Consider the following 72089-nt stretch of genomic DNA (forward strand, 5'->3'; position numbering starts at 1 on the left):
TCTGCCTCTAACCCTAGGAAGCTCTTTGCCACCTTCTCCTCCCTCCTGAATCCTCCGCCCCCTCCCCCCTCCCTCTCTGCAGATGACTTCGTCAACCATTTTGAAAAGAAGGTCGACGACATCCGATCCTCGTTTGCTAAGTCAAACGACACCGCTGGTTCTGCTCACACTGCCCTACCCTGTGCTCTGACCTCTTTCTCCCCTCTCTCTCCAGATGAAATCTCGCGTCTTGTGACGGCCGGCCGCCCAACAACCTGCCCGCTTGACCCTATCCCCTCCTCTCTTCTCCAGACCATTTCCGGAGACCTTCTCCCTTACCTCACCTCGCTCATCAACTCATCCCTGACCGTTGGCTACGTCCCTTCCGTCTTCAAGAGAGCGAGAGTTGCACCCCTTCTGAAAAAACCTACACTCGATCCCTCCGATGTCAACAATTACAGACCAGTATCCCTTCTTTCTTTTCTCTCCAAAACTCTTGAACGTGCCGTCCTTGGCCAGCTCTCCCGCTATCTCTCTCTGAATGACCTTCTTGATCCAAATCAGTCAGGTTTCAAGACTAGTCATTCAACTGAGACTGCTCTCCTCTGTATCACGGAGGCGCTCCGCACTGCTAAAGCTAACTCTCTCTCCTCTGCTCTCATCCTTCTAGATCTATCGGCTGCCTTCGATACTGTGAACCATCAGATCCTCCTCTCCACCCTCTCCGAGTTGGGCATCTCCGGCGCGGCCCACGCTTGGATTGCGTCCTACCTGACAGGTCGCTCCTACCAGGTGGCGTGGCGAGAATCTGTCTCCTCACCACGCGCTCTCACCACTGGTGTCCCCAGGGCTCTGTTCTTGGCCCTCTTCTATTCTCGCTATACACCAAGTCACTTGGCTCTGTCATAACCTCACATGGTCTCTCTTATCATTGCTATGCAGACGACACACAACTAATCTTCTCCTTTCCCCCTTCTGATGACCAGGTGGCGAATCGCATCTCTGCATGTCTGGCAGACATATCAGTGTGGATGACGGATCACCACCTCAAGCTGAACCTCGGCAAGACGGAGCTGCTCTTCCTCCCGGGGAAGGACTGCCCGTTCCATGATCTCGCCATCACGGTCGACAACTCCATTGTGTCCTCCTCCCAGAGCGCCAAGAACCTTGGCGTGATCCTGGACAACACCCTGTCGTTCTCAACTAACATCAAGGCGGTGGCCCGTTCCTGTAGGTTCATGCTCTACAACATCCGCAGAGTACGACCCTGCCTCACACAGGAAGCGGCGCAGGTCCTAATCCAGGCACTTGTCATCTCCCGTCTGGATTACTGCAACTCGCTGTTGGCTGGGCTCCCTGCCTGTGCCATTAAACCCCTTCAACTCATCCAGAACGCCGCAGCCCGTCTGGTGTTCAACCTTCCCAAGTTCTCTCACGTCACCCCGCTCCTCCGTTCTCTCCACTGGCTTCCAGTTGAAGCTCGCATCCGCTACAAGACCATGGTGCTTGCCTACGGAGCTGTGAGGGGAACGGCACCTCAGTACCTCCAGGCTCTGATCAGGCCCTACACCCAAACAAGGGCACTGCGTTCATCTACCTCTGGCCTGCTCGCCTCCCTACCACTGAGGAAGTACAGCTCCCGCTCAGCCCAGTCAAAACTGTTCGCTGCCCTGGCCCCCAATGGTGGAACAAACTCCCTCACGACGCCAGGACAGCGGAGTCAATCACCACCTTCCGGAGACACCTGAAACCCCACCTCTTTAAGGAATACCTAGGATAGGTTAAGTAATCCCTCTCACCCCACCCCCCCTAAGTTTTAGATGCACTATTGTTAAGTGACTGTCCCACTGGATGTCATAAGGTGAATGCACCAATTTGTAAGTCGCTCTGGATAAGAGCGTCTGCTAAATGACTTAAATGTAATGTAAATGGATGTGCTAGGTAGAGAGGAACCAGGCTCTGATGGGTGGCCAGTCCTCTAATGGATGTGCTAGGTAGAGAGGAACCAGGCTCTGATGGGTGGCCAGTCCTCTAATGGATGTGCTAGGTAGAGAGGAACCAGGCTCTGATGGGTGGCCAGTCCTCTAATGGATGTGCTAGGTAGAGAGGAACCAGGCTCTGATGGGTGGCCAGTCCTCTAATGGCTGTGCTGGGTGGAGATTAGAAGAGTGCATGTCCATTAAGGCCAGATTGTTCTTCAAGATGCTGATAGTGATGACAGTCTGTAGCTACTAGAAGGGTGCTATTTTCCTGGCTGCTGTCCACTCCCCCAGAATCTCATCTGCTCCTCGACACACACAGACAGACGCACAAACACACATGCACACACACCTCAGCCCGTCTGTACAAGGCACACCACTGTGAGCCAGCCCAGCGGCGACACTCTAGAGTCCTCCTCTCCTTCTCCCACTTTGGCTCTCTTCCTTCCTCTCAATTTCTGACATCCTTCATCTAAGTCGGGACTAGTGGGAACACGCTGCAGGCCGCTTCAGGGAGCATCTGTTATCTGGTGGGAGTCATTCTTCTCCATCTCCCTCTCATCAGAATGGCCTTGTGCTTGTGTGATATCTGGTCACGTCAAATGACTCAGGAGGCCTTCTTTTTTGGAGTGGCTCTGATTGTGTGTGTGAAGGAGAAACAGGTGGATAGAAAGATATGATAGAAGGATAGACAGGGAGACCCTGCCTAGAAGGTCCATACACCTCCCCCCGATCCAATTATTTGGAGAGAAAGGTTTTGACCACAGTGCTCAACTAATGGATTCTCAATAGACTACAACTGACAAAGTGTCTATGGGCACAAAGCTATTGAATTTCAAGCAATTCATGGGAGCTCCATAGGCAATTAACCTACTACTTTAACACTGCAGGAGTCAACCTCAATCAGAACCATGGGGTTTAAGGTGAACAAGATAAATAATTGTGGCACTGACCCTTGATGCCTTTATTCTACAACCTAAGCTCCCAATAACGAAGGGAGAGATTATAGTAGTAGCTGACATTGAGGAATGAAGCGGGATGTTCAAATCCCTGATGAGTCGGGTGGTTTTTGAATGGGTGCGCTGATATTTTGGGTGCTGGTGGGAGAGTGAGTACATGTAAATAGCATAACCAATCACTCCCACGTACGTACGCACGCACGCACGCACGCAGACAGACAGACAGACAGACAGACAGACAGACAGACAGACAGACAGACAGACAGACAGACAGACAGACAGACAGACAGACAGACAGACAGACAGACAGACAGACAGACAGACAGACAGACAGAGGTCCCTCCCTGCATGTCTGATGAGGAACATGCTCACTGAGCTCAAAACAAAGACAGCAGACAGGAGAGCAATCATGCTACGTGAGTAAATGTGTTTTCACATTCATGATGGGAACATGTTTTGATTGCAATGTCAGAGTGACGTAGTAAGTTGTATGCTATAAAAAAAAATAAAGAGAGTCGCAGACTGTACATACAAGCTCCCAGTAATGTTTTGGGGTTTCGGCATCACTGAGCCTTCTTCAGGGTGATGTAGTAAACCATAGTAATCTGGAATACAATAGAAACGTGAGGCATGTGTGAGCTGATTCAGTGTCTGTGTGAGACAGTGTGTGGTGTGCATGTGGGGAATTGGGGAGCAGCTTCATGCACAAGTCTCCCCTTGCCGGTACAAAGAGTCTCCATGACATGTATCCACTTCTGACCCGGAAACCGGACTAAAGTCTGGCGGCGCTGGGGTGTCTGGTGACGGGGGCAGGAGTGAATGCACCGGGAGCCCTTAATCAGACCCCTGCACGCCAGCGGAACAGGGCTATTGCGGTCGCCAGCAGCTGGGACTTGAGTGGCAGCTGCTCTCGGCAGACCCATGTGTGACTGAGCAGCCCTATTTAGTAGCCATACTGCTCACCCCAGCTGGGGAGAGGCCTAGAAAAGGTGGCCTAAAAATTGCTTAAAAATCACTCCATCCTGGATAGGCTACCGCACCTATTGGGAGATCCATTCAGTGGTCGAAAATTGCTGAAGAAAATAATTCCCCTGAAACTGGCGACATGGAACTTCAGAACTCTTGGACACTGACGACAATAGCGAAAGACCCCAACAGAGAACAACTTTAATTGCTGCAGAGCTAAGGCGCTACAACATTGACAATGCTGCCCTGAGTTAGACCAGGCTCCTGGATGAAGGTTCCCTGAAAGAGGAGGGATAAGGTTACACCTTCTTCTGGAAAGGTCACCCTCCGGGTGGACAACATCAGCACGGTGTGGGACTGGCAATTAAGAACAGCCTTCTACCCAGCCTCACCGTAACACCTGTTGGCATAAGTGAAAGACTCATATTTCTCCGTATCCCCCAAGCCAAGACGCGTTGTGCTTCTCATCTCAGTGAATATGCACCAACGTTACCATCTGAAAATGAGGCAAAGGACACCTTCTACCAGTCACTAGATGAAGCCCTTCACCGCATCACCGGGAATGACAAGATGTTTCTGCTGGGTGACTTCAACACTAGGGTGGGACAGAACAACAGGATATGAAGCGGAGTACTGGGTAGGCATGGTGTCGGCCAGGTCAATGAGAACGGCATGAGACTGTTAACTCTATGTGCCGAGCACAATCTCATTGTCACAAACACCTTGTTGCAGCAGAAGAACAAATATAAAATATCAGGGATGCCCCCACGCTCCAAACACTGGCACCGGATCGACTACGTCATAGTGAGACGTTCTGACACTAACATCAGGACTGGTTCGATGAGAACTCTTCCACCATCACAGCCTTACTGGACAATATGCACAAAGCACACAGGGCTACTCTCAACAGCCCCACATCTGCCACCCTTCACAGGGATTGGCGTGCATCACGCAAGGAAGTGCAAACTACCATGTGTGCTCTGCAGAACTAACGTGGACGACTAAGGCAAAAGAAATCCAAATTTATGCCGACAAAAACAACATGCACAATTTCTACAACTCAACTAAAGCTATCTATGGCCCAAGAAGTCGCTCCATCACCCCCATGAAAACGGCTGATGGTCTGACTCTCTTGAAGGACCAAAACCAGATCCTGATGAAATGTGCCACTTTGAAGCACTACTCAATCAGCACTCTCCTACAGACCACTCCATCCTGGAAGAACTGCCTGTCCGTCCACCCATTCAAGACCTCAACCATTCGCCAACCTTCAGCCCTCAAGAAGGGAGGTTACTTCTGCACCAGAACGTTCCACCAGTACATCCCTGAGGTTTGGGACATGGAGATTGTCCCCCAACAGTGGCGGGATGCAAACATTGTCACCATCTATAAGAACAAGGGAGACAAGTTCATCTGCTGCAACAGCCGGGGTATATCCCTTCTGGCTGTTGCCGGCAAGGTCCTGGCCAAGGTGATGCTACATGGGTTGGTGTACAACATCACAGAGGAACTGCTGCCAGAGTCACAATGCGGCTTCAGAAAGAACAGGAGTACGGTTGACATGATATTCACAGCACGGCAACTCCAGGAGAAGTGCCGTGAACAACATCAGGACCTTTTCATGGCCTTTGTCGATCTCTCCAAGGCCTTCAACACTGTGAGCAGGGAACTACTATGGGCATTCTACAAAAAATTGGCAACATCCTTTGCCAGTTCCATGATGGACGATGGCCATAGGAGGGCAGGAGGCAGTGCCTTTTGTAGTAAGTATCGGTGTGAGGCAGGGTTGTGTGCTGTCACCTGTACTCTTTAACATGTTCTTCTATGTGTCACCCAAATTCTCCACAAGGAGCTTGAGGACGGCAGCGGTGTTGCGGTGGATTTCAGGCTGGAAGGAAACCTGTTCAACATCAGGAGGCTCCAAGCAACCACCAAGGTCTATATGGACTGAGTTCTTGAGCTGCAGTATGCTGATGACTGTGCTCTTGTGGCCCACACTCCGCCCTTGTAGCGGCTGTGAGGGTCTATAGCAGGATAGGACTGTCTATCAACACCACCAAGACAGAGGTGGTCAGCCAATGGAGATCCAGTCCTCCACCCACCATGGCAGTCTTCACCATTGAACACACCATTGAAATTCTAAATAGGATCAAGCAAGCATAAGCTGCCTTCAGGAAACTCAGACGCAGGTTCTTCCAAAACAGGGATCTCCACCTCCACACCAAAGTCGCGTCTATCAAGCCGTCTGCATCACTAGACTTCTTTACAGCTGTGAAGCCTGGGTCACTTACAGTCGCCACAACAAGCAGCTTGAGCGATTCCACATTAGATGCCTGCAGTGCATCCTGAGAATCACCTGGTGCCCCATACAGAAATACTGTGTGCCCCATACAGAAATACTGTGTGCCCCATACAGAAATACTGTGTGCCCCATACGGAAATACTGTGTGCCCCATACAGAAATACTGTGTGCCCCATACGGAAATACTGTGTGCCCCATACAGAAATACTGTGTGCCCCATACAGAAATACTGTGTGCCCCATACAGAAATACTGTGTGCCCCATACGGAAATACTGTGTGCCCCATACAGAACTACTGTGTGCCCCATACAGAAATACTGTGTGCCCCATACAGAAATACTGTGTGCCCCATACAGAAATACTTGCTAAGACCAATGCAAGAGTATGGAGGCCATGGTCACCCAACACCAACTGCACTGGCTTGGGCATGTCACTAGAATATCTCAGGAGCGCTTGCCGCAGAAGATCCTGTATGGCCAGCTACATCTTGGCCGACGGTCTGCAGGGGGCAGATGAAACTCTACAAGAACCAGCTGAAAACGTAGATGAAGAAGAGTAACATCAACCCCACAGACCTGGAGGACGCTGCTGCCAACCGTTCCACCTGGTGGCAGCTCTGCCAGAGCGGTGTACAGAGGTGGGAAGAGGAGAGGAGCACAAAGAGAGAGCAAAAACAGACCCTACCAATACAGACTGCAGATGCCTCACCTGCAATAAAGTTAGTGGATCTCGTATTGGACTCAAAGAATCCCCAAAGAATTCAACTCAGAAGTAAAAGTCATAATTGAATACGATGGACTACCTTAAGCAAATGGTTGTGGCAAGTAGTTGATGTCTGTCTGTGTGTGTGTGTGTGTGTGTGTGTGTGTGTGTGTGTGTGTGTGTGTGTGTGTGTGTGTGTGTGTGTGTGTGTGTGTGTGTGTGTGTGTGTGTGTGTGTGTGTGTGTGTGTGTGTGTGTGTGTGTGTGTGTGTGTGTGTGTGTGTGTGTGTGTGTGAAAGGTGCTTAAATTAAACAACAAACTTTAAACCCTGACACTCTTTACAGTGCATTCTATAATCTACTACTTCAAGGACATTTTTTTAAAGTACCTTTCAAAATGGTGTCTCACAGTCAGGTTGCATTCTATCTATTCACAAAACTCATTTGAACAACTGAGGCTGAGCGTAGGTAGGCTACATCAGTGGCTGTTGTGTGCGCTTATCTAATGCTGCATGCAAAAACCTTCATACCTGCCGACATAATAGGACAAGAAAGCAAGAAAGAGAAGCAAGAAAGAGAGTGATAGCAAAAGCAAGCCAGCACGAGTGTATGCGTTGCTATGGTGATTTCAGTAAACAGTGCAAATCAACATCCGGTAGAAAACAACGCTATGGCAGAAGGAAAAAGTTGAAATAGTTGAACTCTGGCGGCAAGACGCGTCTACAGTGGCGGCTGCCTGCATTCACCGCTTGCCTCAAGGCATTTACCGTCGTTCTCTCATTGAAAACGATGACACCCAGTTTGCCGTCTACCTCGTGCCACCTAAACCCAGCATTAGCCTCAATCTCAGCAAATATGTAGAAAAGTGCTGCCAACACATTCAATGCCACATGATAGACAATGATAGAAACATGCACAGCAAGGCAGTCACATGACCAGAACATCAAGGGACAACATGTAATAGCTTGTTTCTATCATTTTTGACCCCAGGGGCCTTGAATTCTGGACAGTAAATTAATTTGCATCATTTGACAAATTGCTTGGCCCTCTGTAATCTCTTCCATGAAAATAAATGTTGTGAGTGGAGTTATGCTGTGAGTGTCTGCAGTGTTCAAATAATTTACACTCAAAACTAAACAAACTTTCCTAATGGGCCCGATGGAAAGATAACCTGGACAGGACATTTATTCTAAAACATTCTGGAACCTGCGTGTCCCTTTGTAAAGCCTTCTTCATTTTGAGCATGTACACGTAGGCGCAGACACACGCACACACACAGTAAGAGAACGTTCCAATCATCTTGTCCCCCTTACGTCACCTGACGTGAGTTATTTTAGTTCCCCATAGTGACGCAACTTACTGATGATGCGGCTGGAAATGCACCCCTCCTGTCTCAGCCTCCAGTAATTATGCTGCAGTAGTTTATGTGTCGGGGGGCAGTCTGTTATATCTGGAGTATTTCTCCTGTCTTATCCGGTGTCCTGTGTGAATTTAAGTATGCTCCCACTAATTCTCTCTCTCTCTTCACTCTGAGGACCTGAGCCCTAGGACCATGCCTCAGGACTACCTGGCCTGATGACTCCTTGCTGTCCCCAGTCCACCTCGTCATGCTGCTGCTCCAGTTTCAACTGTTCTGCCTCCGGCTATAGATGCTGGTCATCTATGAACGTTTGAACATCTTGGCCATGTTCTGTTATAATCTCCACCAGGCACAGCCAGAAAAGGACTGGCCACCCTTCAGAGCCTGGTTCCTCTCTAGGTTTCATCCTAGGTTCCTTTCTAGGGAGTTTTGCCTAGCCACCGTGCTTCTACACCTGCACTGCTTGCTGTTTGGTGTTTTAGGCTGGGTTTCTGTACAACACTTTGTGACATCGGCTGATGTACGAAGGGCTTTGTAAATACATTTGATTGATTGACCTGGCTGCAATCTACTGTGTTCAAGACAGTTGGGTTTATTACATTCAAATTCTGAAAATAAAACTCTATATGTTATACAAAAAACAAAAAAAATCCAATACTGTAATAAAGAGGTAATTAACTATAATTTTCTTCTGATATGAAGTCAACAGTAACTCCATCTCAGCATCGTAAAACAAAAGAAAGGTATCAATGTGATAGTGAGAGCAACAAGCACTTTCAACTTTCTTAAACCAAGTCATACAGGCTACTGGTATGTGGTTGTGTCATGGCTTTCTGGCCAAATATTATACGTGTTAACACAAATCAAACATATTCACCATGTGAAAACAACTGGAACAACCATTCAAACAACGTATTTCAATATCTCCACTATCTAGTCAAAAGAACAGACTGCGTAAAACCGTAAACCACTGTAGACTGAGGATCAAATGTATCCCGCAGGTTATCTTGCAAGGATAGTGGTTGTTTCACCGAGGTCCGAAACAGTTGTCAGCCAGTGAGACATGTGAGTGTAGTATATCACTTGCCTTGGACACCGGTGTGATGGACATGTTGCTTGGCGAGCGTTGGAGCTGCGTCTCGGTCTCCATCTCGCTGTTCTCCGTCATCATCAGTCTCTTCACGGGATGAAATGAGACAGTCGGCTGTATGTGGTCTGGGTTCCAGAATAACCCGACTGTTACTGCTGAATTCATTCAAATGTGATTTAGTCAAAAGTACTGCCCAGTGTAGCCGTTGAGATCGGCTAAGTAAAGCGTACCACCTCACCACGTTTTAACGATTCACGCGCGCGGGGAATAGGCAGTCTGTTGAGGATCATGCGCCACGAGATGAACAGGGTTTACATCCAATTAATATACATCACAGGTCTAAAGGAATTTCAGTACAGAGCTGCAGAAAGGGTGTAGTCTGTGGCGGTATTCGAAAGATTGGACCTTAGTTACGCATCAGCAAAGAACGGTCCTTTTCCGCCCTGCGAGGCAAGTAACCTACGAACTGATATTCTCTCTGATAGTACTATAGTAGTCAACTAAACTCGGATCCAAATACCTCATGTTGGATCAAGCAGGTGATGTTTTCGAATCTGAGGGTTTATAGTCCATTAGATTTCCAAAAACAAGTCGTTGAGACGTTCCAGGAAGGTTTCTCGCACAAGCCAGAACTCCTGTAGTAGTATGGTAATAGCATTTTCCTTTCGTGGAACCTTTTATTGGACGTGTGGTGCCAACATAAATTCGACTAAACCTCAAACCCAGTCCCGCCTCCATCTGCGTCCGTGGCGCATGATTGGCGCACTCTTTACAACTATGTAAATATTAATTTACTCAAATTTCAGGATTGGTGGTTGTCCGAATTTCATAAAGGGGGTGGTATCTTGGTGTAAGTGTAGGTTAGGATAGAAAATACTGGACTTATAAAGCTCCCATAACCGTATTGGGAACAGGGAAATCTCTGTAAATGAATGCCATGGTCATGGAACAGTTGTATTGTCAACATTTCCATTGATGGGCTATCATAAAGTGTTCTCACATGCCTAAGACGATATGGTTAAATGAAAGATACCTTTTGTATAATGATTTACATTAGAGATTGTTATTTTAGAATAAATGGTCAGTGTAGCGGTGAAAAAAATCAATGAAACAAAAACTGTTGAAAACAATCTCTGCTACGTTTGTTTCCACCGTCACCACCTTGTTTTGTTTCTCTGTGTTAGTCGTCAATAGTAGGTCGCCAGACTATACGTGCCCTTCTGTATGTGTCATCGAGCACAAGTCAAACAAGATCTGACTCTCTCTCTCCCCCTCCCTCCACTGGACAGCTCATGAATCAGCATGATGGATCACTTCCAAATAATATACGGTACTTTATTACACCTTAGAGCACGCACCACAGGGTGCATGTAGGTGTCATGCCTGTCTATTATGAAATGATTGGTTAGGGGGCCAGGTTTTCCACACTGATGTGATGACATCTTGCCTGAAGTGTAATAGATGATTCGAAAACAGTTTCAATCATCGCACGTTTACTCGTTGTCTTGGAATTAATACAGAGAATGAAGCAGTCTCGCCAGGTATCCTACTGATAATGCGGTCTGTTTACACTTAGGCTCAATATGAAAAACACTGATCTGAATGACCCAGAGGAGGGAAGGAGATTCTGAGCAGTCAGTGTAATGTTCTAACAGGACACTGGGGAATCTAATCTGAGAAGAGCTTCAATTCTTATTAATAGTTTTCAAGTGATTTTCCCCAGAAAGACGAGCCTTGTGGGACGGGTTGGCCCATTTTCCACTGTCTACGTGAAAGTATCTACATGAGCGTATCTAAAAGAGAGGTAGGAAGTAGGATAGAGTCAGAGAAAGGAAATACACAGAGAAAGAGCAAGAGCGAGGGGACGAGTGAGATAAAGAGAGACACTAGAGCATCTTCTGGTAATGATCTTCTCTGTTCTCTTCCTGGTTTCTGTCCTCTCCGTTCTTTAATGACTATGCTCTGCTCCAAGGTTACCCGTGCTTATCAAATGAACCCCTACATGTTATCTTTGTTACAGCATCTTCCATTTAGCAGATACAGCAAATGTTGCACTCCCCTTCATTTTCTCCCTGGCCTATAAGAACACGGCGGGCACAGTCACAGACCCTATCTGTAAGGCTGCCTTATGAAGGTGAGCTCCTAATCTCCTATACAGATGTGCCTCTGATGCCTAACAAGCAGGCAGTAGCCATTCATCATGGGCCATGTGTTACTGACAGGGGCACGGTTATAAGGGTACGGGTGGTGGCTGTGGTTACAAACAATTTCCTTAGTCTTTCAACCCATCACATTCATCTGTTGTTTTCCATTGATTGGTCATTTGTTCAACTGTGGACTCACTGACAGGGACAATCAGAGACAAACTCTTCTACTCTCACATAGGTGAAAGGGGAAGAGTGATGGAGAGCCTGTGTGTGTGTGTGTGTGTGTGTGTGTGTGTGTGTGTGTGTGTGTGTGTGTGTGTGTGTGTGTGTGTGTGTGTGTGTGTGTGTGTGTGTGTGTGTGTGTGTGTGTGTGTGTGTGTGATTACAGTATTTCTATGTATGTATGCATGCATTCCATTATTACACCTAAGCTCTTCATCAAAGTTCAGGCTAAGCTGTCAGAAGCCATTTAATGGAGGAGAGAGAGAGAAGAAGAGAGAGGAGGAAAGGTAGCCAAGGAGAGTGACATTGTTTTACCCCAGCCTCAGTAATCATATTCAAATTAATTATTCCTAGTTTTCTCCAGCGTGTCAGCAGCAAGTGCCAGCTGCATGGCGGATAGTGTAGACGCAGAGAGCAATGGAACATGCTACCTAATAGAACACTGGAGCTGCAGTTTGATATCCTGCATGTGTGTTTAGGGGAGGTATGTGTGTGCATTGTTTGTCTACTGCAACATGCATAATATTTAACTATATGCCACATTAGTCTCTAAAGTGTGTGTGTGTGTTTATATAATGTCATTATGCTGAACGGCACAATGTGAGTCTTAACTACAAACAGCATTCTTATTAGTCAATTGCTTTGTGTGGAGAAAACAATACATCCTCATTGAACATTCATAAGATTTTCAATCTGCCTGCTCTGCTGTGCACTCGCAGACTAATACCCCAGGTGTCTGTAAGCCAGCTAAAAATAAGGTCCCCCCAATGACAACATAGGAGGCGAAAACAAGCCACTCCATGCCAGAGGGAAGGAGAAGGAGGAACACAATATCTCTAGCAGCAGGGGAACAACTGGAGCCAAAATGGCCCCGTATGGCACTATGAGCCTAACAACATCACAAACTAAGTCGCTGGTTGTCATGGCACTGTAGGACGGGTAGCAGTGTGGTTACTCCCAATGGGGCAGACAGAATGATCCTGTTCATTCATCTCGGATTTCATCACGGACATCAGATATCCACACACCATTAGTATGAAGACTTGGGTAACATACATGTTTGAATTAAGTTTTGCTACAAAGTGGATGAATGAAGTAAAATAGCATTTAACTACTCGTAACATAGTTCCAGCCTGCTTCTTACAACCCCGCACAGTACTCAGGGTTGGGTTTCTCCACAGACTTTTTTTTGAAAGTAGCTTATTGCTGCCCTCTAGTGTTGCGCTAAGGTTAGGACAACATGCATTACATACAGTAAAAGGAAACCATGTAGGACTACAATAACAACTACAATATAGTGGAGACTACCTGACCTGGTCAGGAAAAACCTCTGCTCCCTATTTATAGCCTATAACTGGAGCCAAGTGTTTTTCCTAGTCAGGTCAGGAAAAATTTCAGAGCGAAACAAATGAACACTTCAACATACTGCAATTACAGAAATAACAGGCAAATCTTAATAATATAGTTATATATTTATTCATACATACATACATACATACATATTCATTTATAATCAGTTAATTGTAAAAAAAAAAGAAAAAAGATTTACATTAATTTATATGAACTACAGTCATTGTGTAAAGTAAAAAAAAAAAAAGGAAGTAAAGTAGTCCCCAGGTGTCAAACTACCAAGAACACACTTTAGATCCACCATCTTGTTCACGCAGCCAGCCAGCCATCCTCCCCCACCCCCTCCAACACACAGTGTAGTCATAGGGACTGAGTGGACATGATAATGGACTGAGCCAGAATTCAGTAATCTGTCATCTTCCATGTTAACTGCTGGAAAATCAGAGGAATGAAGCGGTAAAATTGTTTTGCATGTGTTTAGACCTGACATTCTACAGGGTAGTTTATGACATAACCCAGTATGGACATGTTTTCCTGTTTTTGTATATTGAATCAATTCTAACGGAACCGCTTGAGGCTAAATTTGCCTGTTGTCTGTGCTGTCAATAGTGTATAGTGTATAGTACATTTACATTTATGTGTAGGCTTGCATGTCTACTCTGCATACCTTTGCTCTCAACTGAGTTATGATTCAGAGAGGACCATGGCAGTGCAAATGGTCAGTGCGTACCCTGTGTGTGTCTCAGTGCTTCTGTGAATGACTAAGCGAGTACAAGTGGTGCCGGTGACTCAGCAACTGTGTGTGAAGAGGTCAAACAGGTGTTATGGATCCCGGCTTCCCCATGACTTTCCCTCTAGTAACTCCAGACCGTAGGGAGCAGTGGGAGCACAGTTGCATCCAGCCAGAGGGTGAATAGCATGAGTACATTATGCATCTACGCATATCTGGGCTCCTGGATGTTCTCTAATCCCCCATAAACCCACATTCAAACAAAACAGATCAGACTGGATTAATCGCCGTTTGCATTATCCCCCTCTCAACCCCAACTGACAAAATCACAAAAACAGAATATAATCATCATTAAATGTTTTGCCTGTTAGTTGGTTTGAATCTTAGAAGGAAATATGTATTTTTAGAGAACATGAAAACATTCCGATTGGGCGTAACAACTCTGTTTTGTTTCTACAGTGGGGTGGGCTGCATCAATGTGTTAGGGGTCCCTAAAGCAAGGCATAACAAGTAAAGGGAAAGCACATCAGGAGAGGAATCTGTTTCTGCTACATCAGCACACAACCTAGGCCCTAACCCCCCCACCCCCACGTTCCCAGACAACGCCTTCATGGCAACACATTCAATACGTTGTATAACATCCATTATACATAAAAGCAACCTCATCATCAACTTATTTTACAAATTGCACTGTCTCCAACCCTTCCCCCTGTACAAAGGCTACACTCTGGACATTAGGTAACAAGAACTCGAAATAGAACACAAACTCCATAAGACCAAAAACCAAGGACTGCAAGAGGGCTCAAACTTAACTGGGGAAAACACTGAACTCATGACTGAATGAAAAACAAAAACAGCCCCACCCCAAAACACACCAAACAAAAAAGAGGGGGGAGGGGTGAGAACGAGATGTAGAAGTCACCAACTTGAACAGAAAAAGGCTAAAAAAAGACAAAACTATAAAAAGAAAAACAGAACAGAGAATAGAAGAGGAGAGACAGAAAACAGAGAAGGTTAAAGTGTGGGAGAGGAGGAAGGATCCAAGTGAAAGGCTTTGAAACTCATGAACAGGGGTCAAAGTCTTTTGGTAAAGGTTGTAGTCGTGGAGTTGGGACACATACCCCTGCACTCCAACATCTGTCAGCAGGCCAGGGTTGTGCGCTCAGCTCACTCCAGGTCAAGATTCTAAACGACTTCCTTGTTTGGTGACCGCACCTATCCAATTTCAGCGGCCCCTCCTCGTCCCACGTCACTGGTCCCAGGCAGAGAGAGAAGGGTGCGCTGTGCTGGTGCAGGGTCAACTCCACTTTCACCCTCTCCCCTGCATGGCCTCATGGGAGTTGAAGGGGCATTACTGTCACTGACCAGATCCTGGTGCCCGCAAGCAACACTGGGCATCTCCTCCTACACAAGTGTGGTTCGCCAGCTCGCATTCATCAAGAATGTTCATCACCAAGGGGGGAAAAAAAGACTAAAAGGAACAAAATTAAAATACAGATACTTTGTTTTCGGTTGGCTTTTTCTTTCCGTCCTCCTGGTCTGTCTGGCATCGCAAACTCACAGTGACGTCAATCTTTTTTTATTTTATGTGTTTGGGTCTCTATTCAATATTTTGATGTTGTTAAGACTAGCTTGCAGGGGCCTGGTTTATTATGTCTCCAAAAATCCAGAACCGGTGATGGTTCACTGTCCAAACTACTCTCCATAGGCCCGGAACATTCTCTCACACACAATACACAAAAACACACCTGTGTGTGTACAGTATGTGTTTGGCTTAACATAGTGCGAGACCCATTGACGTAGATCTCTCCCTCACACCATGGTCTGTGGTGTGGTTTAGCTGGCTGCGGTGTTGGATTTCCACAGTACTTACATATATTACATTTAGATTTAAAAAACTAGAATTGTTACATGCAACATTTGGCATCTTCTCAAGTCCCCACGTGTAAGTCTCAATTGGTGTCCTTTTTAGAAAAATATTTGCTTTTCTCTTCTTTTTTTTTTTGGAATGAAGCTTCTGATTGTAACAGAGAGAGGGGAAGGGGGAGGTATTGAGCTGTGTGTGTGTGTGCACGTGAATGTGCAAGTGTGTGTTGTCATTTGGCAGTAAACTATTAGGTGAGTCATAGAGACCCTTTAAAAAGTGTCATCATTTTGCTGGATAAACTCAGCATACCCTCTAGCAGGCCTGCACTAAGTTGTAGCTACTTTGAGACTAGAGAAGAAGAACTACTACCCACTGTATTTACAATATATTTGTGTGTGTGTGTGTGTGTGTGTGTGTGTGTGTGTGTGTGTGTGTGTGTGTGGGGCTGTTTAATTGCTGTCGAAGACACCAGGACTCTGTTAAATTGTTAAATTGTTAAATTAAACCCCTTTCCACTGGCACTTAAAATCAGGGTCAAAATAGAGATGTTCGAATGGAATTCGAACCAGCACAGCCCAGTTTCACACCTGGTGCTAGCGCGTTTAGAATTCAGGCTGGTAACGCAGTAAATAAAAAATAAAATCACCGCTGGATGGTGACAACGTTGAGCAGCTAATCTAGGTGTGTGCGCTGCTAGTTAGCACATGGACAAGCAGTACTGCAGTAGTCAGACATGACACGAATTGCCACCACAGCTGGATCCATAAATGTTTGCATTCCACAATAAACTTTTATGACAACAGTCAGCCCTAAAATGCTAGCTACCATTATTAGCTAGCAAATCAAGAGTTAAAACAAGCTACTGTAGCTAGCAGGAATTTTAGCTGGCCAGTTCGTATTTAAAGCTAGCTAGCTACACCATATCATCTGTTGTAAAAAATATATAAATAAATAAAACACTCAAACCTGCCGTCTGGTTTGCATGATTAGTTAGCTAGCCAATAGCGACGCTAACCGTTTAGCGAGTTAGCAAGCTAAATGCATGGTTCTGAGTATGGCTAGCACTGACAGGAGTATGGGTTAAAGTTAATTACAGCATAGTGAGGGTGAATTTAAATTCTTCAACATCTTGCCAGTTAGCAACATTAGCGAAGCCAGCTGCAGTCATATATTGAATACCTAGCAACATGACATCATTTATTCTTTGGAGGCAGTGGAAACAATTTCAGCCAGCCACCAAGGCCAGCCCAACCTGGGTTGACTTAAAAGTGCCAATGGAAACGGATCTTTAGTATAAAAAATAAAAAGTTTGGTTGGGAGTGGGCAGTCTGGAACCAGAGGCTAACAAAGTGCTACTCACGTTGAAGTGCAGTTATGTCTAGAGGTAGCTTGACAGTCGTTGAAAGATTCTGAGGGCATTTCTACCAAACCAATTTTCCCATAGTAGCTCTAGCCATGTTTCTGGTTATCCTCCCAACACCCACATTGGATGTGAGTTTCTTATCCAAACCCATCTTCCTGATCCTTTAGTAAAAGGTCATAGTAGTCCATAGGGAACCTCGTATCAAGTGTGCCCTACCTTCATGTAGTCCATACAGTGTATTAGGAGCCTAATCTGTAAACAGCAGTGGTTCTATTATGTAATCCTCCCTGCAATGCTGGATGGTCTTTAGAACATGGGCCTGGGGACAGCAGGGAATGTACTGATGTTCATCTGTGGTGATGTGTGTGTGTTTATTTGTGTGTTTGACAAAGGCCGTTGTGAGTGGGTTTGGTAATGTCATTGGGAAGGTTCTTCCCAGACCCTGTGGTGTTTGGGCTCTCTCCCTCTCTCTGCAGCTCCAATCAGGGGGGCACACCAGCATGTATACCTTGAGGCCGGATCGGAGCAGGCTGAGCCAGGTTGGGTGGAGGGGCAGAAGTTGGGCTGAGGGGGGGGTGGGGGCGCGGTCTTCACATCATAGCAGGATACAGCAGCGACAGAATCTCTGGCGACTCCCCCCAACCGAGGGGGGTGGGGTGACGGGGGCGAAATACGCGTGCACTTTGATGTTAGGTAGATGGGTCTGGAGAGAAAGAGATTAAAAAAAAGATGAGTGTTGGTGTAAGGGTATATACAAACGCATCTAAGAAATGTTCATTCATTTACTGTAATCTGTGTGTCTGTGCACTACGCATAAGCAGCAATGTACAATGTAGCACCAGTGCCTACCCTTAGTCTCTTAATGCCTGCGCGGGTGATCTGCTGGCAGTCGTAGAGCTCGATGCGGTCCAGGCTGTGGCAGGTCTTCAGGTGCTCCAGCGAGGCGTCCGTGATCAGGGGGCAGTTGTCCAGCTCGATCACCTCCAGCCGGTCGTGGGCACAGGGCCCGCTTCCCAGATGTCTGATGCCATCGTCAGTAATCAGCTCACAGTGAGACAGGCTCTGAGAGAGAGACCATAACAACGACCAGGGAACAGTTAAGAACAGCAATACTACGGTCACCGAACACATTGGGTTTCTTTTGTTATTAACACCAACGAGACTGTGGATTATCTAAGAAACAAGTTCTTCCGACATGTATTTCATAGAATTTAAATTGAACAAAGCATGTTTGAGACCAGCTCCTAGGTTAGAAGCCATTAGCTAGTGCTCACCAGAACTTGCAGACGAGGGCAGTGGATGGACAACTGGATAAGTGTGCCGTCCGTGATCTGGGGAGAGACATAAACAAACGTATCCTTCTGGTGGATGGTGCTACAAGGTATGTCAGTGTGTGTGGGAACGTGCGTGTTGCGCAGGCTAGCTCACCTGCACACACTCTTCCAGGTCCATTTTTTCCAGCTCATGACAATTCTGCCAGAAAAAAAAAAGAAAAAAACGTAATACAACACATGTACACTAGCATTCAAATGTTTGGGGTCACTTAGAAATGTTCTTGTTTTTGAAAGAAAAGCAAACATTTTTTGTCCATTAAAATAACATCAAATTGATCAGAAATGCAGTGTAGACATTGTTAATGTTGTAAATGACTATTGTAGCTGGAAACAGCAGATTTTTTTTAATGGAATATCTACATAGGCGTACAGAGGCCCATTATCAGCAACCATCACTCCTGCGTTCCAATGACACGTTGTGTTAGCTAATCCAAGTTTATCATTTTAAAAGGCTAATTGATCATTATTAAACCCTTTTGCAATTATGTTAGCAGAGCTGAAAACTGTTGTACTGATTAAAGAAGCAATAAAACTGGCCTTCTTTAGAATGGTTAAGTATCTGGAGCATCATCATTTGTGGGTTCGATTACAGGTTCAAAATGGCCAGAAACAAAGAACTTTCTTCTGAAACTCGTCAGTCTATTCTTGTTCTGAGAAATGATGGCTATTCTATGCGAGCAATTGCCAAGAAACTGAATATCTCATACAACGCTGTGTACTATTCCCTTCACAGAACAGCGCAAACTGGCTCTAACCAGAATAGAAAGAGGAGTGGGAGGCCCCAGTGCACAAATGAACAAGAGGACTAGTACATTCGAGTGTCTAGTTGAGAACGCCTCACAAGTCCTCAACTGGCAGCTTCATTAAAAAGTACCCGCAAAACACCAGTCTCAACGTCAACAGTGAAGAGGCGACTCCGGGATGCCAAGTCTCTTGGCAATTTCTCGCATGGAATAGCCTTCATTTCTCAGAACAGGGATAGACGGATGAGTTTCAGAAGTAAGTTCTTAGTTTCTGGCCATTTTGAACCTGTAATCAAACCCACAAATGCTCCAGATACTCAACTAGTCTATAGAAGGCCAGTTTTATTGCTTCTTTAAATCAGTACAACAGTTTTTAATACACTGCATTTCTGATCAATTTGATGTTATTTTAAAATGGACCAAAAAATGCTTTGCTTTTCTCAAAAACAAGGACATTTCTAAGTGACCCCAAACTTTTGAACGGTAGTGTATGTCAGAGATGTGTGTGTGTGATCTGCGTCAGTTTCCACACTCACCCTTGCTAGTGTAGTGAAGCCCACATCTGTGAGCTGAGAGCAGCGAGCCACCTCTAATATTCTGAAAGGAGACAGGACATCCTGCTATGATCAGGGGAACTGCTATGTATTGACGTGTCTGAGGAAATACAAGGTGGGTTAACTTGGGCACTAACCAGAAAGGGGAGCGGGGTGTATTTGAGTCTTAATGTATGAAGGGTTGTATGGAGTTTCTGGTGGTATTTGGAGTGAACAGTGGTTAAAAGCAGGGATGGGTGGCGTGGGCACCTGAGACCAGTGTGGAGGGGTTGGAGCAGGGGTCAGGGGTGAGGTGGACTAGGAGCAGAGGGAGTACCAACCTGAGGCGCGGGCAGTTCAGTCCCAAGGCGTGGAGGATGGCGTCTGTGATGTTGGCACAACCTGAGACACACAGCGACTGCAGATGGTGACTGCCCCGGCATATAGTAATGAGACCTTCGTCTGTGATCTGCTGCTCAGAGGGAAACAGGCACGGGTCACTAGCAGAACTTCCACAGCATCAAACAGCTATAACACCATTATCAAAATGAACATAATATTACCATAACTGATGCCGTAGGCTATGAATATCCATCTCAGAACAGTGAATGAGAATCATATGTTTTTTGTGATATATTTTCATCTCGTTTCCCTCTGTAGTTCTGATCTTACAAGATTGCAGAAAGTTGCGAGGGGGAGCCACACAGAGAAAGCACAGGTGTAAAAAGAGAGAGGACAGAGGATGAAAAAGAGGCAAAAGAAGAGGGAGCTGCTGAAAGATGGGAGACATTGAAAAGGAGATAAGGAAGGAAAGAGGGAGGGAGAGAGAGACATTTGGGGTGTAGACGTAACAGGAAGGGAATTTGGAGACACAGATAAAGAGGATGCCAGAGAAACAAATGTGTTGTCTGGGTGCATTTCACACGCTATTCATTATGTAGGTTACATGGCAGGGCGGGCCTCAGTCCATACTAGTCCCTCTACTGCAGGGCAGAATGCAGACTGACTGCGCAGCCTTGTACACAAGAAACACCCTCAGTCCGCAAATTGTTTTTAAAAAACAGCAGAGGCAGAACATGACTCATTTACCTTCTATATGGATGGCCACAACAGCTAAAAAGAGATTCATAATTTCTCAATGACAAGCCTATTCAGGAGTTACAAGCCCCCAACACACCACAACAAAGCATTCAGCCTCAAACATGATGGGTGCTGAAATATCAAGCGAGACACTCGCTTTATTTTGAAGCTGTGAGATCAGCAGGTTTTGCTGTTATGTGACCTAAACACTGAAAGAGGTGCTTGCTTACCGAACACGTCTGTAAGTTGAGAGTGACCAGCTCTGGACAGTGTGCACCAATGTGCTTCAGTGCTTCATCCTCCAACTAGTTAATAGGTGGAGATGGAAAGAAGCGAGAGAGAGAGAGAGAGAGAGAGAGGTGTGTCCTTTTAAATCCCATTAGTAGTGCACCAAGGTAACCCCACCAATGAGCTAGCTAGCTAACCCCCTCCTGCAACTAAATGTCCTACCTGCTGTTTGGATCTACCATCCCCATCACGCTTGCAATACAAACATTAGCCCTGGTCTCATATCTAGACTAGCTAAGCCCCTCTCCCCTCAGTCAGCCATTCAGTCTACCTATATCTTAATGCCTCATCCTCCTGGCTACAATACTAATCATACGCGATCCATTTGTTCCTTTCACCTGCAAGGGATGAATAACTCTCACCTATCCAGTCCGTTCTTCTGTTCACGCACCTTGCTTAGACTGAGGTAGTGATCTTATGCTTTTTAATGGTCCCAACTCCAGCTGTCCCGTTTGTTGCCCTTTGCCCTGGCCCTACCTGTGTGCAGCCCTTGAGGAAAAGGCCTTTGAGTCCGGGACAGCATCGTACCAAGGCCTGGATGCCATCCTTAGTCACCTGGTCACACCACGAGATGTTAAGCTGCTCTAACAGAGGACAGCCCTCGCTGCAGGGGAAGAAAATGGGTCAGACCACGACACAGATATTAGATAAAAAGCCGGCAAAACAACAACAACTGTGTCCCATATTTATGCACATCCCCTGAATAACCGGATCACCCTACACTTGTACAACAGATGCAACCATCTGCTCCTGCTGAGGAGACTCCCCAGTGTGTGCGTGCGAGTATTCTTGAGTCCTGGAAAAATCTTGCATCTCAAAAAAAGTCGCAGGATATTTTGAATGGCTTATATTAGTCCTAGAGTCAACAAACTGTCACGAAGAGGGATGACTACAATCAAATCACCAAAAGGTGAGTGACAAGGTTTTTCCAGGAATGCTGACAGTATGAGTGGGAGAAAGAGAGACCCCTCACCTGAGTGCTTTGAGTGACAGGTTGGTGATTGAGGTACAGGAGGCGAGGTCCAAGTGCTTGAGCTTGGGACAGAACTTACTTAGGCTATTACATGTGCTGCATGCGAGAGAAAGAGGCAAGAGGCTTACATGTATAATAATGTAACACTTTAGCACTTTTAACACTTTAACACATTAGCAAAATAGAATTATACTAGACAACAAAAAACCCAAGGCATAAATGTCTGCAAATACCTGTCAGTTATCTTGGTGCAGCCATTCAAACTAAGCAGCTCAATATTCCTGCAGTTCTGGGAGAAGGTTCTGTTGAAAAACAAACAGGAACAGACATATTTGCACTGGAGTGTGTGTACTTGCCCTCCAGCTCCCACATAAATCTCCTCCCCCTCACCCTCCTCAGTGCCAAGAGTGCCCAGTCTAGGCCCGATTCCCAGTCAGTCCTCACCTCAGAGCGCTGTCCCCCACCCCCAGACAGCCCCGCAGACTCAACTTCCTCAGGAATCCCCCACATCGTTTCGAGATGTTCTCCACCACTCGCCCCTGCAACACACAGACACAAACACCTATCATAATCTGAGGAGGAGTCTGTTTTATCATCTTCACTTTCACATACATGCAAAAACACATGTGGCAGGAGCATAGGGTAGAGGCTACCTGTTTAGGCTAAACTCAACCATCTTTGTAAACACTGACTGCTTGACTTGAACCCCTTTCGCAGTACCTGTTGAGTGTCTGTCTTACTATTGCTGGCAGACATGATTATACTTGACCTGGCGTTGTTGATTATGGCAATGTACTAAACTTGTCACGTGTGAATACATCAGTCTTACCCTTCAAATGCCTTTAAATGGTCATCTGTGGTCATCCATACAGTGACAAGGTCAATAGATTGACATGCAGTACATGGCATTGATTGTGGTGAATGCACAACATCAATAGTAGTCTAATCAAACTTTCCTTTGGTAGACAATCAACTGCTAAGGTCCTGAATTCAAATCTTACATAATCACGGTATGTGGGTTTAAAGTCAATGTTGTTTGTGTTTATAATGTCACAGACATGAATGTCCACTTTGTTTCCATAAAAGATGGCAAGACAGACAAAGAAAAGAATAAATGGCAGGTGAGGAGGAGATGGAGAGGATGAGAGAGAAGAGGTGAGGAGGAGATGGAGAGGATATGAGAGAGAGATCTGAGGAAAAGAAGGTTTATGCGAGACTTCCTGACCTCAATATCTCTCTGAAAGTCGAAAAGGTCAATCCTCTGCCAATTACTGCCGTCCAGGGCGAGCACATTCCACGACTGAGGGAGAAAGGGGCACAAGGTCAACTTCACTGGTTTCACTATTCTGTCCAACACACAATTACACACACACTTACACTGAACCAAATACACACTTCAGAAACAAACTCACCCGTGAGACCTGGGCACAGCGACAGAGTGTCACCACATCCAGAAAGGAGAAGATTCTGGAACACAGACAGGGATGGTTCAGAACCCTTGGTACCCAGAATCAGAACCAGAGCCCTCTATGTATACAAGGCTCTACCCAGAATCCCTGTTTGACCCTATAATTACACTAAGAACTCTGCTATGTATGCCACTTTATGTTTGATGAGCATATGACACTTATGATTGTGTGTGTGAATTTATGTTAACTCTACTATGGTTATCGTGTTTGAAGGCTAGATAAATGTTCACTTTTGCAGAGAGAGATTGTGTGGTGGGGCATTACACACACACACACACACAAAATGTTTAAAAAAACTCTTTCCATGACAGACTGACCATGTGAATCCAGGTGAAAGATATGATCCCTCATTTGTCACTCGTTAAATCCACTTCAAATCAGTGAAGATGAGGAGACAGGTCAAAGAATGATTTTTAAGCCTTGAGACAATTGAGAATGTGTGCCATTCAGAGGGTGTATGGGCAAGACAAAAAAGGTGCCTTTGAACAGAGTATGACAGTAGTTGCCAGGAGCACCGGTTTGTGTCGAGAACTGCAACGCAACAGTTTGTGTATCAACAATGGTCCACCACCCAAAGGACATCCAGCCAACTTGACAACTGTAAGAAGCACCGGTGTCAACATGGGCCAGCGCCGCTGTGGAACGCTTTCGGCACCTTGTAGAGTCCGTGCCCCGACGAATTGAGGCTGTTCTGAGGGAAAAAAGGTGGGTGCAACTAAATATTAGGAAGGTGTTCCTAATGTTTGGTATACTCAGTGTGTACGTACATACAATACCAGTCAAAAGTTTGGACACACCAACTCATTCAAGATTTCTTCTTTATTTTTGACTATTTTCCACATTGTAGAATAGTGAAGACATCAAAACTATGAAATAACACATCATGTAATAACCAACAAATTTGTACTTTAGATTATTCAAAGTATCCACCCTTTGCCTTCACAGCGTTGCACACTCTTGGCATTCTCTCAACCAGCTTCACCTGGAATGCTTTTCCAACAGTCTTGAAGGAGTTCCCACATATGCTGAGCACTTGTTGGCCGTTTTTCCTTTACTCTGCGGTCCAACTCATCCCAAACCATCTCAATTGGGTTGAGGTCAGGTGATTGTGGAGGCCAGGTCATCTGATGCAGCACTACATCACTCTCCTTCTTGATCAAATAGCCCTTACACAGCCTGGGTTGTGTTGGGTCATTGTCCTGTTGAAAAATAAATTAAAATGATAGTCCCACTAAGCGCAAACCAGATGGGATGGCGTATCACTGCAGAATGCTGTGGTAGCCATGCTGGTTAAGTGTGCCTTGAATTCTAAATAAATCACTGGAAGTGTCACCAGCAAAGCACCCACACACCTCCTCCTCTATGCTTCACGGTGGGAACCACACATGCAGAGAGCATCCATTCACCTACTCTGCGTCTCACAAAGACACAGCGGCTGGAACCAAAAATCGCAAATTTGGACCGATTTCCATTGGTCTAATGTCCTTTGCTTGTGTTTCTTTGTCCAAGCAAGTCTCTTCTTCTTATTGGTGTCCTGTAGTAGTGATTTCTTTGCAGCAATTCAACCATGAAGGCCTGATTCATGCAGTCTCTTCTAAACAGTTGATGTTGAGATGGGTCTGTTACTTGAACTCTGAAGCATTTATTTGGGCTGTAATTTCTGATGCTGGTAACTCTAATGAACATATCCTCTGCAGCAGGAGGTAACTCTGGGTCTTCCTTTCCTGTGGCGGTCCTCATGAGAGAGTCTCGTCATAGAGCTTGATGGTTTTTGCAACTGCACATAAAGATACTTAAAGTTCTTGAAATGTTCCGTTTTGACTGACCATGTCTTAAAATAATGATGGACTGTCGTTTCTCTTTGCTTATTTGAGCTGTTCTTGCCATAATATGGACTTGGTCTTTTACCAAACAGGGCCATCTTCTGTATACCACCCCTACCTTGTCACAACTCAACTGATTGGCTCGAACGCATTAAGAAGGAAAGAAATTCCACGAATTAACAAGGCACACCTGTTCATTGAAATGCATTCCAGGTGACTCCCTCATGAAGCTGGTTGAGAGAATGCCAAGAGTGTGCAAAGTTGTCAAGGCAAAGGGTGGTTACTTTAAAAAGAAACTCAAATAGAAAATATATTTGGATTTGTTTGACACTTTTTTGGATACTACATGATTCCATATGTGTTATTTCATAGTTTTGATGTCTTCACTATTATTCTACAATGTAGAAAATAGTAAAAAGAAAAACCCTGGAATGAGTAGGTATGTCCAAACTTTTGACTGGTACGGTACGTACGTACGTACGTATGTATGTAGGTAGTGTACCAGTGCCTTCATAAAGTATTCATACCCCTTGACTTTTTCCACATTGTTGTGTTTCAGTCAGAATTCAACATTTATTACATTCTCATTTACACAAGTATTCACACCCCTAAGTCAATAGAATAACCTTTTACAGCAATTGCAGCTGTGAATCTTCAGGTCTTGCCATAGATTTTCAAGTAGATTTAAGTCACTGTCTTTTTGGTAAGCAACACCAGCGTAGATTTGGCCTTGTGTTTTAGGTTATTGTCCTGCAGAAAGGTGAATTCATCTAGGATTTTGCCTGTGCTTAACTCTATTCTGTCACGCCTTGGTCTTAGTATTTTGTATTTTCTTTAATTATTTGTTCAGGCCAGGGTGTGACATGGGTTATTGTGTTGTCGTATTGGTTTTTTTGTAGGCATTGGGATTGTGGCTGATTAGGGGTGTGTCTAGCATAGGCTTGGCTGCCTGAGGCGGTTCTCAATCAGAGTCAGGTGATTCTCGTTGTCTCTGATTGGGAACCATATTTAGGTAGCCTGGGTTTCACTGTGTATTTTGTGGGTGATTGTTCCTGTCTCTGTGTTAGTTATTCACCAGACAGTCTGTATAGGTTTTCACGTTCCGTTTGTTGTTTTGTATTTCTATAGTTATTTAATGTATCGTCGAAGTTTCATTAAAAAACATGAGTAACTACCACGCTGCATTTTGGTCCGACTCTCCTTCAGACGAACGCCGTTATACATTCATTAATTTTTTATCCTGAAAAACTCCCCAGACCTTAATGATTACAAGCATACCCATAACATGATGTAGCCACCACTATGCTTGAAAATATGTAGAGTGGTACTCAGTAATGTACTGGCCGCAAAAATAACACTTTGTATTCCGGACAAAAAGTGAATTGCTTTGCCACAGTTTTTGCATTATTACTTTAATGCCTTGTTGCAAACAGGATGTATGTTTTTACATTTTTGTATTCTGTACAGGCTTCCTTTTCACTATAAAATTAAGTTAGTATTGTAGAGTAACTACAATGCTGTTGATCCATCCGCAGTTCCCCTATCACAGCCATTAAACTCTAACTGTTTTAAAATCACCACCGGCCACATGGTGAAATTCCTGAGCAGTTTCCTTCCTCTCTGGCAACTGAGTTGGGAAGGTCGCCTGTATCTTTGTAGTGACCGGATGGATTGAAACAACATCTATCCAATTAATAACTTCACCATTCTCAAAGGGATATTCAATGCCTGCTTTTTAAAATTCTTTACCCATCTACCAATAGGTAGCCTTCTTTGCGAGTCATTGGAAAACCTCTGGTAATTTGTGGTTGAATTTGTGTTTGAAATTCACTGCTTGACTAAGGGACCTTACAGATAATTGTATGTGTGGGATAGAGATGAGGTCGTCATTCAAAAATCATGTTAACTATTATTGCACACAGATTGAGTCCATGCAAAGCATGTCACTCGTTAAGACATTTTTACTCCTGAACTTAATTAGGCTTCCCATAACAAAGGGGTTGAATACTTAGTCAAGACATTTCAGCTTTTAATTTTTATTAATTTGTAAACATTTCAGAAAACAATTCCACTTTGACATTATTAGGTATTGTGTGTAGGCCAGTGACAAAAACATCTATATATTATCCATTTTTAAATTCAAGTTGTAACACAAAATGTGGAAGGAGTCAAAGAGTGTGAATACTGCCTATGCCCTTCAACAATAGATATGCATGTGTGATGGATTCATATGTAACACATTGCACTCTGCAGCCCAGTGTGATGTAGGGTGAGTATAATGTTGCAATTGATCTCGGCAAGCCTGCCCCTAACCCAAAAGCCCTAGTAAATCAGAGCTCAGTCTGTGGCCCCTGCACCTTCAGCACACCCCCAACCGTCAGCACCTCTATCCCAGACCGTTCTGCTAGTGAGACCCAGGCTTGAGTTATGGCCTCCATTTTCTGTTTGCTCGGGGGCTTTTTACTTTTTCTTCTTTGCTTAATCGATTTGAATGTTTTATAGCCCAGACCATCTGTGTTTAATTAGTTTTAGCATTTGGGGGGAGGGGAAATTGGGGCAAGTGGGATGGGGCACATGAGGGTTAGTGGCAGATGGCAGTTGGTCGGTGATGTTGACCAAACCACTACAGCCCTGGTATAGTGACCCTTCGTTTCTAAGGTGGCTCATGGCTCAAGTGTCACGATGTAACCTCGTTAATTGTCCGTGGCTGCGTTGTGTGGAGCAGGTGGATCAGAGTGTAAATGGCTGTGTTTTGGGCAGGTTAAGATGTTTGATGGTGTTGAGCATGTGGCGTGCCATATTCTGTGTGTACACACGGCCCAGTCATTGGAAAGCCCTTGCTCACCGTAGCAACAGCTCCTTGGGCAGCTTCTTATTGATGACGGCCTCGTCGCTGTTTGAGAACATCTGTGAGGAAGAGATGAAGAAGAGCGTGTTAACTTCCTCTGGCTTCCGTCGCTCACAGCAGGACTGGCCTAGACTTCCTCTATTCTCTGGCCCCGCCCCAAGGAAAGCTCCAGCATATAACCAATGATGAACGATCACTGTCATCAGTAGAGATAGGTTCAACGTCAAAGCGTGACGGGAGAAAGGGGGTGATACAGTGAGTGCGATGAAGAGAGATTGAGGGGAAGGGAGACATTTGCTGTCTCCTAATCAAACAGTGGCTACAGAAGGTGTTTTAACACACCCACAAACAGATAATTAGGATCCATGAGATATTCAGTCCCTTGATATACTGAAAGGTGATGTCATCGAAAACAGTATCCTACTCGAGTTTGCAAACTTAAATAAAGACCCCTGCCAACTAATATCAACATGTTTCATTTTGTATAACTTTTTTTTGCCTTGTGTAAGTTTAAGAAACATTGCCTTGAAATTCCTTTACCAAAAACCCACATATCTTTAAGTAACAAGTAAAGGTAGACCTATCAATAAGTTACTTTTACTGATATACGTTTTGTTAATTTATTAAGTGATTAAACCCCCCCCCAAAAAAATAAATAATAATTGGTAAGTGATTTTCTACAATTGAATTGGCTACAATGGTAAACTATACTCCAATGTTCTGTCCTTTACTGAGCTCTACTGTGCTGTACTATACTTTGAATGTCCAAGCTTGTGAAACATAGACGTCTATGATTGGTTTTGATTTGGTCCAACCAAATGTGGTCTTGTTTGGGGCAGAGCTCATTAAAATAATAACCAGTGTGTAGAATAATACCCAAATATGCAGAGGAGGTTATTACATATTTATACCTTTGTGTACCTATTTAGGATACAGAACAATGAAGAGAATGATATTCATATCCATAACTATGCATTTCTGTGTAGTACAGATCAGGGACCCATGATGAAGTTCTGTTACCGCAATTCCGTTACCGGGTGTAAATCCACTTCACTTGCTGTAGTTTAATAATCAAAAGAGATTTTTCAGTCAATGTGTCAGGTCATAGCTGACATTCCATTCTGCCTGCAGACATCGTTGAATCTTAATTCGGAGCAGATGTTTATAGTTTCTGGAAAATGTTGACACAGAGATTTTACCGAAATTCTGTCACCAAACTTTGCATCTGCACAGTTCTTCCAGTAAATGTGTTATTGTAAATTGTTTTCAAAAGTAGTCCTTGTGCATAAACTTGTATGTTTGTTAAACTTTGAAATCAATGGTTTTTGTTGGGTATACATTTTAAGTGAAAAATCTGAATCAACACAATTCTGTTACCGTGGAACTGCCCTTATGGTTTGAGCATGTTACTATTACAAGTACCTTTTATTGAATGGTTACAGCCTTATTCTAAAATGGATTACATTGCAGGTTTTTTGGAGCAGGTTTTCATAAAGGATCTCTGTACTTCGCGTCGCTCATCTTTCCCTCAATCCTGACTAGTCTCACAGTCCCTGCCTTTGAAAAACATCCCCAAAGTATGATGCTGCCACCACCTTGCTTCACCATAGGGATGGTGCCAGGTTTTCTCCAGACGTGACACTTGGCATTCAGGCCAAAGAGGTCAATCTTGGTTTCATCAGACCAGATAATCTTGTTCCTTGTGGTCAGAGTCCTTTAGGTCCCTTTTGGCAAACTCCTTGCGGGCTGTTATGTGCCTTTTACTGAGGAGTGGCTTACGTCTGGCCACTCCACCATAAAGGCCTGATTGGTGGAGTGCTGCAGAGATGGTTGTCCTTCTGGAAGGTTCTCCCATCTCCACAGACAAACAACTCCGGAGCTCTGTCAGAGTGACCATCGGGTTCTTGGTCACGTCCCTGACCAATGCCCTTCTCCCGGATTGCCCAGTTTGGCCGGGCAGCCAGCCCTAGGAAGAGTCTTGGTGGTTCCAAACTTCTTTCATTTAAAAATGATGGAGGCCACTGTGTTCTTGTGGACCTTCAATGCTGCAGAAATGCTTTGGTACCCTTCCCCAGATCTGTGCCTTGACACAATCCTGTCTCGGAGCTCTACGACCAATTTCTTCTAACTCATGGCTTGGTTTATGCTCTGACATGCACTGTCAACTATGGGACCTTATATAGACAGGTGTGTTGCCTTTTCAAATCATGTCCAATCAATTGAATTTACCACAGGTGGACTCCAATCAAGTTATAGAAACATCTCAAGGATGATCAATGGAAAGAAGATGCACCTGAGCTCAATTTTGAGTCTCATAGCAAAGGGTCTGAATACTTGTGTAAATAAGGTTTCTGTAAAAAAACAAATATATATATACATTTGCAAAAATTTCTAAAATCATGTTTTCACTTTGTCATTATGGGGTATTGTGTGTAGGTTGATATATATATATATATATATATATATATATATATATATTTGTTTTCATCCATTTTAGAATAAGGCTGTAACGTAACAAATTGGAAAATGTGGATGGGTCTGAACACTTTCCGAATTCACTGTATATCAAATGGTTTGAAATAAGACTAAATCATGTTTGAATCTCCAATCATACTCATACTATTTGGGACTTTTTAAATAACTTGGATCCTTTCCCAGCATGATAGGTTTAAAGTTAAATGTACAAATTGTTCACTTTCCTCTACTATTTGAATATGAAATCATATCAAGAATATATCTGGATATGAATGACTTTCTAGAATTATATTATTATAACATTTTTGGCTCTGGTCTATGAAAAACTGTTTGAAATGCTCAAGACTTACGGGACGGGATATATGTGTTGCCTTGCCGTGGTTACAGTACATGAGCTGAACTCACTGACTGATTCACACTAAGAATTGCTGGAGACAACACACCTCATCCCTTTGGAAACGAAATATGCACAAAGAAAGATAGTTTTTCTATCTAACTGTAGGGTTTCAATCAACAACACTAGGCCACTTGACAATAGGCAATATGTTGATGCATTAAAAAACAGGGGCGTGACGAAGAATAGGCCTTCCTATAAATGCAACACAATTTCAATTCTCCTCTCCAAACCGTTAAAGTCCATTGTTATTGGCTAGTAAACTACAGCCAGCTCACGTATCTGCCGCAGATGTCAGCTTGTCATGCCAGAAGGTACGGCCTGAATCTTCTGAGTCGTCAGCTGTTGCACTGTTAAAAATAAATAAAACCACACAAATCCCACGCCGCCTAGATGAGGATTAAACAACAGAGTGCTCAGGGTAGACAGACCAATGTCACGGCGTGAACATACACGGGTGGCATTTGTTAATGAGACTGTATTTATCCAAAGCCATATTTCACATTTGGTGCATTCTTTATCGCTGCGTATAAAGCGACGAAAACTTTGCCACAACGTTGAATAACGATCGCTTGCATAAAAAACACGAGGCTTCTGTCAACGTAAACATCTATAGGGAAATCATAGCCTGTATGATTTTAAAAACAGATATATTATTGTATTTGCTGTTGATATTCGGAGTGCGGTGGTGGACTAGCCGAGTCGTGGCCGAGCGAATGGCCCATCTGTAGCAGAATCAACCCGCAGCGGCCATGAGTCTACACAACAGAACCATAGCTGATCAAAGACAACATTCCAATTCTCCAACTCTGTGAAATAACTCAGTCACACAGTAGGATGAAGTAGGCCCGAATATTATCACATTCTATGTTTATAAAACGATGGGGAATATAGGGCTTCGTATCAGTGTGAGTGTGAAGCCTAAAAATCTGTATTTGTGCCATTGTCTTTGTTTTGACGGCACAAAGAGAAAGCTCGGATAGGATCCACAATTTTTTTAAATCAGCCCGGAAACCTATGAATGCTTTATAAACACAAAATATGAAACTATAACCTCATTTAATAATTGTACATTCTGGTAGGCTATTGAAGAAATCAAGATATTGTCGATACTTGAAAACAACATGTTTGCCCTAATCCAAACATTGACTGCGGAAGCTGCATCGGTGCGCAACCATGGACGCAGTTTAACAAACACCATAACACCAATCAAAAATAATTGTTATCTAGCAATCTCCTATATTATAAACTCACCTCAAACCGGCTCCGCGAAACACCATTAACCTCCTTCCCCATCTCGGACGGTGGTTTACCCGACTCGATCAGGGGGATAAGTAATTCGGTGTTAAAAGTGCAGTAATGTGTAGATATCGGTGCTCGTCTTGCAAACCCCAGTCCAAAGCTACCATGCTACCGTTGTTTCGGCAGCTGCGACGGCGAATTTCATATTTTTTTCGGTTTGTAACACAATTGCATTAGCCTACCTCTCGACAACTGCCCCAGCCAACAACCCGAACTCTTATATCTCCGCTCACTAGTTCGCCCTCCCCTCCACCGTTCCCTCTTTATATGTGAACACTGCTTTTAGCATTATCCTTCTTTATTATGGACACAAATCATTACATTTGGTAATAACCCTGGACGAAGTATAGCCTACATGCATTTTTCATCAGGGCAATATTCTGCCATTATTTAGAATTCTATAGATTTAGGCCTAGCCTATTTCTCCCTTAGCCTAAGCCCTGCCTACATCAATGGGCTATGGGATATCAAAACATCAACCTTAAATAACTGTGATATAAAGGAGGACTCTATGCAAGAGCACTTTATTGGTAGTCCTACTGTATGTGCTATTGTGCTGTCCAGTTGTCATTGGAGCCATGTGAGGCCTAGTTTTGGACAGGAGCATAACCTACCTGCGATTTGTTTTGTACCGTTTTTTGTGTGTTGTCTTTCATGCAGGATAAAGGGCTAAATTAGTTTGCATAAATAATGATTACATACATAATATCATCGCCTTGTGCATATACCTACTTTGTGTGTATACACATAAATGGTCATAATAATGTAGGCATATCTTTATTATAAAATAATGCACTGTGGTGTCCATTATTTTCCATTATAAAACATATATATATATATATATTTATATATATATATAACTTCAATAGCCATTGACAAAACAATGGACAACATTCTGAAACTGCCAATCCGATGATCGAATGGATACATTTTAACTTTGTTGTTGCTGTTTGGGGAAAGAGCACTTCCGCTTTGGACTGCTTCCAGCTCGCAATAAACCAATGAAGACACATATACGTGACTTGTCATCCGATGTCATTATAGCGGGAAAGGTGCATGTAAACACAGAGTAGAAATCCATACTGAGCCATTGCATTTTAAATCAAGTTGTAGTTCTTTCTGGATTCATATTGTCGACGCACACAGTATAAAGAAAAGTATTACACATAATGTCTTTATAACGGAAGAAATGTACTTTGGCTATAATTTCCAACGTCGCATGCACATACGTCTAGCTGCTAAGACGTCATATATCCGGGACATGTGCCGCGTTCAAAACAACTGGGAACTCGGAAATCTCCGACTTCCGACTAGTGCGTTCAAAACAACTGGGAAATCGGAAGAAAATTAGCTCTTACTGGGAAAAACATCGATTTTAACAATCATCCAACTCGTGCCTCTTTCTAGAGCTCTGACTTTCCAACCGGAAGAAAAAATGTCATGATTTGCCTTCATATCTTTCAGAGTTCCAAGTGGTTTTGAACACAGCAATGGACAAGCGTAGTTGGTAGAGAAATGGCAGGCTGGTCTCATAGAATAGGCGTAATATAGTAAACTAAAAGCCGTTTGATATGGTTACAGAAAGTAAAAACGAAATTAGGGTGGTCAGTCAGGGTGGATATGACAAGAACATCTAGCAACCCAAAGTTTGCATGTTCAAATCTCATCACGGACAATTTTCGAAACTTTAACTACTTACTACTTTTTATTTATTTTTATTTATTTAATTTCACCTTTATTTAACCAGGTAGGCTAGTTGAGAACAACTTCTCATTTGCAACTGCGACCTGGCCAAGATAAAGCATAGCAATTCGACACATACAACAACACAGAGTTACACATGGAATAAACAACACATAGTCAATAATACAGTAGAACAAAAGAAAACAAAAAGTCTATATACAGTGAGTGCAAATGAGGTAAGATAAGGGAGTTAAAGGCAATAAATAGGCCATGGTGGTGAAGTAATTACAATATAGCAATTAAACACTGGAATGGTAGATGTGGAGAAGATGAATGTGCAAGTAGAGATACTGGGGTGCAAACGAGCAAGATAAATAAATAAATACTGTATGGGGATGAGGTACGTAGATAGATGGGCTGTTTACAGATGGGCTATGTACAGGTGCAGTGATCTGTGAGCTGCTCTGACAGCTGGTGCTTAAAGCTAGTGAGGGAGATATGAGTCTCCAGCTTCAGAGATTTTTGCAGTTCGTTCCAGTCATTGGCAGCAGCGAACTGGAAGGAAAGATGACCAAAGGATGAATTGGCTTTGGGGGTGACCAGTGACCTTCTGGAGCACGTGCTACGAGTGGGTGCTGCTATGGTGACCAGTGAGCTGAGATAAGGCGTGGCTTTACCTAGCAGAGACTTGTAGATAACCTGTACCCGGTGGGTTTGGCGACGAGTATGAAGCGAGGGCCAACCAACGAGAGCGTACAGGTCGCAATGGTGGGTAGTGTAGGGGCTTTGGTGACAAAACGGATGGCACTGTGATAGACTGCATCCAATTTGCTGAGTAGAGTGTTGGAGACTATTTTGTAAATGACATCGTCAAAGTTAAGGATCGGTAGGATAGTCAGTTTTACAAGGGTATGTTTGGCAGCATGAGTGAAGGATGCTTTGTTGTGATATAGGAAGCAAATTCTAGATGTAATTTTGGATTGGAGATGCTTAATGTGAGTCTGGAGGGAGAGTTTACAGTCTAACCAGACACCTAGGTATTTGTAGTTGCCCACGTATTCTAAGTCAGAGCCGTCCAGAGTATTGATGCTGGACAGGAGAGTAGGTGTGGGCAGTGATCGGTTGAATAGCATGCATTTAGTTTAAGTTTTTAGCTACTTTGCAACTACTTAGCATGTTAGCTAATGCAAAGGTCTAAAACCCAAAGGTTGCGTGTTCGAATCTCAAAACCGACAACTTTAGCATTTTAGCAACTTTGCAACTACTTACTACATTTGGGGCGGCAGGTAGCCTATTGGTTAGAACGTTGGGTCAGTAACCGAAAGGTTGCTAGATTGAATCCCGAGCTGACAAGGTAAAAATCTGTCATTCTGCCTGAACAAGGCAGTAAACCCACTGTTCCTAGGCCGTCAATGTAAATAAGAATTTGTTCTTAACTGATGTGCCTAGTTAAATAAAGGTTCAATAAAAAAGAAAATGTTTTAACTACTTTGAAACTACTTAGCATGTTAGCTAACCCTTCCCCTAAACCGTTAACCTTAACCCCTAGCCTAGCTAACATTAGACACCTAGCTAACTGTAGCTCAGTTGGTAGAGCATGGCGCTTGTAACGCCAGGGTAGTGGGTTCGATTCCCGGGATCACCCATACGTAGAATGTATGCACACATGACTGTAAGTCGCTTTGGATAAAAGCGTCTGCTAAATGGCATATATTATTATTATATTACTAACATTAGCCATAACAAATTGGAATTCGTAACATATCATACGCATTGCAAAGTCGTAACATATTGGGAGAATTCTAATTTGTAACAAGTTATACGAATTATAATTCCTAACATATCATAGAAATGGATGATGGACATCCACAAATTAATAAATACCATACTAAATGTAACGTATCATACTAATTGTGTGTCCCGGACTTTGTTTACTATGTTACGTCTACCCTTGAGTCCAGTTTGGAAATGGAGGTATCTGTTAGATAATAGTCAATTTGGTTCCACATACATTTATGGATAATTTTTATAACACACGTCTCTGATGGTGAAGACCGGTCTACGATAACATTAGTGTTTGAAGAAATAAGTTAGTAGTAACGCCAATGTTAAATAAATACCATAAACTGTCTAATGTTGAGCACTGCGCTGATTTATTATGGAGCTAAATTAAATTATTATTGAATGTGCGAATACCTCATGGAAGCAATAGTTGGTCTCTGGTTGCCATTTGTGTGGTTGTTGGTTTTGACACAACTGAGTGATGTGGGTTTTGAGGTGACACCACTGACTGATAAAAAAATACATTTGTTTTAAGTCGGTTAGTGTCAGTTTGCTATGTTTTAGGACAGAGAGGTCTCAATATCTGTGCTTGCACATCATACATAGCTAGCTGTTTCTCTTTGGTCGGCAGCACAGGGCTATGGCCACTTTCTGTTCAATTTCTCAATAAAATTAAGACATTAACTCTACCCGTATCGTTTTTGTGTTCCGTATTTTGTTGTCAACTTCTGAAGTTGTTTAAATTGTTTACAAGCTAGCTAATGTAGTTGGAATATAATAACGTTGACATTCATGGAAAGAAAGTTATATTTAATAGGCCCTCTACAGGTGAAACATTGCGTCTCGCCTAGGGCGGAAGGCGGCGCAGCTCCCTGGATAGCGCTCTGGGATAGGCTGTTGCTGAGCTACCATGAAGAATGACAGCCGTCGAGACTTCCGGTTATAGTCATAGGGCGATAACGATAGGAGCGCAGTTGCAGAATTTATAATAGGAGCCACAATGGCGGTTGTCGTCTCTTGAAAGGGCTGTGGATGTTATTAAATCCACTATCATCGCCCTAAAGATAGGCCTGGTTGATTCCCAGAGCCATTAAAAATAAACTGGAACATCTACTGCACATGAAAATACTATAATTTCTGATCAATATAAAATTAACAAGAGATAAAATTATATTAAAAGGGACCATGTAAACAGTACCAACCGGGTCAAGTTTTCATTTTGTTCGAGAAACAACATCGGCTGTTAATGACGGCTAACTGTTTGTTTATTGAACTACAAAACCGTAAATCTAAGGAACAATAACCCTAAACTAAGCTTGGCACCGGACAAGGGAAGCTAAAAGAAAAGGGACTTATTTTTTTCTTTCGTTTTTTACCAAACAGCATGCTAGCTACACAGAGCTAGCTAGCCAAATAGAAACGGAGAAGAGCGCACAATGCTCCGATTTATTGTTTGGGCCTTTTCAGACAGTTTCTCTAACTAGCTAAACGCACAGGCCTTAATTTTAGTGGCTTTTTTTGGCACTAGTAACCTCGATTTTTCTGCTTTGACAAACCATGCTGCCGAACGACTTGGATAATGCGTGAGGACTAAACCTGGGCAGACTATTTTCTATTTGTCGGCTTGCTTAGAACACTGGATCTCATTTTACCGGATTTCGGAGTATTACTCTCCCGTTAATGTATTATCTCGGCTACAGAGGCCCACGCTCGGGAGAGGTAGGTTCCGCAGCTGACGTGAGGAATGCCTGGGTCGGATAGACACCATGGGACCAAGAGGAAGCCGGAATCCAACAGTAGCATTGCCCTGCCACCCCAAACAACGAGTGGTAACAGCGGGCCACACAAGCCCCTGGTCCTGCCTCATACCTCTGCGGGCAACATGACGAGCAAGGACTGTAACCTTCAGTCAAAGTCGTCAGTGCCATCTTCTTCCAAGCGCAAACGGCATAAATCAGCCAAACATGGACGTGAGTCCGAGGTGGCTCAGGGCCCTGGTTTTTCTGCCCTCACCTCCACAGCGCCTCCTTCCGTTAGCGCCGTGAAGCCGCTGGTAGAATATGACGACATAAGTTCCGATTCGGATACTTTTTCGGACCCGCCTGCTGAAAGAGGGTCTGGGGATCGGTTAGAACCTGTCCCAGATTATAGTAAAGGAGATGGGGGCGGGGCTGTTGGTAGAGATGGTCGGGAACATAAGCACCGACACTCTCGCAAAAAGTCGAAGGATCCCAACAAAGTTAGAGACTCTGGGGAAGGGGGTCAGAGTACCAAGAAAAAAAGCAGCAAAGACCGTGAGAGAGGGAGCTCTGGGAAAGTCAAGGAGAAGGTGGCCTCCCTGTCCTCTGTAGCATCCCTGTCCTCCGGGTCACGACGTCAGGGTCAGCTGGAGGCTGACTTGGGGCCAAAGCGTGGAGAGTTGCCCCCTTCCACCCAGGCCCAAACTGCAGCCAGTGTGGGAAGCACCACATCCTCCTCCTCGTCATCTCGCAGCAAGGAGGGTGGCCGCTCCGGGAAGTCTCGCAAGGATAAGCCACAGAAGACAGAGGGACGGGAGGGGCGTGAGGGTCGGGGGGATGCAACCGCCAGCCAGAGCACCTCTGCCTCTCAGAAGGTCCGGACGGAGAGGAGCCAACGCAAGTCCTCAAAGAGCCACAAGTCCAGCCCTAGGGGCAAGGGGCAGCCTTCCTCGAGCAGGGGGAGCCCTCGCCGGAAGGGAACAGCCCCTACACAGTCCCCCAGCCCCCCAAGGAGAGGGGGTAATGGAAGCCCCATGATCGGTGGTTACAGCCAAGAGGTGGACAGCTACCACCACCAGAGACGTAGGCCGGCCCCACAGAGCCCCAGCCCCTACAGGGAGATGTCCAGGCGGAGTAGGCAGAGGTCGGACAGCCCCTACGCCAGCAGGCAGAGGTCTTCCAGCTATGAGCGAGACGACAGCCCCTACTCCAGGAGACGCTCCATCAGTCCCTATGGTAATCGCAGGTCCTCCAGCACTAGCCCTGTGTCCCGGTGAGTATTATAGCCTGACCCAGTCACCTTCCATTCAGCCTGCCTCGTATTCACATTTATGCTAGTAGTGTAATACGTACCAAATCACACTCTATTCCCTTTATTCAGCACTACTTTTGACCAGGCCCCATGAGACTGGTCAAAAGTAGTGGACTACAACGGGAATATGGTGTCATTTGAGACACAAGCTAATACTAACATGTAGCTATGGACTACTACTAGCCACCCAATCTGTTGGTTATTCACTCACTGTATGCATGGCATGCACCTCCACACACATAGGCATATTCACCAGTGCTGTCTAACACACACGTTGATTCTCACAAATGCCCAAGGTGCTTTTTAGAGGCCCAGTAAGATCGCAAACATGATATTGAACTGGTGTTGTTCCTGTTGATGTTCTTATTGGTCATACTGGAACATGGCCAGGCCACTGGAGTAGACACCAGGTCCACTCTGACTGTTTGTTTTCTACCCCCTTTTGTTTGTGTGCTAAAGAAGTGCTTATACTGTGTGTTTGATAAAGTTGCAATATGTTACTTTTTGGGCAACCTGACCAAATTCACATAGACATGTGAGTTATAGATCTGTCATTCTCATTGAAAGTAAGTTTAAGAAGCAGTAGATCTGTTCAATATGCACTATTTCTATGCTTCTTTTTAAGTTTGGTTTTTGCGTCTTACTTTCGGTTTAGTACACTAGCTTCAAACAGCTGAAAATACAATATTTTGGGTTATAGACAATATTTCACAGCGAGTTTAGTTGGTACAATGATGCATTGCTTGTTTTTTAACAAACTGAAATTAGGAGAACTATTATAATTTTTGCAAACAGGAAATGGTGGAGAGATTTCTGCATATTGTACCTTTTTTAAAATCGTAAGTGGTGCGTTAGATAGCTGAGGATTGAGCCTCAGGGTGTTGGAAAGGGAATGGCTAGGCCAGGTTGCAATGTCCTGCACGGGCTACTTAAAACTATGGTCAGGGAAGAGACATTGATTCTATGTTCAGATGTGTCTGTGTGACACGCAGGGCTGTTTCTGCCAGGGAGTTATTGCCTCTTGCCATGTGGTGTAGAGGGGGAAGGGAAACCTATGGAAGGCAGGAGAGGCATCACATTGGGCTCAGACAGGCAAGGCCTGTATGCTCCAGTCTAGGGAAACCCTATGAGGAGCTGTGGTCTTTGGAGCAGGAGAGGGCATGGGTTGGGGGATAGGCTACACTAGCTGGGCAGCGGAGTGATGTTAGCTCTCCAGGAACAGGGTTGGAGAGCCTTGGGCTTGGATGTTGACATTCAGCCATTTTGATTTTGTGTTGCATCAGTGAGTGGACCTTGAGCGTCTGTTGGTGGGACTTGGCATAGCTGTATGATAAAACTAGGCCCTCCATAGTGATTGTTAAGTTTCTCTGCTGTCAGTAGACTCTATTGAAAGATGCTGGTGAATTATTTTGGTGTAGTCTTTTTATTTCATTTTCTGTTATTTAACCTTTATTTAACTAGGCAAGTCAGTTAAGAACAAATTATTATTTACAATGACTGCCTACCCCAGCCAAACCCTAACCCGGACGACACTGGGCCAACTGTGCGCCGCCCTATGGGACTCCCAATCACGGCCGGTTGTGATACAGCCTGGAATGGAACCAGGGTCCGTAGTGACGCCACAAGCACTGAGATGCTGTGCCTTAGACCACTGCGCCACTCGGGTGCCATTTAAGCATGTAGCTAACTGTAGGCTATTTGTTTAGTCTAGCTAATTTTCTTCAATGTCCCAATTATGAACTTACAAAAATCACATTTTAGATTTAGTTTGTAGACTTTTATAAGTTTTCATGCTCAGGGACATATTCACTTGCTACTAGTTTTTTTTTCCCTAACCTTCAAACAAATGATGGAATCGGAATGTTGTCTCCACAATTAATGGGATACTTAATGATTTTCATCAGTGCCATCTTCTTCCAAGCGCCCTTTGAGGCCGTCATTGTAAATAAGAATTTGTTCTTAACTGATTTGCCTAGTAAAATTTTAAAAATCATCTACTTCCCCAGAGTCAGATCAACTTGTGGATACCATGTTTATGTCTGCATGCAGTTTGAAGAATGTTGCCAACTAGTTAGCATTGTCTCGCAAAACTACCTCTTAACTTCTTTCATACTGGACACAAAGATAAAAATGGTATAGATGAGTTTATCTCACTCTGCCAAAATCCCGAAGTATAATAGTTATCAAAAGTATGTATGGTGATGAGGTGTTTTGAATTTATGTCCCTAAGCTATTTGGCCTAATGCCAGAGGAGTGTTGAGGTTAACCCACAAGACAGTAGACTTCTGGGGGATGTTTGTACACACATTGCTTTAGTCTGAACTTAAAGTAGCCAAAGGTTGTCCCCGTGACTGACCTAATTGTATGTTTGTATGCTGACTAAGGGAATGGGAAGTGTAACTTCTATGGAAGGAGACATAACTCCTATGTGTAAACGCAGTCGGTGTGCTATCTTAGCAAATAGCGCTACCTCTCTGAACTTGCCTCTAACTGAGGTTGGACCAGGGTCCTGCCTCGCCAAAAAACGTGACCGCCAGTTGACCACTTACAAACCAGTTGAGTGACAGAAAAGGATCCAGTTCGATAGCACAATTGGTGAAATGTCAAGCTAGCTGTGGAGTGAGCTTGCCGTATGGCCTTATCTCATTATATAAACATAACACACATTCCGTAGTTATCATCTGCAGTGACGTGCCATTTGTTGTTTTTATTAACACCTTAATACACAAGTGCACAATGCCCCAGTAATGTCAAATGGCGCCCCTTCAAGTTCCTCTTTCTTGGTGCTCACTCCCAACATCGAGAGAGATAGAACTTGCAGCCAACAAGGAATTCTTGTTTTCCTAACATCTTCCCTCCTCTCTCTCCAGGCGCTCAGTTCGCTCCCGGAGTCGTTCGCCGCCTTTCTCCTCTTCCCGTCGCTCCTCCTCTCGCTCTCGCAACAAGAAGCATTCGTCCTCTGCCGGGGGGGGCGGGTCTCACAGCAGCCGGCCCACCAGCCGCTCCCCACCCTCATCCCGCCTGCCACTCAACTCCAGCCTGGGGGCGGAGCTTAGCCGGAGGAAGAAGGAGCGCCAGGCTGCGGTGGCTGCAGCTCGTCCCCCCTCCCCTCCACCTTCCTCACGCAAGACCAAAGGGTCCACCTCACGCCCCCCTAAAGCTGAGCCCGAGAGAGTACCTGAGAGAGACTCTGTCCAAGCCACGGACCTCCAGCCTCCACCCATTGCACCCCAGCCCCAGGACACTGTTGGCGAAGAACACGGCTCTGCATCTCCACCCTCCATCTTCTCATCTCCTGCTCCCCCTCTGCCCCCCGGTCAGACGACCCCACTACCTCCACCTCCTCTGCCCTCCACCCCTGTTGCCCAACTTCAGCCACCTACACCCCAGGGCCAGACTGAGTCCAGCCTCGCACCCTCCACAGCCCTCTCCTCCTCCTCATTGTCGTCTCCCCAGTCCAAATCTCCTGCCCCCATGCCCACACGCAGTCCTGCCCGTTTGACACCCATCCACAAGACCTCCACTCTGCCCCCCCTGCCTTTACCACCCATGCTAGTGGGAGACTGCCAGGACAGGTAAGCCATGAAACGCGCATACACACACACACACCTCTCCTCTCCCCAGTCCTGTTGCTTGGCAAACGTGTAGTCATCAACAGAACAGTCATTAGGCCTTTACTGTAGGCTCAGGTTTCACCCAACAGTCAGTCTCTCTGAAACACACACCTGCCTGCAGTACAGTACTGGAATTCTGAACAGATTAACTGAATGCTCTGTAGGCGATGCTTTAGCTGCCATTAGATCACAAGTATGTCAAGTAGTAAAAACAGGCCTACAGGGGACTTAAAAATGATCACTAACTCCTTGCAGCCATGTCAAATTCAGTGCTTCCTCTACAATGGACTGCACTGGCCAAAATGGCTGCCAAAGTGAAACTGTATTTCATGGGTCCCACATCCCTTTGTCATGGTAGTTTGGGATACATTTGTGCTACAGACATATAAGGAAAAGAAAATCCAAACTCACTAGAGAAACGATGATGCGGTGGAGTCATGACATGCTCTTTTTCTCTCCTTCCTTCTTTACCTTTGATCTCTCGCTCTCACTTCTCCTCTCTCTCTCAATCAGTCCGAAGAAGTCCACTCCTCCTCAGAGGTCTTCCAGGAAGGAGAAAGAGGTGCGGAATCGGCCGTCTCTGATCGACCTCCCGCTGCCCCCAACGCTGGCCGGAGGAGACCCCTCGCCCCCTCAGTCCCCCGTCTACAGAGCTCCACCTCCGCCCCAGTCCTCTCTCAAGAAGAGACCAAAGTCAGTCCCTATCTGCTCAACCGAACCCACCCTTCTTATCAATCCCCCCTTAACCACCTATCTACACCCCTATTTTCCACAGCCCTCCTCTCCCATCGCAGCCTATTTCCTTTCAACAAAAATAAAAAAAATAAGCATAAGATGGGACAAAGTTATCATCAAGGGCTTATTCCGCGAGGTAAAACATTTCCTAATAGCAAGTCTCCTCGGCTCTCCTGTCTAGGTTTTGCTGTCCACGCTATGGCGAACGCAAACAGACACAGAGCGACTGGGGCAAACGCTGCGTGGACAAGTTTGACATCATCGGCATTATCGGGGAGGGCACCTACGGCCAGGTGTACAAGGCCAAGGACAAAGACACCGGTGAGAGCCCCTGTGTCGCCCTTTCACTGGCATACCTGTGTTTCGTTGTTCTTGAGAGCGGCACAAATGATCACCACGCCTGCGGTATGTGTGTATGCTATGGGGTGTTGTGACTGATCTCGCCTCCCCATGTCCCCTTTGCTCTAGCCTCTCTGTGTGTGTCTTTCAGAGGAGTTTGAAATTAAGCAGGAGACACATTTCCGTTGGGCGTCCGTGTACATCGGACAAATGTGTTTTATTTGGCACATTTATTAAACTTTTGATCAGGACAGTCAACAGATTTGGAACCATAAAGCAGACATTTTCATCCACCCCCTACAGTGGACAATGACGTAATCTGTAATGTTCATGTTGTTCTACCTGCCCTCCAGGTGAGCTGGTGGCTCTGAAGAAGGTGCGTCTAGACAATGAGAAGGAGGGCTTCCCCATCACGGCCATCCGAGAGATCAAGATCCTCCGCCAGCTCAACCACCGCAGCGTGGTCAACATGAAGGAGATCGTCACAGACAAACAGGACGCACTGGACTTCAAGAAGGACAAAGGTGTGTGGAAAGGGAGACTGTGTGTGTGTGTGTGTGTGTGTGTGTGTGTGTGTGTGTGTGTGTGTGTGTGTGTGTGTGGGTGGGGGGGGGGGGGGGGGGGGGGGGGGTTGTGCTTGGTGTATGTCTGTGCCTGTATGCGTGTGTATGCACATCCTCCTTACCCCTGCCTGTCCCGTCAGGTGCCTTCTACCTGGTGTTTGAGTACATGGATCATGACCTTATGGGTCTGCTGGAGTCGGGGCTGTGTCAGTTCTCCCAGGAACACGTGAGGAGCTTCATGAGACAGCTGATGGAGGGGCTGGACTACTGCCACAAGAAGAACTTCCTGCACAGAGATATCAAGTGCTCCAACATACTGCTCAACAACAGGTACTAGTGTAGCATGGTAATGTCACTGTACCAAAACGTCATGATACTTATGATACCAACATTTTAACATACCGTAGTACAGTTTGGTATGATATTACTGAATCTTTCGGCCCTACCGATCTAAAGAACCTGCTAGTGCTTGTTATAAAATGTTTATAAAGTCAGTTGAATTGAAGCATCAGCCACTGGTCTCGTTTGCACAGGTCCACTTCACTTTCATGCTCATATCACGAATGGCAGCTATAATCAGCCAGCTTCATCCCCTGCCAGCCCTCACTCACCTGCTTCTCTCAGCATCCCCTCCCAGCCCTCACTCACCTGCTTCTCTCAGCATCCCCTCTTCATGTACATCGATTCCTCCATTAGTTTTTAAAATATAATTTATCCGTGATGGCGAGTGGGGGTGCAGACCCTGATAAGTCTCCTGATAGAAGTGTACATTTTGTTACATTGGAGCAGCGTACAGTTCGAGTAATGTTGATACATTGTATAATTTCATCGCCTGTTATAACCAAGAACACAGGCCAGTCTGAGTGGACGTTGCATGTTAACTGTCACACAGCCCCTTAGTGTCAGAGGGGGTAAACGGAGCACTGCTTCATGACAGGCATGCTAGCAGCTTTACAGCAAAGAAAAGAGCTCGTCTTGAGCCTAAACTGCAGCAACAACAAAACATCTGAGCAATATTACTAGAGATACCTTTTTGTCTTTCTAGCAGGATTCGTGCACATTTTATATAATTTCACAAACCATGACGCGGGCAGTTTTATACTAATCCCGAGGTTCTGACGTTGTTCAGTCATTGTAGAAAAGGCCCATGGAGTTGGTGGAATACTCCTTTAATTCATTGCCATTTACTCAGCTGGGCCATGGGCGCTTTAATTAGGTCAGGTGGAAATGTCCGACAGATCTCAACTCCATAAAAGGAGGAAATTGCCATCGCCTGATCTCGCTGCTTTCTCTTCCTTAACTCCATCTCATCCAGAAGTTCTGTGCGTCCATGAATACAGACTACTCAGTAAATATACCACTTTATGGTTAAAGGAATTCCTGCCTCAGTCTCATCCATTCCTCTGTCACCTGACACGTGACCACCTGTTCACCTTCACTGTCAGTCATCCTACCTGTCCAGCTACCCACACAGATTCCAATAATCTTTCAATGGTCCTTTGAGCCGGATGATGACTGAACCAAAGACAGGTGAAAAGGAAATGGAGGTGGAGAGGGAAGAATTGTCTCCACTGGAAGGAAGAAGAGAGGAGGAGAGAGCAGCTGAGGGAAAGGTCTTGGAACAAAGGAAATATCCAGGAGCTAAGCCTAAAGCAACAAAGGCTTCATCCTCAACCACCAGCAGCACCAGAAGAACCAGGCAAGCACCTGGTTATCTTAAGGATTATGTGGTCGAGGTTCCGACATCAAAGGGCAAGCCCACCAGAGCTCAAAGAGTTGATGGATCAACTATACCTTTTCAGCCATCAACCATCCGCTCTGAGCCAAGGACCGGAAACTGCTTTGGAGCAGGAAAGTGGTCTATGTGAAGAACCTATGGAGGAGGTAACTCCCACTGCACAGGTCGACCAGCTTCCAGAGGCAGGCTCCGCTCACCCCTTAACTAATGGGAAATCGTCGAAGCACTCTAGACGGAGTGGAAGTTCGACCAGTGGATACCCCTTTGGAAGCGGCCATGGCAGCCGCCATTCACTAGCCCTCAGCGATTCACAGACCGCTGTCCTACAAGAGAGGATGAAACTATTAGCTTTGGAGGAAATTGAGTGTCAGATTGAGGAGGAACGACAGGCTGACGAACGATGTCACCAATTGGATGTGCAGGCCCGTAGAGCTCTACAGGAAAGGGAATTCATTGCCAAGGACCTAGCACAGCAGCGACGGCACCGTCAAGCCAGAAGGGAATTGGAGGAGGCACGGATGGTCTCATCCTTCCTGGAGAGGAACGAACAGGGAGTTGACCTGACCACCCCTCCACATGGACCTGAACTGTCTGCCTTTCTTTCCCAATCTGCCCCTCTGGTACAGCATGGCACACAGTCCTCGGAGGCTCCGGGGTCGGGCCGCTCCGCCAACGCCCTCTATGCCAGTGACACAAGTTAGCATTCCTCCATCTGGACAAAGCATCACTCCTTCGCCTTTCCGCCAATTACTAACCAAGGCAAATCGTTCCTTTCGTCCAGGGCCAGGCCAGTCCTCAAACAACAGGTCGGAGGGCTCTCGCCCAATTCCGGCTGCCACAAATGGTCTGGGACAATAGGGGACAGGCCCAATGAGGCCACAGTGGGCTCATCAGAAGTCCCGGGTTTATCCTTCACGCAACCAGAAGAGGGAGCCAACATTATGAAACTTCTAGTAGCCTCAGCCTATGGAATTCCCAGACCCAAACTGCCATACTTTGAAAACGGAAAGGAGAGTGAATTTGTCCTTTTGGAAATGGCATTGGAGAGCCTACTGGGTATTCACAGTCATCTGTCAGAACGCTACAAATACCAAGTACTAATGGATCATTTGCGGAGTGCATACAGGCTGGCCCAATCCTTTATGCACTCCGCAACACCATACACTGCTGCTCTCCAGGCCCTGAAGGCGAGATATGGTGAGCCACGTCAGCTAGTCCAGGATGAACTAAACAACATCCTGAACACGTCTCCAATTAAAATGGGAGACCATGCTGCCTTCCAAGAATTCTCCCTGGCTGTCCAATCCCTGACCTCAATGCTCCATTCCGTTGAAGGAGAAGACGGGAACGAGCTGAAATGTGGCTCCCACGTGGACAGGCTTCTTAGCAAACTTCCAGTGTACCTCAGAGACATTGTTTGAATAAGGGCATCCTGAAAGAGGGCTCGAGAAGCACCTATGCTCTCAGAGACCTGGCCGCATGGTTGGAGGTAAAGGCAAAGGTGAAGAGCATCGCTCACCAGGCCACAATCTATGCCATAGCCACAGGGGGAAGGAAGGAGTTTGAACGCCAGCAGGGACAGAAAAGACCAAATCCCACTACCATGTACTTAAATAGTGAGGCCGGGGAGGAACCCGGGAAGAAGACCCCTCTCAAGAGCAAGAACATCAAATTCCAGCCTTACTACCCATATTGCAATAGTAAGGGGCACTTCCTTGGCTCATGCCCCAGAGTAAGAAAGCTCACTCAAACTCAATTGAAGGCCTGGATCACTTCAGGCGAGCGATGCTACAAGTGTGCCCGTAGCCATAAGGCGGAGACCTGCACATTGAGGAAACCCTGCAACCGCTGTAAAGAAATCCATCTCACCGTGTTGCATGATCTAATTCCCCAAGCACAGAAGGAGCAGAGTATGCTCATGGTAGGAGCTGCAAAGGAGCTGTATCTCGACCAGCAGAACCGGTCTCCAAGGGTCATGTTGAAGGTGGTCAAAGTCACTCTGCAAAGTGAAGGGAGAAGCATTGATGCATTCGCTGTTCTAGATGATGGGTCAGAAAGAACAATCATTCTAACAGCGGCCACCCGTCAGCTTAACCTGGAGGGGACCCACGAGACCCTTAATCTCAGAACGGCGCGACATGATGTTATCCAAATGAAAGGCTCTGCTGTAACCTTTAGCATTTCACCTTCAGGAAACAGGGACGTGGCCTATAACATCACCAATGCCTTCACGGCAGATGGCTTGAATCTCACAGAGCACTCCTGCCCGGTAAGTGTTCTACAGAAACAATATCCTCATCTACGAGGATTGCCTCTTCCTAACCTGGCCAGAGTAGCACCACTTATCCTGATTGGGTCAGACCACCCACATCTCGTCACCCCGACTGAGCCTATACGAGCTGGACCAGAAGGAGGACCCATTGCTGTCCATACATCCTTGGGTTGGGCTGTGCAAGGTCCATCCCATCTACTTCTCTCCACCCAAGCTGTACAGTCACAGCAAGTCCTCTTCACCAGAAGCAATCCAGATGCAGCCACTGACCTCCTTCGGAATGTTGAGATGCTCTGGAAGATGGACACCTTCTCCAACCGGAAGCTACAGGAGGTCACTCGCTCGAAAAATGACTCCTATGCATTAGACCTCCTGGAGAAGAGCACCACCACCACTGAAATGGATGGCGTTCACAGGTATGCAACCCCAATGCTACGGGTGCCCAACCATCCTCCTCTGGCAACCACGACACGGGCTGTACTCCCACTACTGCGTGGAACGGAGCGATGCCTGGTGAAGAATCCTGAGCTTGCAGAAGTTCATAACAGAGAGATTCATAACCTTGTGAAGGCAGGCTACGTCACTGAAGTGACAGCTCATGAAGAGGGAAACGCACTTCGTGAATCCTGGTATCTCCCTCACCATGTTATCCAGCAACATGGTAGGAAGTATAGACTTGTCTTCAACTGTTCATTCCAAGCAGCTGGTCAAAGCCTGAATGACTGTCTACTCCCCGTACCAACCTTAGGTCCTTCCTTGCTCTGTGTCCTTCTCCTGTTCCGGCAGCACTCTACAGCCATCAGTGGAGACATCAAAGCCATGTTTCATCAGATTTGTTTACTGCCCTCCGACACCACACTGCTCCGGTTCATATGGAGAGATATGGAACAAGATGCAGAGCCCACAATCTATGAATGGCAGGTACTCCCATTTGGCAACACCTGCAGTCCTTGCTGTGCCATATACGCTCTGCAGAGACATGCACGGGAGCATCCAGACAGTGACCCAGAAGTATTGGATTCAGTGGAAAATGCCTTCTATGTGGATAACTGCTTACAGAGCATCCCATCCACGGCTGAAGCGAAATCACTCCTTGATAAAGTACGGAATCTCCTGTCCAAAGGGGGATTTGAGGTCCGACAGTGGGCTAGTAACAGAGCGGAGGTTATCCAGCACCTCCCGCCATAAGCTAGGTCCAGTAGCAGTGAACTATGGCTAACGCAGTCTGGTGCTAACTCAGAAGAGCCCACTCTAGGACTGAGGTGGAGCTGCATACCGGATACCCTGGGGTATAAGCACCGCTCATCCCCGAGTACCGAAACCCCCACTCTGCGCACCATCTATCGGACCCTGGCCAGTCAATACGATCCCCTTGGGTATATCCTGCCATACAAAACATGGGCCAAAGTCTTAGTCCAGGACCTGTGGCAGACCAAGAGGGACTGGGATGAACCAATCCACCCGGCTGACCTAGTAGAACGATGGATCTGTTGGGAAACGGCGTTAACGGAGCTCTCTGATGTCCAAATGCCAAGATGTTATGTACCATCCTGTGCTGACCAACTGGGATCATGCCTGGAACTGCATGTGTTCTGTGACGCTTCGGAGCGAGCTTATGGGGCGGTTTCCTATCTTAGAGTGGAGGATAAGGCAGGCCACACCCATGTCTCCTTTGTCATGGCCAGGTCCAGGGTCGCACCCAAGAAGCAGTTGTCAATGCCTAGGCTGGAACTCATTGCTGCCCTTTCTGGAGCCCAGTTGGCCTCTACCTTGCGAGCCGAGCTCACCTTGTCAATCCAACGGTTCATCTACTGGAGTGATTCGACCACTGTATTGACCTGGCTCAAGTTGGAGTCCTGCAGGTATAAGGTGTTCGTCGGAACTCGCATTGCGGAAATCCAAGACCTAACAGAAGTCCAGGACTGGAGGTATGTTGATAGCATAAACAATCCTGCTGATGACGTTACCAGAGGTAAAACCCTTAAGGAATTGGCTAAACCCCATCGCTGGGGCTTGGGACCACCATTCTTGTCCCAACCAGCCCCCAGGCGTGCGGCCCCTCCGCAACCAACTGAAGCTCATGAGTTAAGGAAGTCTGCCCAATGCTACAGCATTTCTACGGAAGCAACAACGGCTCTCCCTGACCTAACACAATCCCAAACACTGCCGGATCTGATCACCGCCACAAACCAGACCTCAGATGGGGTGGCTTCTATACCTACCTCCCTCGCGGCAGAGACACTACTCCTCCAGCCAGTTAGCTTCCCTGAGGAGTTAAAAGCTCTGAAAGCCGGTAGGGAAGTGGCTAAGGACAGCCGTCTTCTCTCTTGCCCCAGAATATGATCCAATCCTTGGAGCGATCAGAGTCGGAGGGAGGCTGCGCCAAGCAGAGGTTTTGGACTCAGATGCTATCCACCCAATTATCCTTGCCTCCAGACACCCTCTTACCAGGCTCCTCATCAAGAGTTATGATGAGCGGCTTCTCCACCCAGGTCCAGAGAGGGTCTATGGGGAGATGAGGCGGAAGTACTGGATAATTGGAGGACGAGGAGCCATTCGTAAGCACCAATACACCTGCGTAGAATGTCAGAGATGGCGGGCCGGAGCTACGGTGCCCAAAATGTCAGATTTACCCCCTTCTCGCTTGCGCCTCCTTAAACCACCCTTCTGGTCAACAGGAGTAGATTGCTTTGGCCCCTTGATGATCAAGTTAGGTCGTCATGTGGAAAAGTGCTGGGGCATTCTATTCAAGTGTTTGACAACCAGATGTGTCCACCTGGACCTACTGGAGAGTTTGGATACGGAAGCCTTCCTCATGGCCCTACGGCGGTTTATCTCCCGACGGGGGAAACCCTACGAGATCCTGGCTGACAGAGGTACGAACTTCAAGGCAGGAGAAGCCAGGTTGGAGGAAGCCTTCCAAGCCATGGAACCCAGCCTTCAGGATCAGCTGATGGACCAACAAATCTCATTCAAATTTAACCCTCCAGGCGCTCTTCATTTTGGAGGAACATGGGAGCAAGAGTTCAAATCTGTAAAAACGGCCTTACGAGTCGTCCTGGGGGACCAAACTGTCACTGAAACTGTCTTGAGGACCGTCCTGATAGAGGTGGAAGGGATTCTGAACTCCAAACCCTTGGGATATCTCTGCAGACATCGCTGACCCCGATCCGGTTACACCGAATATGCTTTTGATGTGACGCCGAGATGCGTCACTTCCTCAAGCCATGTATGCTGATACCAACCTCGTAGGCAGACGCCGGTGGCGACACAGCCAAATCTTAGCTGACCATTTTTGGGCCCGATTCATTCGGGATTACCTACCAAGTCTACAGCACAGAGGGAAATGGCAGAGAGAAATGGCCAGCCTGGAAACTGGCCAAGTAGTAATGATGGTGGACCCTCAGCTGCCTCGAGCCTCCTGGCCGGTGGGCCGTATAACTAAGACCATGCCTGGGACCGATGGTCGTGTTAGGTCAGTGGAAATCCAGGTGAAGAACCGGACATATATCCGGCCAGTTGCCCAACTAATTCCTCTCCCTGAGATGACAGAGGACGGGGAGCAATGAGCCTTTTTTGAGGAATGTGGAATTTAACAAATTTCCGGGGTGGCTGTAGAAAAGGCCCATGGAGTTGGTGGAATACTCCTTTAATTCATTGCCATTTACTCAGCTGGGCCATGGGCGCTTTAATTAGGTCCGGTGGAAATGTCCGACAGATCTCAACTCCATAAAAGGAGGAAATTGCCATCGCCTGATCTCGCTGCTTTCTCTTCCTTAACTCCATCTCATCCAGAAGTTCTGTGCGTCCATGAACACAGGCTACTCAGTAAATATACCACTTTATGGTTAAAGGAATTCCTGCCTCAGGCTCATCCATTCCTCTGTCACCTGACACGTGACCACCTGTTCACCTTCACTGTCAGTCATCCTACCTGTCCAGCTACCCACACAGATTCCAATAATCTTTCAGTCATGTTACCTAGCTAGCTAACAACCTGGTAACTTGACAGGTAGGTTTAGAATCATTTGATTGGTACAGGAAAGAAGGACAAGAGTCTGCTACTCATGAGATGTGCTTCAAAGCTAGATTCATATATGCCTAATGTAAGCCTAAACTATATATTAAAAAAATATATTTCTCTAAATTCAAAATTCTGTTTGGTTCCTAACATTTGAAAAGTTCTGAGCAGTGTGTGTGTTTGTGGGAGAGAGAGAGGTGTGTGTGAGAGGGAGACTGAGAGACTGTGTGGGGGGGTATGTGTGTTTGTGGGAGAGAGGTGTGTGTGAGAGGGAGACAGAGAGCGTGTGGGGGGGTGTGTGTGTTTGTGGGAGAGAGAGAGGTGTGTGTGTGGGGGGTGTGTGTGTGTTTGTGGGAGAGGGAGACTGAGAGAGCGTGTGGGGAGATGTGTGTGTTTGTGGGAGAGAGAGAGGTGTGTGTGAGAGGGAGACAGAGAGCGTGGGGGGGTGTGTGTTTGTGGGAGAGAGAGAGGTGTGTGTGTGAGAGGGAGACAGAGAGCGTGGGGGGGTGTATGTGTTTGTGGGAGAGAGAGAGGTGTGTGTGAGAGGGAGACTGAGAGAGCGTGTGGGGGGGGGGGGTGTGTTTGTGGGAGAGAGAGAACGGTGTGTGTGAGGGAGACTGAGAGAGGTGTGTGTGTGAGAGGGAGACTGAGAGAGCGTGTGGGGGGGGGGTGTGTGTGTTTGTTAACTGAAGAGAAAGGTGTCGTGCAGCGTTTTCCCCTTACTGCTCCAATTAAATTTTTCGCATTTGCTGGCTGGTCGCTGAGATGGTTCACTGCCCATTTTTAAATGATAGTTCTACAGTGCTAGTTTTAAAGGTAGATTCAACGAGATGACGAGCAGCACCGCAGAGAGTGAGCTGAGCGTGATGCAAGACTTTTCCTGTCACACAGTATCTGTGATTCACGCTGCTACAACATCGTATGTCCGGGACAAAAACAGAGGCCGAGTTCAGCCTCGCGCTTCAACGCTCTTAGTTGTCGTGGAAATTGAACCACTACTGCTGTTTACTTTGCATCTACGTCATCTCGCTGAGTCTACCTTTAATGTAAGCAGTTCCCCAAGGAGGGAAAAGCATAGCTTTGCCGGTCCCTGCTATAAACAATTGACACACTAACCTAGAATGTTATGGTAATAGCAACGGTAGTAGTTTGTGTGGTTTGAGTAGTGAGCACAGGGAGTTGTTTGAAATGATTGTTGTAGCTATAGTAGGATTGGGATTTCCCTTTTGATTGGTCCTGTTTTCAACGAGCAACGTTCTACCATGTGAATTCAAATGCCCTTTCCTCTGCCTCGCTATTGTGATTGAATTATTCACTTCTTTAGTTAGGGTTGTGTAAGGTAACAGCTGTAGAATGTAATACGTTGTCTTGTTATGGAGTTTGATTCTCTGTCTAACTTCTTTATCTCTCTCCTTGTGCAGTGGTCAGATCAAACTGGCTGACTTTGGTTTGGCCCGCCTCTACAACTCGGAGGAAAGGTGAGACTTGGATTTCTTGCTTTGGAGCAACGATGACATCATCATAAAGTCAGAGGTCCTTCCTGCCCCTGGTTCAGTCCTTTTAAACTGTGACCCTCACACGGGCCTTTTCTCATTTGGGAAAAAGCCCGTCCTTCACCCTCTCCTATGTCCTCTCTGTGACCCGGAAACCGATAAGTGGTCAAGGAAATGTCAATTTGTTAGTAGGTGACCGGAACAGTGTCCTTCCCTCCTTGATGGCCACCTTTCATGAGGATTGTCATGTGTATCCTACCAGAGTCCTTCACGGAAGAGTTTTGATATCTGCCACACCCCCTTTGAATCCGCTTTTGTTTTGTTGGAGGAGAAAAGCATGCACACAAACAATATGCTGCTTATTGTTTTATCTATATCTATTTTTATCACTTTACTCATTTGGGATCCACCCCTGTAAACCTAATTTGCCTGATGATCCGCGAGTGGAGGAGTCTCATTTCATACAAGCACATTTACATCCACGTTCCCTCGCCTCGATTACCTTTTTCAAAAGAAGGCAAGAGAGGATGTGGGAGTTGAGCAAATCCAATTGAGAAAAGGCCTCTGTTGCCATTGTGGTCTGAATGAAAACATCTATCTATTCCAGTGATTCCCCACTAGGTGGTGCTGTGTCCTGTATAAAGAGGTTCTGCCTCATCAGCCCATTGTTGAGAGATGAATTATGGCTGTTTGGGCACTGGAGAGCATAGTAAAGGTACTGTATCTGTGTGTTATATCTGAATGTCCCCTTCCCTGCTCCCTCCAGTCGACCCTACACTAATAAAGTAATCACGCTATGGTACCGCCCCCCTGAGCTCCTCCTGGGAGAGGAGAGGTACTCTCCAGCCATCGACGTCTGGAGCTGCGGGTTAGTACACACCCACCTTGCCCACACACAGATTCTGTACATGCCCAAGAACACTCATTCCCTGTGCAGGTTTATTGGCGCACAAACATTTCATTCACACATATATTCTCCAATCGAACAAGTTCTACGTAGGAGAACAGATTGTACTTACCTTATTTTTCCACATGGTGTCACCATAAAACTGCTATATCATTTTGACTGACATAGTCAGAGCTCTAAACCTGATGATTGGCAGATAATTATCACTCTTAACAAATCCTAACTCAAGATTTGTGAATGCTTTTTAAATGTTTTTATATATATATATATATATATATGTATATGTATATGTGTATGTGAGTGGCCAACATTGTCCATTGACTGTTTGTGCACAGGTGTATTCTGGGAGAACTGTTCACCAAGAAGCCCATTTTCCAGGCCAATCAGGAGCTGCTGCAGTTAGAGTTGATCAGGTATGCATGCTGCTATTGCCCCCTGCTGCCTGGAAGACTGCATCTCCACATTACAATCCTTTCTGACATGGCAAACTATTTCTTAAATAGCAGCCATACTCAACAAGCAGACTGCAGTCCAGACTTAGAATGGGGTCAATACGGACCACGGGTCCTGACTTTCTTGTTTTTGGAACTAGGGCTTTCAACCTACTGCGTTTGAGTGCAATTTCTACATTTGGAAGTGCATGGGCAGGTTCCCTCTTATGTCATTCACTGACAGATCTTAAAGAGCTGTTTTTAACTTGTCAGAAATGTCCAGTTGATGTCCGCTAGATAGGTAAGTTTACCAGCTACCTAAATCTTGTAGTTATCATGGCCAAATGATGTGCCCAGGGGTCTCGACCCACATTGGTCCCCCATTTTAGATTTTGTTGAGTCACTTGGGTATCATTTGAACAAAACAGAAAAGGCAAAATGTGTAGACTTGCAGGCAATTAGCTTATTAAAAGTATGTTCTCTCATACAAGAGGGGAGTGAATCATTTTGGGTCGTATGGGTTGCGAGGTTGGGGGTTGTTACTACGGTGATAAATGACTTCCCATCCGGACCTTTGCCGCCTTGGATATTTGTGTGACTGGACCTTCTCAAATAGGAGTTCAATACCCCTGCTAAATATTGCACTACTTTTGACCAAAGCTCTAAGGGCCTTGGTCAAAAGCATTGCACTATATAGGGAATGGGGTGCCATCTGGGATAGGGCCCATGTTTACCACAGCTCTAACTCTCTCCCTCTCTGTCTCAGTCGTCTGTGTGGGAGCCCCTGTCCCGCTGCCTGGCCTGACGTCATCAAGCTACCCTACTTCAACACCATGAAGCCCAAGAAACAGTACCGCCGACGGCTACGCGAGGAGTTTGCCTTGTACGTAACATGACATACATACACACCATGGGATTTTCTTGTCCTTTCATCAATCTGATTGTTGTGGCAGTAGATCAGTTGTCGATGCTATTTGTTTGACTCAAATTTGTCTCTCTCTCTGTCAGTCTGCCTGCTCAGGCCCTGGACCTGCTAGACCGCATGCTGACCCTTGACCCTGCGCGGCGCTGCACGGCCGAACAAGCCCTCAATAGTGACTTCCTGTGTAACGTGGAGCCCAGCAAGATGTCCCCGCCCAAGTGAGGACCTTGTCTTTGCACTTTCCTTTCCTGGGCCCATTACAGCTAGAGAACAACCTCAAACTATCCACCACCATACTCCCAACAACCCTATTGCTTTCTTTCTGTCACACCAACACCCCTCTCGATTTCTTTCCCATACACCTAACTTTGCCTCTCTTTCTGTTTCTCTCCCTCATGCTTTCATCACCCTTTGCTCCTGTATCTCTCTGTCTCTGTCTCTCTCTCTCTCTCTCTCTTCAGTCTCCCTCACTGGCAGGACTGCCACGAGCTGTGGAGTAAGAAACGGAGGCGCCAGCGTCAGAGCGGGCAGCCCGAGGATGTGCCTGTGCCCAAAGTGCCCCGTAAGGACCCCTCAGGGGCTTCCAGTGGAGAGAACAGCCGGCCCCAAGCCAGCCCAGCTGGAGCCCCGCCCCCTCCGCCCGGAAGACCACCCTCCTCAGCCATCTCAGCCAATGAGCTAGCAGGTCAGGCCGACACAGTAGTCACAGTTCGCTACTATAGAGGAACATACCCTTATCCAAATGTCTCCTCGGTTAGATAGTGTCTGCACAGGTAGACAAAGGTTGTTGTAAGTCTAATGTGAACACATGTTGTCTCCATACGCTCTCAGCAGGCTGCTGTCTACAGTATGTGTGACCTTTGTCTCTCTCCCATCAGGCCTGGGTGCTGCGGCGGAGCAGCTGAACCAGACAGAGCTGGCTGTACTGTTGAACCTGCTGCAGAGACAGACAGACCTCAGCCTGCCTCAGATGGCCCAGCTCCTCAATGTCTCCTCTAACCCAGAGAGCCAGCAGCAGCTAGAGACCCTTAGCCAGTCCCTGTCTGCCCTGACCGAGGCCTCCCATCACCGGGGGGCCTCAGAGGATCAGGGTCCGGCTAGGTCCCAGCCCCCCGAACCTCCCCCAGAGCCTCAGGAGCCCTCCCCGCACCACAGCGAGCCGCCCCTCAGCCAGGACGACCAGACCAACCTCCTGGCCCTCCTATTGGGCCAGCTCATTAAGCCACAGGCCGGGGGGGCTGAGCAAGGCGACGAGAGCAATGGCGTCCAATCAGAGGAGGCTGTGACTCGCGGTTCGTCTGCCTCCACTGCTGATCGCAAGGGCAAGTCTGGGTTCAGTCTCTAGGGGGAGGGGCAGAGAGCACTGGGTCAGGGGGATCTCACAGGGGACTGGTGGACGAGGGGGAGGAGACTGGGCAGAGGGAGACGCCCCGTCATAGCTTCCCTGTCATGGTGCGGATCTTGTCATCAATTATTTGTCTGCTTACCATAAAGCAGTTGTAAATTCCTTTATAAACGAGCTGATGAGATGAAAGATCTTAACTAAATGGCAAATCGGAAGAAAGATTCCACGGTTACTTTAAATATATTTTGAGGAAGATGAGTTTTATGTTGTCTAGACCCACCTCTTCTCAACAACAGTTACACACCCCTACCCACCTTTTGTCTGTCTCACCTGTCTCCCACTTCAAAGGCTACTTTCACCCACTCAGTCACACATAGGTGGAAACATACCATACATGAAGTTGGCAAGTTCTCAAGATGTCTGACCAGGGAGTGGCTTCGGACGGCCCAGGTCACATGGACTGGGCTTTGGGCACAAGGACTTTTGTCATTGGTGTGAATGTAAACTAAGAGAAGGTTTGTAGTTTTACAGCGTTAGAAAGACAATGGTTCACACTGCACTCTTCCCCTTTCACTCCTGCCTCTGTCACCCTGTTTTCTTTTCCCATTCCCTCTTTCTCTCTCATTTCTCCATTTGTTAAAGCAGGTTTCTTGGATTGTTCTTCCTTCCATAAAAATATATTGATTCAAAACCAGTCTGTAATGTCAACATTTTTATGAAGAAAGTCTAATAAATTATCAAGCAAAAATAAATGTTTTGAACCTTAGACTTCACCTGCATGTCTTTCATTTAACTTTTATTTAAATCGCACATTTTACATTTTATTTTTGTATGTTGTCTTTTACATTAGACCTCGGAAATCATCCAATGCTAGTAAAGCGTTCTCTGTAGACTGTATCCGTAGTCACCCTGCTGTTGTCACTTAAAGCAACAACCCTGTTGCCTAGGAAACAACTGTAGCAGCAGTGTTGCCCGGTAGCCATGACAGCAGACTGAGAAGGCATCTCGCTCCGTCTCAGCTTTATGCACCCCCCCCCAAACTTCAGGTTTGACCCCTCCCTATCCATAATAACCCATGCTCGTATTGTTGTTGAAATATAACTTGTGTCTGTCAGGGTTGAACAAACTCTAAGGTGAGAATCCCCCTCTACTCTGTAAAACGCTTGAAAGTGTCTTGAAAAGCGCTACATACGTCCGATCGATTATTATCGACCCCCCCCCATGTCCTGCCTGAGTCTTTATTTTGTTGTTCACATACGTGTGTGTGAATAAATGTTATGTTGATTATTTAAGCCGCCATGAGGTCTTTTGATATTCCATCGTCTCTCAACATTACAACTTGTCTGTCAACATTCAAAAATGTTACTTAATTAAGGATTTTATAACATACCAGTCACCAGGAACCAAGATGGGAGAAATAACATAGGTGGCACACCTCCAGACTAATTTAGAGAATGAACATTTATCATAATCACAATTGTGGTATTTAGTAGCAGTATCAACCCATGACAACTACACGTATTACACATCCAATTAAAACAGTAGCCTATTGAAAATATTTGTTCAACTGAAACTACTTTGTTGAGTGGTTGGTGAGCATCCCGGTAGGAATGGTACATGATCTCCCTCTGCTGGCCAAGGTGGGAAATATAGCTGTACGTTGTCTAGACCCCACTCACAAACACCTACCTGGTTCTCTGGGATGTTTCACTAAAGGGAATTGAATAAAAATGTGTCTGTAGTGTAGATGGCACAAATGTCCAGGTGAAATCTCACTGTAACCGAGTGCTTTGTGTTTCTTGTAAATATCTGATTGACTGTCTTTTCTCTGACTTCCCTCAGACTGTGCAGTCACCAAGCGGAAGCAGCAGATCGGAACAAATCAGGTCCCCCCATCCTCTGAGCGACGTCCCCCTTCTCCGCCTGGCCCTCCACCCTCAGCCCTCCTCCCTCCTGGCCAGCAGCAGCCCAGCTCTGAACCCCAGCCCAGGCCCGGTCAGGACATCAGTCCAGCGGTGGCAGCCGCCCTGCTGCAGCTCATTTCCCAACAGGACCCAGAGGCTGGGGCCCCCCAGCGCAGCAGGGACCACTCCCCTGCCGTGGGCACCCCTGTCCGGGGACAGCCACCCCCTGCCTGGACGACTGACTCTCCTAAACCATCTCCTGCCAGAGAGCCTCCTACTAGCATGGAATCTGCTGCCTCTGCTATCCCAGCACAGTTCCCCAAGGACCAGGACCTCCGCTTTGCCCACAGGACCGCTCGCTGATCCTGGGTGGGCCTGTTTAGAGACCTGGGGTACAGTGGGCCGACCTACAGGGACAGGAGCCAGGGACACCTACAGTACTGATAATGATGATACTATAGACCAGTCTCTAGGTGGGAACAGAAGAGCAGCTCACTTGAGCAGCTTGTGTATATTGGAAGATGTGAGGTAGATGGCTGCGAGATTGTTAGTCTGGAGGAAAGAGCAGGTCGTTGGGTCAGGATGTTATTGTGAAGATGGACGGTGTTTGTTTGGCTAAAGGACAAACTTAGCCCCACTCTAGACAGACAGTCTGGGGTTGGGCCGCGGTGAGGTGCTAGACCTGGAGGTGGGACAAACTTCCACACCCTTCAATCACTAACACTGCCCCTCCTGGACCTCATGACTTGTTGAAGAAGTTGGATCCTAACGAGTTCCACACATGGAATGTGATCAGCTGTGATTTCCTTTTGTTTACTTTGCAACTCAAATGATTGTTATGTCTACTGCAGTGCCCTCTAACGATGAGGCTATCAGTGGGTTTTGGAGTCTGGTTTCCTCACTCCTCTTCATCTGCAGTTGAATGGGTGGGGGTTGGTGTCTGCTATGTATGACACCGGTGGAACAAAGAACAAGTCTGAAATGTAGAGGTGGTTAACTGGGGGTACAGATGGAAAACACTGGGACTGAGAGTTGGTTAACTACTCAGTCTCATCTCGCTAGTTGGCTCCTGACTTTCGACCTTGTGCCTCCTTTGTGACCTTAGCAACCCCTGAATGATCTTTGCCCGCAGGGAAGTGTTGGGTTGTTTCTCATGTTCTGGAAGGCACATTACAATACAAGAGAAGGCATGGCTCAAAATTCATTAGCATACCTTGTGTGTCCTTGGCCAAATGTACTGTAAAATAAGGTATTCGGATCTCAGTCCTATATCCCCTTCTTGTCTCTCTCGCTCAATCCATGTATGTCAGCCTCAGTTAGCTTTCCCATGTAGAAATGAACGTGTTCATTCTCGAACGTTCTCTCTCTAGTAAACAGGTACATGTGCCTCTAACCCTAGTACTCCCTTTGCTACACACTGACAGAAAACACAAACTCTGACACTGTGTCATTAACTGCTCTACTATACTCACTAGTCTTTCATTGACCCTCTGGTCACAGCTAGCAAGCCGGTCGCCCAACCCCGTAGCAACTGGACACCTATAGACCTACACACACACCTCTCCAAAGCTTTCCCTGACGATCTCTGATAGCCTTGTTATCTCTTGCCTCCCTGCCTAACTCTGTGCAGCAAATATGTTTTTGTGTGATTATTTTCTACTTTAAAGACAAAGTTACATGTTAAAAATATGGTCCATGGTTTTGTTTCCTTTGTTTTGGGAAGGGAGAAATTGAGAAGAGATCTGACTTTGGGTTTCATGTGACCATGTGACTGTAAGAGATGATATTTTGTAATATGTGTTTTCTCGGTTCAATTTATTAAAGGAAATCATGCGACCAGAATGTTTTAAAATGTTATTTGCTATATTATCTTGTCATGTACACCAAACATCAGCTCTGACAAATTGAAAACCCTAGTCATTGGCTACTCCATTACCCGCAGTATTAGACTTAAAACGAATCATCCAGAGATCATACACTGTTTACCAGGGGGCGGGGTTACCGACGTTAAGGCTAATCTGAAGATGGGGCTGGCTAAAGCTAAAACTGGCGAGTGTAGAGATATTGTTAACCACGTCGGCACCAACAATGTTCGGATGAAACAGAGGTCACCAAGCGCAACATAGCTTCAGCGTGTAAATCAGCTAGAAAGATGTCGGCATTGAGTAATTGTCTCTGGCCCCCTCCCAGTTAGGGGGAGTGATGAGTTATACAGCAGAGTCTCACAACTCAATCGCTGGTTGAAAACAGTTTTTTTCCCCTTCCCAAAATATAGAATTTGTAGATAATTGGCCCTCTTTCTGGGACTCACCCACAAACAGGACCAAGCCTGGCCTGTTGAGTGACTGACTCCATCCTAGCTGGAGGGGTGCTCTCATCTTATCTACCAACATAGATGGCTCTAACTCCTCTAGCCCCACAATGAAATAGGGTGCAGGCCAGGCAGCAGGCTGTTAGCCAGCCTGCCAGCTTAGTGGAGTCTGCCACTAGCACAGTCAGTGTAGTCAGCTCAGCTATCCCCATTGAGACTGTGTCTGTGCTTCGACCTAGATAGGGCAAAACTAAACATGGGGGGGGGGGGGGGGTTCGCTTTAGCAATCTCACTAGAATAAAGACCTCCATTCCTGCCATTATTGAAAGAGATTGTGATATTTCACATCTCAAAATAGGGCTACTTAATGTTAGATCCCTCACTTCAAAGGCAATGAACTAATCACTGATCATAATCTTGATGTGATTGGCCTGACTGAAACATGGCTTAAGCCTGATGAATTTACTGTGTGAAATGAGGCCTCACCTCCTGGTTATACTAGTGACCATATCCCCCCGTGCATCCCGCAAAGGTGGAGGTGTTGCTAATATTTACGATAGCAAATTTCAATTTACAAAAAAAACGTCTTTTTTTGAGCTTCTAGTCATGAAGTCTATGCCGCCTACTCAATCACATTTTATAGATACTGTTCACGGGGCTCCTGGGCCATATACAGTGTTCCTCACTGAGTTCCCTGAATTCCTATTGGACCTTGTAGTCATAGCAGATAATATTCTAAATTTTGGTGATTTTAATATTCACATGGAAAAGTCCACAGACCCACTCCAAAAGGCTTTCGGAGCCATCATCGACTCAGTGGGTTTTGTACAACATGTCTATGGACCAACTCACTGTCACAGTCATATTCTGGACCTAGTTTTGTAAATGTTGTGGATCTTAATAATTTTCCTCATAATCCTGGACTATCGGACCACCATTTTATTACATTTGCAATCGCAACAAATAATCTGCTCAGACCCCAACTAAGGAGCATCAAAAGTTGTGCTATAAATTCTTAAGACAACCCAAAGATTACTTGATGCCCTTCCAGACTCCCTCTGCCTACCCAAGGATGTCAGAGGACAAAAATCAGTTAACCACCTAACTGAGGATCTCGATTTAACCTTGTGCAATACCCTAGATGCAGTTGCACCCCTAAAAACAAAAAACATTTGTCATAAGAGACTTGCTCCCTTGTATACAGAAAATACCCGAGCTCTGAAGCAAGCTTCCAGAAAATTGGAATGGAAATGGCGCCACACCAAACTGGAAGTCTTCCGATCAGCTTGGAAAGACAGTACCGTGCAGGACAGAAGAGCCCTCACTGCTGCTCGATCATCCTATTTTTCCAACTTAATTGAGGAAAATAAGAACAATCCAAAATGTCTTTTTGATACTGTCACAAAGCTACTAAAAAGCAACATTCCACAAGAGAGGATGGCTTTCACTTCAGCAGTAATAAATTCATGAACTTCTTTGAGGAAAAGATCATGATCATTAGAAAGCAAATTACGGACTCCTCTTTAAATCTGCGTATTCCTCCAAAGCTCAGTTGTCCTGAGTCTGCACAACTCTGCCAGGACCTAGGATCAAGAGAGACTTGTGTTTCAGTACTATATATCTTGATACAATGATGAAAATAATCATGGCCTCTAAACCTTCAAGCTGCATACTGGACCCTATTCCAACTAAACTCCTGAAAGAGCTGCTTCCTGTACTTGGCCCTCCTATGTTGAACATAATAAACAGCTCTCTATCCACCGGATGTGTACCAAACTCGCTAAAAGTGGCAGTAATAAAGCCTCTCTTGAAAAAGCCAAATCTTGACCCAGAAAATATAAAAAACTATTGGCCTATATCAAATCTCCATTCCTCTCTAAAATTTTAGAAAAAGCTGTTGCACAGCAACTCACTGCCTTCCTGAAGACAAACAATGTATATGAAATGCTTCAGTCTGGTTTTAGACCCCATCATAGCACTGAGACTGCACTTGTGAAGGTGGTAAAATGACCTTTTAATGGCGTCAGACCGAGGCTTTGCATCTGTCCTCGTTGCTCCTAGACCGCAGTGCTGCTTTTGATACCATCGATCACCACACTCTTTTGGAGAGATTGGAAACCCAAATTGGTCTACACGGACAAGTTCTGGCCTGGTTTTCAGTGTTCGGTGTTCCTCAATGTTCCGTTTTAGAACCACTATTGTTTTCACTATATATTTTACCTCTTGGGGATGTCATTCGAAAACATAATGTAACTTTCACTGCTATGCGGATGACACACAGCTGTACATTTCAATGAAACATGGTGAAACCCCAAAATTGCCCTCGCTAGAAGCCTGTGTTTCAGACATAAGGAAGTGGATGGTTGCAAACTTTCTACTTTTAAACACTGACAAAACAGAGATGCTTGTTCTAGGTCCCAAGAAACAAAGAGATCTTCTGTTGAATCCGACAATTAATCTTGATGGATGGTTGTACAGTTGTCTCAAATAAAACTGTGAAGGACCTCTGCGTTACTCTGGACCCTGATCTCTCTTTTGACGACTGTTTCAAGGACAGCTTTTTTCCATCTACGTAACATTGCAAAAATCAGAAACTTTCTGTCTGAAAATTATGCAGAAAAATTAATCCATGATTTTGTTACTTCTACTGCAATGCTCTACTTTCCGGCTACCCGGATAAAGCACTAAATAAACTTCAGTTATTGCTAATACGGCTGCTAGAATCCTGACTAGAACCAACTAAATGGATCATATTACTCCAGTGCTAGCCTCTCTACACTGGCTTCCTGTCAAAGCAAGGGCTGATTTCAAGGTTTTACTGCTAAATCTACAAAGCATTACATGGGCTTGCTCCTACCTATCTTTCCGATTAGGTCCTGCCGTACATACCTACCACGTACGCTACGGTCACAAGACGCAGGCCTCCTAATTGTCCCTAGAATTTCTAAGCAAACAGCTGGAGGCAGAGCTTTCTCCTATAGAGCTCCATTTATATGGAATGGTCTGCCTACCCATGTGAAAGACGCAGACTCGGTCTCAACCTTTAAGTCTTTACTGAAGACTCATCTCTTTAGTGGGTCATATGATTGAGTGTCGTCTGGCCCAGGAGTGTGAAGGTGAACGGAAAGGCTCTGGAGCAACGAACCGCCCTTGCTGTCTCTGCCTGGCCGGTTCCCCTCTCTCCACTGGGATTCTTTGCATCATTGGCTTACTGGTGCTCTTCCATGCCGTCCCTAGGAGGGGTGCGTCACTTGAGTGGGTTGAGTCACTGACGTGGTCTTCCTGTCTGGGTTGGCACACCCTCTTGGGTTGTGCCGTGGCGGAGATCTTTGTGGGCTATACTCGGCCTTATCTCAGGTAAGTTGGTGGTAGAAGATATCCCTCTAGTGATGTGGGGGCTGTGCTTTGGCAAAGTGGGTGGGGTTATATCCTGCCTGTTTGGCCCTGTCAAGGGGGGGGGGTCATCGGATGGGGCCACAGTGTCTCTTGACCCCTCCTGTCTCAGCCTCCAGTATTTATGCTGCAGTAGTTCATGTGTCGGGGGGCTAGGGTCAGTCTGTTATATCTGGATAACTTCTCCTGTCTTATCCGGTGTCCTGTGTGAATTTAAGTATGCTCTCTCTAATTCTCTTTTTGTCTCTCTCTCGAAGGACCTGAGCCCTAGGACCGTGCCTCAGGACTACCTGGCATGATGACTCCTTGCTGTCCCCAGTCCACCTGGCCGTGCTGCTGCTCCAGTTTCAACTGTTCTGCCTGCGGCTATGGAACCCTGACCTGTTCACCGGACGTGCTACCTGTCCCAGACCTGCTGTTTTCAACTCTCGAGAGACAGCAGTAGCGGTAGAGATACTCTTAATGATCGGCTACGAAAAGCCAACTGACATTTACCCTTGAGGTGCTGACTTGCTGCACCCTCAACAACTACTGTGATTATTATTATTTGACCATGGTCATTTATGAACATTTGAACATATTGGTCATGTTCTGTTATAATCTCCACCCTGCACAGCCAGAAGAGGACTGGCCACGCCTCCTTGCCTGGTTCCTCTCTAGGTTTCTTCCTAGGTTTTGGCCTTTCTATGGAGTTTTTCCTAGCCACCGTGCTTCTACACCTGCATTGCTTGCTGTTTGGGGTTTTAGGCTGGGTTTCTGTACAGCACTTTGAGATATCAGCTGATGTAAGAAGGGCTATATAAATACATTTGATTTGATTTGATTAGGAACACCTTCCCAATATTGAATTGTAGCCTTTTTGCCCTCAGAACCGCCTCAATTAGTCATGGCATGGACTCTACAAGGTGTCGAAAGCATTCCACAGGGATGCTGTCTCATGTTGACTCTCATGCTTCCCACAGTTGTGTATATGTCTTTTGGGTGGTAGGCCATTCTTGATGCATATGGGAAACTCTTGAGTGTGAAAAACCCAGCAGCGTTGCAGTTCTTGAAACAAACCAATGCGCCTGGCACAGACTACCATACCCTGTTAAAGGCACTTAAATCTTTTGTCTTGCCCATTCACCCTCTGAATGGCACACATACACAATCCATGTCTCAATTGTCTCAAGGCTTAAAAATCCTTTAACCTGGTTCCCCTTCATCTATACTGATTTAAGTGGATTTAACAACAGACATCAAAAAGGTATCATAGGTTTTTACCTGGATTCACCTGGTCAGTCTATAACATGGAAAGAGCAGGTTGTAGTGGAGCAGGTTGAGAGCTTCAAGTTCCTTGGTGTGGAGCAGGTTGAGAGCTTCAAGTTCCTTGTTGTCCACATCACCAACAAACTAGAATGATCCAAACACACCAAGACAGTTGTGAAGAAGGCACGACCAAGCCTATCCCCCCTCAGGAAACTGAAAAGATGTGGCATGGGTCCTCAGATCCTCAAAAGGTTCTACAGCTGCAACATTGAGAGCATCCTGACTGGCTGCATCACTGCCTGGTACGGCAACTGCTCGGCCTCCGACCGCAAGGCACTACAGAGGGTACTGCGTACGGCCCAGTACATCACTGGGGCTAAGCTGCCTGCCATCCAGGACCTCTACACCAGGCGGTGTCAGAGGAAGGCCCTAAACATTGACAAAGACCCCACCCACCCCAGTCATAGACCGTTCTCTCTACTACCGCATGGCAAGCTGTACCGAAGCCCCAAGTCTAAGGACCAAAAGGCTTTTCAACAGCTTTTACCGCCAAACCATAAGACTCCTGAACAGATAATCAAATGGTTACCGGACTATTTGCATTGTGTCGTCCCCCCCCCCCCCCCCTACACTGCTGCTACTCTCTGTTTACCATATATGCATCGTCACTTTAACAATATATTGTTGTACATACTACCTCAATTGGACATTGGCTACCCGGAATATCTGCATTGCGTCCCACCACCCGCCAACCGCTCTTTTACGCTGCTGCTACTCTCTGTTCATCATATATGCATAGTCACTTTAACCATACCTACATGTACATACTACCTCAATCAGCCTGACTAACTGGTGTCTGTATGTAGCCTCGCTACTGTTACTATTCAGTTTTTACAGGGTTTTTTTCCCCCTTACTTAACTATTGTTCACCTAATACCTATTTTTTTACTTAAAAATTGCACTGTTGGTTAGGGCCTGTAAGTAAGCATTTTTCTACACCTGTTGTATTCGGCGCACGTGACAAAGAAACTTTGATTTGATGTTAATGTTTTGTATGCTCAGTGTATTTTGCTTGTTAGAATACAGAATGGCCACTAGGTGGCACATTGAATCATCTTTCTCTCACACAAACACACAGGGCCGCTGGAAAACGTGTGGCTACGCATACACATTCACACAGGGACGCTGGAAAACGTGTGAAAAGGCATACTTTACCACAGGACTTCTCAATCAGGTGTGGCGCTACTATTGATTTTGTTTAATAAAATGTATTGCCGCACATTTTTTAAAAGAGGGGCAAATAACCCATTTTTATTTTGTATTTTTATCGATTTGACAACTCATGCACAACTTCAGTACTAAACATCGAGTGCTGCTGCGGGCTCTGTGCTTGTCTTGATCAATCAGTCACGGAAATTGCAGTTTCGCGCGGACCAGGCACAAATCTCTCCTTTCTTCCGGTATTTATTTAGAAAGCGCGATGAGCAAAAACTCATACATAAATGTAGCAGCATTAGTGATCTGACATGCTTTATTGGATGGAAACGAGACAATTTTTCAGTCTGATCAACTGTAGGCTACAAACAGCAGCTGTCCCTCTGGCCAAGGTAAACGAAGCGGTAAAGTTGTGCATTTATAGCCCATTTGTTTGTGAGAATGTGAATGGGATCAAATTTGGTTTATACTGATTTTTTTTTAAAGATCATTTCAAAGATATTACTGAGTTACAGTTCATATAAGGAAATGAGTCAATCTCGAGAAATTCACATGGCTGGGCAGGGGTGCAGCCATGGGTGGGTCTTGGAGGGCATAAGCCCAACCACTTGGCAACCAGGCCCAGCCAATCAGAGTGAGTGGTTGGATGCACTGACAAATTCTCTAAAATTATGTTGGAAGCAGCTTGCAGTAGAGAAATGAACATTCAGTTCTCTGTCAATAGCTCGGGTGGACATTCATGCATTCAGCATGCCAATTGCACGCCCCTTCAACTTGAGACATCTGTGGCATTTTGTTGTGTGCACATTCTCAAGTGGCCTTTTACTGTCCCCAGCACAAGGTGCACCTGTGTAATGATCATGCTGTTTAATCAGCTTCTTATATGCCACACCTGTCAGGTGGATGGATTATCTTGGCAAAGGAGAAATGCTCAATAACATGGATGTAAACAAATTTGTCAATCACATTTTTGAGAAAAGCTTTTTGTGCAAATGAAAAATGTCTGGGATTTTTTTATTGCAGTTTCCCATGAAACATGGGACCAACACTTTACATGTTGCGTTTATATTTTTATTCAGGGTATATTCCAATTTGGCAGACTAGGCTAGACTTTTTCAATCCCAAATTATTAACTGGAATTAATTAATAAACGCAATAGCTGACAAGACTGTGAGTAATTGTTTTATTAGACCTACAGTTGCATAGGGCAGGACTATGTGATGCAAACCTGCATGATGCAAGTTCAGCCCTGTGAGTTTTACTGTCCAATCATGTTGCTTTCTCTGTGTGTCACAGGAGGTTGGTGGCACCTTAATTGGGGAGAACGGGCTCATGGTAATGGCTGGAGCAGAATGTTATCAAACACATGGTTTCCATGTGATGATTCTATTCACTCGGTTTCAGACATCTATTATGAGCCGTCCTCCCCTCAACAGACTACAGTGGCTGTGTTTAGGAACCCCCCAAGTCCTTCTTTAAGATACAAAGCACCAGTCAAAAGTTTGGACATGCCTACTCATTCAAGGGTTTTTCTTATTTTTTTACTATTTTCTACATTGTAGGATAATAGTGAAGACATCGAAACTATGAAATAACACATATGGAATCATGTAGTAACCAAAGAAGTGTTCAAAAATTATTCAAAGTAGCCACCCTTTGCCTTGATGTCATCTTTGTGCACTCTTGGCATTCTCTCAACCAGCTTCACCTGGAATAGATTTCCAACCGTCTTGAAGGAGTTCCCACATATGCTGTGCACCTGTTGGCTGCATTCCCTTCAATCTGTGGTCCATCTGTTTTGCACTTAGTGGGACAATCATTTGTTTCTCAGAAGTACAATGACCCAACAAACCTCCAGGCTGTGTAAGGGCTATTTGACCAAGGAGAGTGATGGAGTGCTGCATCAGATGACCTGGCCTCCACAATCACCCGACCTCAACACAATTGAGATGGTTTGGGATGAGTTGGATGGCAGAGTGAAGGAAAAGCAGCCAACAAGTGCTCAGCATATGTGGGAAGTCCTTCAAGACGGTTGGAAAAGCATTCCAGGTGAAGCTGGTTAAGAGAATGCTAAGAGTGTGCAAAGCTGTCACCTTTTATACAACAGATTAATCATGTCATACCATATTAGGTACAGAGTTTTACCTGGTTAGCTTATCAGATCAGGAAAAACTACAGGCCCCAGAAAATGATTAACACACACACACACACACACACACACACACACACACACACACACACACACACACACACACACACACACACACACACACACACACACACACACACACACACACACACACACACACACACAAAATTCATTCAACTCTTTTCTCTGTATACATCAATGATGTAGCAGCACCCACTCCAGCAGGTATATTTCACTGGTCACCCCCAAAGCCAATTCCTCCTTCGGCCGCCTTTCCTTCCTTCCAGTTCTCTGCTGCCAATGACTGGAACGAACTGCAAAAATCACTGAAGCTGGAGACTCACATCTCCCTCACCAGCAGTCAGAGCAGCTCACAGATCACTGCACCTGTACATAGCCCATCTGTAAATAGCCCATCCAACTACCTCATCCCCATACTGTTATTTATTTTATTTTGCTCCTTTGCACCCCAGTATCTCTAATTGCACACTCATCTTCTGCACATCTGTCACTCCAGTGTTTATTGCTATATTGTAATTATTTTGCCACTATGGCCTATTTATTGCCTTTACCACCCTTATCCTACCTCATTTGCACACACTAAATATACTTTTTCTATTGTATTATTTACTGTATGTTTGTTTATTCCATGTTTAACTCTGCTTTGCTTTCTTGGCCAGGTTGCAGTTGCAAAGGAGAACTTGTTCTCAACTAGCCTACCTGGTTAAATAAAGGTGAAATAAAAAAAACTGCATTAAAATACAAAATCAGATTTCATGGAATACTTGATATGATTAATCATGTAGTTTACAGTACTGTATTGCTAGCAAGCAAACATTTACAGTTGAAGTCGGAAGTTTACATACACTTAGGTTGGAGTCATTAAAACTTGTTTTTCAACCACTCCACAAATGTCTTGGTAACAAATTATAGTTTTGGCAAGTTGGTTAGGACATCTACTTTATGCATGACACAAGTCATTTTCCCAACAATTGTTTACAGACAGATTATTTCACTTATAGTTCACTGTATCACAATTCCAGTGGGTCAGAAGTTTACATACACTAAGTTGACTGCTTTTGAACAGCTTGGAAAATTCCAGAAAATGATGTGGCTTTAGAAGCTTCTGATAGCCTAATTGGCATCATTTGAGTCAATTGTACCTGTGGATGTATTTCAAGAACTACCTTCAAACTCAGTGCCTCTTTGCTTGACATCATGGGAAATTCAAAATAAATCAGCCAAGACCTCCAATTTTTTTTTTAGGCCTCCACAAGTGGTTTGTCCTTCTAAACGCCTGGAGGTACCGTGTTCATCTGTACAAACAATAGTACACAAGTATAAACACTATGGGACCATGCAACCATCATACTGCTCAGGAAGGAGATGCGTTCTGTCTCCTAGAGATTAACATACTTTGGTGCGAAAAGTGTAAATCAATCCCAGAACAACAGCAAAGGACCTTGTGAAGATGCTGGAGGAAACCAGTACAAAAGTATCTATATCCACAGTAAACAGAGTCTTATATTGACATGACCTGAAAGGCCGCTCAGCAAGGAAGAAGCCACTGCTCCAAAACCGCCATAAAAAAAAGCCAGACTACGGTTTGTTAACTACACATGGGGACAAAGATCGTACTTTTTGGAGAAATGTCCTCTGGTCTGATGAAACAAAAATAGAACTGTTTGACCATAATGACCATCGTTATGTTTGAAGGAAAAAGGGGGAGGCTTGCAAGCCAAAGAACACCATCCCAACCGTGAAGCACGGGAGTGGCAGCATCATGTCGTGGGGGTGATTTGTTGCAGGAGGGACTGGTGCACTTCACGAAATTGATGACATCATTGGTAGGAAAATTATGTGGATATATTGAAGCAACATCTCAAGACATCAGTCAGGAATTTAGAGCTTGGTCGCATATGGGTCTTCCAAATGGACAATGACCCCAAGCATCCTTCCAAAGTTGTGGAAAAATGGCTTAAGGACAGCAAAGTCAAGGTATTGGAGTGGCCATCACAAAGCCCTGACCTCAATCCTATAGACAATTTGTGGGCAGAACTGAAAAAGTGTGTGTGAGCACTAAGTTACACCAGCTCTGTCAGGAGGAATGGACCAAAATTCACACAATATATTGTGGGAGGCTTGTGGAAGGCTACCCGTAACGTTTGACCCAAGTTAAACAATCTGAAGGCAATGCTACCGAATACTAATTGAGTATATGTAAACTTCTGACCCACTGGGAATGTGATTAAAGAAATAAAAGCTTAAATAAATTATTCTCTCAACTATTATTCTGACATTTCACATTCTTAAAATAAAAAGTGGTGATCCTAACTGACCTAAAACAGGGAATTTTTACTCTGATTAAATGTCAGGAATGGTGAGAAACGGAGTTTAAATGTACTTGGCTAAAGTGTATGTAAACTTCCGACTTCAACTGTACATTGCTTTAAATTGAGATATATCCTCTATTTCAGTTGTGATTACTGGGAGTTCGCTCAAGGTGTTATTCTGTTGTCCACTGACAGAATAAGGTGTTGGATATGCCAGGCTAGCTGCAGCTCAGTGTTAGCCTGGAGCTGGGCCGTTACCCATAGTAGGTTGATGTCCATTCGTGTCCACTGACTGTGACCGTGGAGCGGCCAGTGAGCTGGACTGTCTCTGTCCTGTGCCTTGCCTTGAATGTGCTGTAGGTA

The 72089-nt window shown here is 45.5% G+C and overlaps 2 protein-coding genes and 1 non-coding gene across 3 annotated transcripts; 2 read left to right on the forward strand and 1 right to left on the reverse strand.

Moving 5' to 3' along the window:
• Positions 1–16099: 16099 nt before the first annotated feature.
• Positions 16100–32647, reverse strand: LOC123999456 (F-box/LRR-repeat protein 20-like). The gene is made up of 15 exons (XM_046305277.1): positions 32230–32647; positions 28104–28165; positions 23379–23433; positions 23192–23266; positions 22411–22505; positions 22200–22268; positions 21967–22062; positions 21471–21597; positions 20936–21010; positions 19967–20097; positions 19629–19689; positions 18444–18488; positions 18290–18346; positions 17865–18077; positions 16100–17718 (listed from the first exon to the last, which is right to left on the reverse strand). Exons 1-15 carry the CDS (start codon positions 32269–32271, stop codon positions 17611–17613), a joined length of 1311 nt encoding a protein of 436 aa, XP_046161233.1. The 5' UTR covers positions 32272–32647; the 3' UTR covers positions 16100–17610.
• A 4049-nt stretch (positions 32648–36696) lies between these two features.
• Positions 36697–60919, forward strand: LOC123998721 (cyclin-dependent kinase 12-like). Its single transcript, XM_046303818.1, has 14 exons — positions 36697–38754; positions 41664–42368; positions 42921–43100; positions 43324–43463; positions 43835–44005; positions 44185–44374; positions 53497–53553; positions 54335–54436; positions 54811–54888; positions 55673–55789; positions 55915–56046; positions 56290–56513; positions 56707–57150; positions 59016–60919. Exons 1-14 carry the CDS (start codon positions 37487–37489, stop codon positions 59438–59440), a joined length of 4233 nt encoding a protein of 1410 aa, XP_046159774.1. The 5' UTR covers positions 36697–37486; the 3' UTR covers positions 59441–60919.
• Positions 42658–42794, forward strand: LOC124000958. Its single transcript, XR_006832721.1, has one exon. It is a non-coding gene; the product is annotated as a small nucleolar RNA SNORA5 (small nucleolar RNA).
• Positions 60920–72089: the final 11170 nt, after the last annotated feature.

The sequence above is a fragment of the Oncorhynchus gorbuscha genome, linkage group LG16 (assembly GCF_021184085.1).
Source record: "Oncorhynchus gorbuscha isolate QuinsamMale2020 ecotype Even-year linkage group LG16, OgorEven_v1.0, whole genome shotgun sequence".
NCBI classification, from domain to species: Eukaryota; Metazoa; Chordata; class Actinopteri; order Salmoniformes; family Salmonidae; genus Oncorhynchus; species Oncorhynchus gorbuscha.

Coding starts and splice junctions, on each gene's coding strand:
- LOC123999456 (XM_046305277.1), bottom strand. CDS start 32,271: ATGGGGAAGGAGGTTAATGGTGTTTCGCGGAGCCGGTTTGAG. Junction 28,166..32,229: donor TTTCGCGGAGCCGGTTTGAG/GTGAGTTTATAA, acceptor TCTTCCTCACAG/ATGTTCTCAAACAGCGACGA. Junction 21,011..21,470: donor TCCTCAAGGGCTGCACACAG/GTAGGGCCAGGG, acceptor CCTATTAACTAG/TTGGAGGATGAAGCACTGAA.
- LOC123998721 (XM_046303818.1), top strand. CDS start 37,487: ATGCCTGGGTCGGATAGACACCATGGGACCAAGAGGAAGCCGGAATCC. Junction 44,006..44,184: donor GGACTTCAAGAAGGACAAAG/GTGTGTGGAAAG, acceptor CTGTCCCGTCAG/GTGCCTTCTACCTGGTGTTT. Junction 57,151..59,015: donor CTCCACTGCTGATCGCAAGG/GCAAGTCTGGGT, acceptor GACTTCCCTCAG/ACTGTGCAGTCACCAAGCGG.